Genomic DNA, 69,377 nt, shown 5'->3' with positions numbered 1-69,377 from the left:
TCATTCTGATGTCAAGACTGGCTTTAGGAAAGAAAGATGAACAAAATGTTATTTGAGTCAAAACTGAGGTTTTTTCTTTCTTTCTCAGAAATAATAAACAGCACAGTTGTTAGTGACATAGGTGATTTGAACAGTTTAGTGTAAAAACCAGAACAACATGATAAGCTGCTGCTGGGACTGGACAATAACACATTGGTGATAGGTCCCTCGCAGGAGTTACGTTCTAAAAATAACTTGCATGGCAAGTTGTTGCAACACTTTTCTCAGACGGGCATTAACATCTTCACACTTTTCTCATGTTTAAGCACTCGATGCCCTAATCATGGCTCAGAACACGATGTGTTGTAAAAGCATGCTAAATCCCGCTAAAGGTAAGAATTGTTTTCATGTGCGTTTATTAGTATTCCCTTAACTAATTACCCAAAGTGAGTTACCTCACACACACACACCCACACACACCACTAGAACACCAAACGCTGAGTATTTTACGGCCATAGCAGCACCACAAAAACAATCAGCCAACCAGATGTGCCCCTCCATGCATGGGTTTGGTTGGGATTCAGCGTTCCACTCCTCTCCTGCCCCTGCTCGCTGCTACCGCTGCAACGTTTAAAACTAGGATGTGTACTCGCTACACAAAGACTTTTCAGATTGTAACATTTAATGTGTTTCTTCTCAGCTGAGGACATTTTCTTATTTGCACATAAATTGTTCCTCTGTGGTTACCGCTAGCTCGTTCAAACAGCAGCCGGCCCCTGACTCTGGTTGTTTTTTCTTATCTGGTCCCACCGGTCCCAATTGCTGATTGGTTCTTTTTTTCGTTTGCCCGTCTTTTCCATTTTCTGATTGGATTTTTGTTGATGTCAATTTTTGTTGTCGGTTTTTATTTATCGACTGAAAAAAATCGAAGGTGCTAAGGGTGGACCGCGATATAGCGAGTGACTACTGTATCTCGTGTTTTTAAATAATATAGATGGATTTCAAACGAGTCACAAGGTGACACTGTAACGTTTTGTCCATATAAATATCGAACCAGTGGATTTCTAGAGTTAGCAGGCGTCGCTACCGCTAGCATCTACGTCCCTTAACGGGTGTATTCTTACGTGTGCGGTCGATCAGGAGCTGACAAAATCTAAAGAAAATGTCTTTTCTAGATTCATAAAAATCACTTCATTGTTCTAACCTAAACGTTGCACTCAGCTTCACTGTTTACATTTTCCAGTGGGACGTTGGCGTTTCAGCGAGCTGATGGGTTTTATTATTCCTGTTTTTGTCATGAGACTGGTTGATCCCTGCTGCATCACCAGGTAGCAGGTACAGGGGCCTGCTGTGGCCAAAATACCTTATTGAAAGACCCGCATTACGTAAGATTGATTTAAATCATAAAACAACACAAGAAACATTTACCAGTACTATCATGGACGATGTAACATGACTCACCCCTTGTTGCCACATGTTACATAGGTTATAAAAATATGTGTGGCATTTGAAACGTGTAGCTTTGACTCTTAATTGCTTCCTTAACAATCCGTTATCTTTCTATTTTCCAGCCTTGTTCTTGTTGTAAGGAACATCGGTTTTACTTTTTGTCTCCGGGTTGTAAATGACCGATAGAAAAACAAGAACATCCCTCTTTGATTTTCTTCTTTTCCATCTGAGTCATGTCATCTGCTCTCCTGCCCTTGTGTGTTCCAGAGTGGCCGGTCACCCTTTAGCTCAGAACGAACGCTGCCTGCACATGTTTCTACAAGACGAGTCTGTGGACAAGAACTACACCCCATCCAAAATCAGGCAAGCCTGAGGACGACAGAATACAGCATGGCTCTACTCGACCCAAAGCTCACCTCACTGCTCCAGGACCCTCTCGATAAAAGAAAAAATCGTTCTTTCTCACGGCCCCTGAAATATTCAGATGATGTATTTTAGTTTGATTACTAACCCTGATTGATGTTTGTTTTCACTCTCTTTGAGTCGTGAATGTTCGGCACACACCGGTCTAAAGTGATTTATGGTTGTTTCTGTCTGGAAATGCCACTAACACAGATATATATAAATATGTATTTATCATTTAGCATCGTCTTGAATGTCTCTGTTCCTCGTTTATTGAACCGTTTTCCGTATAAAAAGCTTTTGTAACGAGCCACAGCATCCGGCATGTTGCTTATCTTAACAACCAAACACACATCTGATGAGCCTTGACCTGCAAACCACACATTGTTGATCTTTGTCTTTAAACAGAAGCGTGCGTGCGTGTGTGTGCGCGTGCGTGCGTGTGTGTGTGTGCGTGTGTGTGTCTCAACCAGCACCTGCCCAATTGTCACAATGTTTTCTAGTGAGTAATTTACACCGAGGGAACTGCAGTATTTCTACTGGCTTTATGCATTTTGAGATTTGTATACTGCTGTGCCATTTTTGTTTATTTTGAAGATTTTCCAATAAAACTCTTTAAATATTTCCATGTGTATCATTCACTCAGACTGCTTGATGCTCTTTGATTGATTTTCTTCATTTTAAATCGACAAACTGATTTAAATATCTAAGATAACGCGAGTAAATCCAAAATGCGGGCTTCAAATGACTTCATAATTGAGATGATTTGCTGATTTGTTGTAATCCAGCCACAGTGAGGTGGCTCCATTAGGTCAGCAACTAGACATTCTCTCTTCTTTTTCCGTAGAGAACAGAAGTCGAGGTTCAGCTGCAGCAAGGCAGCCTTAAACCATCACACTGCCACCACCGTGCTTGACTGCTGCAGTAGTGTTCTTTTTCTGAACAGTAGTGTTAAAGACACACACTTCGACTTTCATGAGCGTTTTTCAGAATCTTCATGGCCGCAGGTGTTTTCAGCAGATATGAGAAAAGTCTTTTGGCCATAGAAGTCCATCATGATGACTTTTTTAAAATCATGAATGCTGACCTTAAACTGATCCCGCTCAAGTCTGCAGTGGTCTAAAGGTTGTTTGTTCTTTCTGCTTGGAGCAAGGTCTGATGTGTTGCTTTTTGAGATCAGTTAGACTATTTCATGTTTTCTTACGAGCTCTACTGAAGTGAATTCATAAATCTACAGGTCAGGCGGTAATCAGGCCTGGGCGTGTCTAGAGCAGGGGTCGCCAAACTTTTTGAAGCTGAGAGCTACTTCATGCGTACTGAGCCATTCATAGGACCACCAGGTTGATACAATAGTGACCTTGGAACTGGAATAGATCAGAGTGAAACAAAATTTCATGTATAATAAACATAATTTATTGTTGTCAAGAATATTGTTTTTAAATCTATTATCAATGCATTTGTGATTAAAAATAAAGCAGACTTGTCTTTGTTAATTTTTTATACACCTTATATAGTTCCTGGTCTAGAGGCTGCGTTGGGTTGGATAGCTTATTATTTCTCAATAATGAATTAAATAATTTGAAAACAGCATTTTGTATTTTCTCATGTTATCTGTGCTGATCTGAAGTATTTCAGCAGCTAAAAAACAAAAAAAAATCTGCAATGTGGCAAATGCTTTTTCACATTTTTGCATGATTCTGTTTTTTAATGAGTTCATGTTAAAGCGCTTTAGGGTTATATTTGTTCAGAGAGCTTAGGAAACACCCAGTGTTTTATTTGGAGAACGTTTAAAATTAAAAAAATTATTAAATCATCTGTAAACTGATGCATGACTTCTTTATTAAATGCTTTTTGAGAAAAACAAAGTTGGTGTGTTTTATGCATCAACTAATAGTGTTATTCCCTGATTCTTCACACAGGGCACTAATTAATCTGAACTTGAGCTGGATTTAAAGGACGTGATAAAAGATGCTGTAACAAGCATGTATTTGTAATCTGGTAACAGCTTTGTTATTCCTTAAAATAAATTATTTGTAGTAATTTGGTGGTAAAAGAAGAAATATCTTCCCTTATTTCTAAATTTATCATTAGAGATTCCTGATGAGACTCACATTTAATCCATGCCGGTATATTTAAATGCAGACTTGATCATCTAAGTTTTTTCTTTCCAACAACTGTACAGTGATGAATCAACACAAGACTGAAGAGTCGAGCTAGAAAAAAGCTGCTGACGCAGCTCATCTGTGAAAACAGCTGAATCCAGACTTTTTATTCTCTTGGTTACAAGTCTAAATAGTTATAACTCCAGATATTTACAACAGGATAGAAACACAAAGCCACAGAAAACATCTCCAAGTGCAGGATACATTATAATCCGGTGTTAGTGTGGAGCTAAACCATGCTTTAACGCTGTGCATCCAACAGGACACACACACACACACACACACACACACACACCACCCTCAGGTGTGTGTTCAGTCAAAGGGGTTCCTTTAATAGTTCATCCATTGAACCGGAACCTGTTGATTGTTGCCTCTGCGGTTTGGTTTCAGCACCGGAAACGGAGAACAGCGACACACGTCTCACTGCGCATGCGCAAACGTTTCATTTATTATTTTTTTGGTTTTCTCCACCGGGATTGAAAACAGCAATTAATGAATTAATGATTGAATTGGTCGTCAAGCTCATTGGTCTCAGGGACATTTTCAAACCAGATCTGCGTATAATGCAGACTTGACGGGAGCGCGCGGCAGAGATTTGAGGCTGGAAATGAAACTAACTGTTAACAGGCTGACTGGTGATGCGTGTGTCTTTTTTGTTGTTGCAGCAGCTGAGCCTATTTGTTTTTCTTCTCTTTTTGTGCGCAGCAACAGTTCTGCACCTTTCCAGGTCTTCTGACCCGATCTCTCAGGTCCAGTCTCTCCACAGAGAGTTCATATATCGCTGGACTTGTACATGTCCGAGAGAAGTCTGGTGATTGGCACGTTTCCGATGGTCTTCTTGAAGAACACCTCCTCGATGGTGGACGGGCTGACGGAGCGGAGCGCCGGGAGGAGGAGCAGCAATTTCCCAAAACGGCAGGGCTGAGTCGGGTACCTGAAGCGGAGAAACGGAGTCAGAACGCGGCTCCTTTTTGGGATGTCTGAGGCTAAACGTTTTGCTGAAAAGACTCTCTTTAAATTATCTCTGCTCTTACCGCGTGTGGATGTAACTGTTGAGAGTTAGTTGTGCTTCATCTTGAAGCGCAGCGATTGCGCTTGCGTTGCGGAAACTTCTTATTTCAGCGCCGCCTTGCGTGGGAACTGAAACAAGCAGAACAAAGTTCGGATTCGTTTTAAATTCCTAAAGTTTCACTATCCTATTTTATATCTTGGTGAATGAACCCCCACCTGCTTTGAATGTCACGATGCACTTCAAACAGGCGAACTCTGTTGCGTCAAGACGCATCTGTCGGAACCTGGTGACCACTTCTTGGAGCGCTTGAATCTCGGACATGATCTTGTTCATCCTTTGAGACTCTGTGTTTTCAGTGTTCATCCCTTTAATAATAAATATATGGGACATGTGAGCATTAAGGATAACAGAGCTGGACACTTTGGACACTTTTACGCACCAGAGACAGCCAGGAGGGTGGTGGAGTCAACAGGAATGGCCCACTGAGCAATGCCCAGAACAAAAAGTTCCCTCCACGTGTCCTCCAACAGAATCAGCTGCAAAAATAAGATCCTTTTGATTTATCGAATATTAACTTAATCAAAATTCAGTTTTACGGACAAAATCCTAATTTGGGTCTAGAAAAAAGTAATCTAAACTCTAAAACAAACATATTTACAGTGATTGTTCATCTCATAAGTGTACCTGATCAGATAACGGGAGGGTGGAGAAGGCAGGGACACTTTTGGCCCACTTGATGCTCATGAAGAGGAGGCGCGCTGCAGACTCGCACACCGATTCCGTCGCCACCTCGTACAGGTACATGGGGGTTCCGCTGACTTCATGAGGGTACTGCAAACACACAAAGGTGCACGTGCGCAACTAAGACCGAATTCCAAGCTCCAGCGCCTGATTTTATAATCATTAGTGTTGCTTGTGGTGGATTTAAGGGGGGTAAATCTAATTAGCGGATTTATGTTTCTTACAGGATGTAAATCAGGAAAAGAATTTCAACTTCTAACCCTCGAATGAAAGAAAATCCGATAATAAATTTGGAAAAGCCAGAAAAATGCCACAGAAATCAAAATATAACCTGCACATTTACTGTAAAAGCTCAAACTTCCAGTTGAATCACAAAAGAGGAAATATAAAGTAATAGGCATCGCTGACCTTTGGAGTGGGCTGCGCCAGACCCACGATGGCCTGTCTCTCCGGTGTCGTGGCCACTGAGCTCATCTCCAGGTTGTGAGGCTCCAGCTGCGTGACGGTGGTGAAGAAGGGAGGTCCGGACAGTGAAGATCCAGAAAAATGGGTCGAGGAGCCGTTCACCTCTTTGTGGCCACGGAAATAAAGGGCGACCTGTTTGCGGATGGTGGACGTCCGGGGGCCCCTTTCATGCTGAACGGCTGTGAAACGGGACAAGCGGACGTTAATGCGCATTTTAATTTAAAATGATTTTCTTAAAATTGTCAATTATGTGCATAAATTGATTTTAAAAACTTTTATTTGCGCTCCACCAGAGTAGGAACAACATCCTCTTTGAAACAAACAAACAGCAGGTAATTATCTACTTCTTTGGAGACTTGATTAGCAGCTCTAGAAAACTTTTTTTCATCCACCTCGAATCCAAACGCCTCAGCGTGGCGTTAGTCAAAGCGATAATTAAATCAGGCCAATTTACCGTCTTTATTCATGTTCACTTCCAGACACTTTTTCAAACGACACGCTCGGCACTGATTCCTGTGAGTTTTGTCAACGGGACAACCACCCTGCGAAGAAAAAAGAGAGAAAGGGAGAGACAAATTGGGGAGTTGAGTTGGGAGGGGAAAGAAATAGCTTCCAGTTAAAGCCCCCCTCTTGCCATTATCCCCCTGGGAGGCAAATCTGCAGGTAAAAGATCGTGCTATTAGTTCCAGCCCTGCTCCCCCGCGGCTCTAGAGCGGCCTCATCCCGCAGGATAAGTACCTGATCCCGCCCTCTGCCGCCTAAATCCTCGCCTCGGAGTCATCACATTAGATTGGATTACACCTGATATATCAGAGCTGCGCTGTGTTTAGCCCAGGACTTAATGGTGCAGGCATGACACAATTAGGCTCATCAAGGAAGATTTACCACTGAGACCAAGGAAAGGGAGGGAAAAAGAGCTGCACGTAAAAGCGCAATCCGTGCGTAAAGCTAATTATGCGCATTTGGGGACAAAACTGAAACACCTATTCATTTTAGATGATGTTACAAATGCAGCACTATTTGCTCTGATTCAGTTAAAGTTGGAAAATTGTAGATTGCTTGAATTTTTCCACCTGTTTGTTTTTTTTTAATAAAAAGAAAGATCAGAAAATGTGTCAGCCAGTTTCGGGCTCCTCGACGCCTCACCTGTGAGCCAGATTTACAGACGTAGGTCCGGTTTCTGCGGATGCTCCTCTTGAAGAATCCCGAACAGCCGTCACACGCGTAAACCCCGTAGTGTTTCCCTGAGCTGCGATCGCCGCACACCTTACACGGGATGTCCAGAATCCGACCTTGGAGAAGCCAGAAGGTTTATCAGAAAAGAGCCAAACCACCAGATGGATGAAATTACGGATATATTAAATAGCTTTCCTGCAACTCCCAGAAAATGTAGTTTTAAAAGGCCTCAGTGACTCGTTTATCCAGATCTTGGCCTGAGCATGGGAATTCACAGTATTTCCAGAATAAAGTCCGGTGGGAAGCGTCATATCTGAACTCTCTAAGACAATGACCGCGGGCGCACAATGGAGACATTAAGGGAAAGTGTTAACTTAATGATTTTCCCCCATTGAACCTCGTCTGACTGCCTGGATCTCGACAAGCTGCCAACTCCACTTCATAATGGGACTCGACAGCTGCTTTATCCCGCAGGTCTATAGGCCCCAGGATTAGGGAGTGACACTGCACCAGCAGAATAATGCGTACCAACTCGTTTCACCAACTCAAATGAAGTGTATGTAAATCCACCTCAGTGTAGCTGAAAAAAGTGATTTTTTTTGGTCTGCAGATTTGTATTCAAATCTCTTAAAAAGAAGTATATTTGTATGCATATGAGGGAGCCTCTGTGGAGGGAAAAGCCGTCTATGTAATTACACTGACGTTTTGCCACCTGCTCATTGATTCACCAGTGACCCGTCAAAAAGGGTAGCATGGGAATCACTACTCAAGAGCAAAAACAATGACTTCAGGGGGGAGTTAGAGGACTCCGGCTGGATGTTTGTTCTCAATCAGAAACTCGTGCAGGATTTAGTTTTAGCTTTAAACCACAATTACGCACTTATTAGAGATTTATGAACTTTTAGGGTTTTAAAATATATTTGTTTTTGAACATTTAAAGAAAATTGTAAACAAATAAAAATAAGAATTTAAAACAGACGCTGGTGGCTTTCGTTGTAATAATAATAATATTAAAATTATACAGTTTGTTGTGAAAGGAGGAACTGCATTTAACTTCCCGCTTCCGGAGTCCGGTGCGTCTCTATTGTGCGCAGTAATTGCTTGAAAATATATGGCACGTTTCATTAAGGTAATCACCATCAAGGAAGAAAGCTGCTGGATGTCTGGAAAAGGAGCTTTATCGACGAGGAGGAAAACTTGATCAGTTCATCTGATTTTTAAAAATAAACAAAAGAAATAAAAAAATAAAAGTAGATTATAAAAGGTGTTGCAAAAATCTGACAATAGAAACACGCCAAAGCAAAAGTCACTGGTTAAATTATAACTATTAAATAGACTGATTCCACAAAACATTCGTTTTTTGGCCTTTTTTATTATTTAAATATGTATTTTGTTGATTTTTTTAAACGATGTACAGATTAAAAAATACTATTAAGGGTTTAATTCACCAAAGCATTTCAGGTGTATTAGGTTAATACACTGAAGCCCATTTTTATCATTGAAGTTTCATTACTATATAATAAAACAGACCCATTTTAGGTCTAAAGTTCAATTCAAAAGATCAAGAATTAAATTATTTGATCCATTAATTTAAAAAAGTTATAAGAATAACAAATCTGAGCAACAAGTGGCATCAACTTCTGAAGAGGAATATAGAAACATATTTTTGGCCAATAAATGAAAAATATATGTCTTATTTGTTATTTATAACAAAAAATACAGATTATATTTTTGGCAGAGACAAAATCTAATTTAAATTTTAATTATTTAACGTACAAAATTTCTAGTGAGAATGAAGTAGTTAATTTATAAGGAAACTGGTGCAAACAGTGCGCAGAAACTTTATCAGAGAGGGGCCTTTTGGGTAACTTCTGAAACAGCTCAGGGGAGAAGATGCGTAAAACTTACTTGATTTGACATTCAGAATATCCAAACAGCCACTTGTTGACCCGGCGGGTTTGCTCATCGTGGATCCTCGGTCTCTTACCGACTCAGAAACAAACAGCTCTGCTGTTTTTTCTTTTTTTCTCCTGATAAACCCACTTGGAAACCAGCGACGCCGCTGCGCTTTCTGTGGTTCCTCACCAGCAGCGATGAGCGTGGTTGCGTCTAAGTCCCAGCTTGACAGAAGCGACCTCAGATCGACACATCCAAGTTAAAACTCGCTGCACTTTCCTCTCTGGAGAATCCGGATGAGAGCCACAGCCGGTGCGGAAGTGGCAGCAGACCCTCCGGCAGCTTCGTGCGCAACAGCGCGCGCATAAAGTTGGAGGAGGTGTGGGGACAAACCAACATAAATATGAAAAAAAAAAAGAATCAAAATCACTGCCTGGAGCGCGTCCGACGGAGCCGAAGCCGCAAGTGGAAGGAAAAAGTGAAATATTGATTCTTGTTTTGGTGAAAGTGCGCGAGAAGCGGAGCGCGACGTGACTTAGTGGTGCGAGTCCCCTCTGGATCAGTCTTGGTAATATTTATGAGAAGTGTCAGGGGGAGGCTAGAGGGTGGAGATCTCCACTTCCTTCATCCCCTTGGCTTTCTACACCAAACTCAAGTCTGACGTCACGCGCGCGCACACGTATGTGCTGCGATTCATAGAGGGGAAGGCAGGAGTTATTATTTTGCAGTATTTCATCCTGTGGTCTATCATTGTATTTTATTTAAAATTCTGCAGCCGGATAAAAACAAAATTACATAAAAATAGACTGATTCTAATTTTCCCCACATTTTTATAAAAACGAGTAAAAAAGAGTTTTCTAACCTATAAAAGAACATTTTAGAGCTCCAGATCCAATTATATTTGCTAAAATAAATTGATAAAAAGTGATTCTCACACCTGTTTCCGCTCCATTTTTACAGCTTAATGATTTTGTTTCTAATGCAGACAGTTCTCCTGAGCCTAGAGGAAACAACTTTTCACTTGTAACACATATGAAAATTAATAAGATAAACATGCTATGAACGTGGCCACATACATCAATGAATTAAAAGTTATCCTCTTGTCTTTTCTCTTGAGGACTTTTCCTTTTAGGGGGCGGTTCCGTGCACTTTTCTCTTGTTCAGGGCTCGTTTTAAAGCCACGGCGAGCTTCAGCGCGCGCAGCGTTTTTCAACCTGTTGCACGTGTTTAAAGAAGGCTTTTATTTTTCAGTCTGTTTGAACCGGAGCCTGTTAAAGGTTTTTTTTTTTGCAATCGATTCAATAATGAGGTAGATCTGAGGGGCAGAGACTTATTAAAAAGCAGCAATTTTATTTAAATTATTATTTTTAATCTAAAAATATTTAAAAAATCAGAATCCTTTGGAAAAATAAAATAAATCATCAGATGTTAAAAAGGAGGATTTAAAAATTAATTCAGAAAATGTCAACTCTTTCATCACTGCAATTTAATACAAATATTTAGGAGATAAATATGGGGAAAATGCTAAAATATACAGAAAACACAATAAACAAACACATAAATAAATAAAACATACAAACAAACAAATAAATAAATAAATAAACTGATAAATAAATAAATGTTTGCCATTCACAATATTTCTCTGAACTTTCTTCAAAAATGGTTTTGAATTGTTTCCGGCAGACTTTGTGCTCTTTGTTTTGTCATGTTCTGCATCCTGCGTCCCCCTCATGTGCCTTCTTGTGTTCCCCAGCCCACTCCAGGTTTTCCCCTAGGTGTTCTCCTTAGGTTTCTGTGCCCCTTTAGGTCTGCAGCTCCCTCCCGGTTTCCCCTTAGTGACTTCAGATTTAGTTATCCCATCCTTCTTAGTGTTTTTCTTCTGGTGTCTAGTTTTCAGGTTTAGGAGTTCACTTATCTTTAGTTCGCTGCAGATTAAGTCAGTTTCCCCACTCAGTTAATTAGACTCACCTGATCCCTTATGATCTCACTCCCCACACACCTGTCACCTGTTTCCCTGATTGTTTCCCTCTGTGTATATAACCCTGCCTGTTGTCGGTCCGTCGTTTGTGTCAGCGTTGTCTCCATTCCCTCTCTTGGTCTCTAAGGCGCAACAACCAACATGAATGATTTAGTTTACTGTTTCTTTGGACGTTAAAGTGGTTTGGGGGAGGCGGGGCTTACGTCGCCCTCCTGTGTGATACTGGAACTCCAGACTGCGTGTGTCCCGGCTCGGTTCGGTCCGGGGTCAGCGCAGGCCCTGCAGTGCCCGCTCCCTGACACCCTGACCTTGACAGCTTGCTGTGCCTTCGCAGGGTAACTCCGCAGATCCATATTCCGTTTTTAATTGTGTTCATTCCCACGCTGCACCGAGGGCCATATGGACTCACAAAGTGTCGATTTAAGCGGAGGAGCAGGGCCGAGGCGGAGAGGCGGAGTTAATTGCAATTTGCCATTGTTGTGTCCGCCGACCTGCTACTGCTGGAGCCTAACGAGCCGGAGCAGAAATCAGCGCACTAACTCTCCTGAATGAAGAGTTTGGCTTTCAACCGGAAGTTTGTTGTCTTTTAGTTTTCCCAATAAAACGGCTTTTAATAATTACTTATAAGAAAGATTCCCCAATTTGTGGTGTGCGCGCGCGCGCACGCACGTGTGTATGTATGTGTGTGTGTGGGTGGCTGTCAGGGTGTGTGAATGGTGAATGTGTGACATAATCTCCTTAACTCGTCCTAATCCTCGTCATTCACCGATAGCCTTTACCCAAACATAACCAGCATCATGGTTGCCGGGGCTTCCCTCTTTCACGTTCTTCTATGAGTGACTCCCTTCTTCTCCAGCAGTCAATGAAAGCACGCGGACAAAAGGCGGACTGGATTGTGTATCTGTTTTCTTGGATGGGGGGGTTCTGCATCAGTATGCAGATACTTGACATGCTCTAGGATGGACTCTAACAACGAAGAGTCTGATAAAGTCAACCAGAGAGACCACACGTGTGTGCTCTATGAGCTGCAGAAAGCAGCTTTAAGACGTCACAATATCATAATAAATAATGTTTTCTTATGTTGCACACCAATTCATACATATGAAACCTTTATTTATATATTTTTCTAAATAGTGTTATTGGTCCATTTCCAAAGCAGTAAAAAATCACGAATTAAGTAATTTAGCTCTTTAAATTGTGCATCACGATAAAAAAACTGTTCCTGTTTATTTAAGAGAATATGGTTGTAATTTATTGTCAGGTATAACAGTTCATGCTAATGAAATTAAACATTTTAGCCAAACACCCTCATTTATTTTAGAAACATTATTTCCAGTTAACTGTAATTGGAACAATTGTGCTCTAGCTGCTGACCCTTAAAGGGTTAAAGGATGTCATTCTGGCTCCAGCAGGAAACATTTTCAAAATAAATAAATAAATAAATAAAATTTAAAGAGTAAAAAATATTCTAGAATATAACTTGCATTAAATATGTTTTAAATCTTATTTTATTTGCTATTTGAACATAAAAATGAAGAAAAAAATAACTTCTGCATAATTCAATCATTTTGCACATAATTATTGTTTTAAACATCATGGGGTGTTTCTCTTGTTTTTAATAAAACATTTCAAGTTATATTAAAGATAACCTTAACTTCCATCACATACTAACATTTTTACATTTATCTGTGACCCTATTTGCAGCCACATAAACATCAGTTCACCTTTAATGCTTCACTATCAGGATGCAGGCCTAGCAGACCAGGCGTGAATAAATATCTGTTTGGGAAGAAGTCACTAAGCTCCAGAGAAGAATAAAAGGCTTATGCAGCCATGAATCCCTGAAGAGTGATCAGACAGAAATCGTACAGATGCTGTTCTGGTGGTGGATGCTGTGAGATAATAAAAACACATTTTCATCTCTAAGTTAATATTAAAACCAATTTTTATGCAATATAACCCTGCATCTGAAGCGCCTAATGATTTTTATCTTGAGAGGCGCTATAGAAAAGATATTTTCTTCTTCGTCTGTTGAGTTGATCTAAAGCAAAATGGCCTGTGTGATTTCAGCACCATGGACAGTTCCTAAACAGATACCTGTCCAGTGCAGTGAGAGGAGGGGTGTGTTCCTTTCAACTCGTGTTCATTTATTTAATGTATAAAAACTGCTGCAAAGCTGGTTATAAATGAACAAATCTGAGCTTTGTGAGAAAGATTAGTCATAAAATAAAACATGTGGATAAAAGTGTTTCTTTTAGATGTAAAAGTTCACAACATACACAAACCAATTGCTGCTTCTGCATCCTTCTACTTTTACTCCACCACATCTGAATTACTGTACAAGTGATGTTTCCTTGTCTGTTTTTGCAAACTAAAATAAATAAATAATAGTAATAAGATAAAATAAGACTTTTATTTTTATATTATGTATTGAATGATTTTTCATGTAGTTAATTGAAAGAGTTTTGTAACTTTTAATTTTCAAAACTTTAAAATATTAAAATGAATCATGAATTAATTATGGAATATCTGGTTTAAATAATAAAAGTAATTAAAATTAATTAATTAAAAAGAACAATTTACTAATCCAGACAGTGTAAATGTCTAAATGTAAATTTTGTATTTTTTTTACTAAATTAGATGCAATAATACTCACGAATGAAACATACGCCAAGAAATACACAAAAAAGTATAATTAATTAATTTAGTAAAATAATTACAAGCTGCTATGTTTGTATTTACAATTGTTGCTACTATTAACCCTTTCATCCTCAAGTAATGAAAACTTCACACAGGATGCTTTTTCTTGGTGCTTTTGTTTAATTTTTGTGATAAAAATAATTTTTTATTAAAAATTCATATTTTAATATTAGATACTTTGTGAACGTTTTTAATCCAATTTTCTGCTGGTGTCCCAGCTCATGTCGATGTGATTTAAAGTAAGCTTCTTTCTAATAAACATTTAATAACTTACTTAATCTTTTGATCACAATTAGATTAAATAGTATCAGAATCAAATGGGCTTTATTACCAGATGTGCGAGAAATCACAACATCAGGACATTGCTGTGGTACTTAAAAATAAGAGATAAGCACGATAGAATAATAGAAACAACATTGTAGGTACCGATCAGAGCGGAGCAGTTCAGGTGCAAACACAACACAAGGTTAGCTGACTGGAAAGAGAGGACTGGAGTGGGCGGTCCTATAGGATTGTCATTCATTAGTCCAACTGCAGAGGGAAGAAAACGGTTCTTGTGGCGAGAGGTTCTGGTCCAAATGGATCGGAACCTCGTGTCAGATAGAAACGAGTCCAAAAGATCTGGATGCCCCAATGTCCTGGAGGTGTCCAGGTTCTGTATAGAGGGGAGTTTGCAGCCATTGACCTTCGCAGCAGTGACCTAACCCTGATGGTGACTGCAGCGTACCACATGGTGATTAAAGAGGTGAGGATGGACGGGATTATTGCAGTGTAGAACTGCCTCGTCGACTGTAGGTTGAATTTCTTCAGCTGCCCCAGGAAGTATATCCTCTGCTGGGCCGTTTTATGATAGAGGTGATGGTGGGCTCCCACTTGATGGTTGTACCCAGTCAGCAACATGAGTCCATCATTGACATGGGAGTGTCAGACAGGGTTTAGGGAAAACGTAGAGCAGCCGGAAGGTCTTCAAGGTGAAAGAAGTAGAGGCAAACTGCAGCACATGGACATTTTTCCTTGAGAGCCAAAATGCTTCTCAGGCATTTATTTCACTGCTTCCCTTTTACAGATCACAAAATAAATAAATAAATAAAAAACCTCCCCAAGCCTCCACCTGGCTTCCTTTAAATACCCCAGAAAATCACACCTGCAAACAATCAGCCCCAATCATCAGTGCTCAAACATTAAATCCAAAAGGAAATAAACATCCACATAAATGTACCTAAGTGTTAACATAAACAAAAGACAAAACTGTTTCTACAATACAAGAAACATTTTCCACACAAAGACCAAAGAAACAAATGCCACTTCCTTTGGTTTGTCCAAATGAAGCAGCCAATCATAGGATGATCCAGGGAGGTAGTACTGGGTGGGCCCTCCCCTCACAACCTGCTCTGGATACAAAGCAAACATGAAATCCCAAATGGTAACTACATCCACACCAGTGCAATATTCACAAGAATATCCCCCATCACAGTGCCAGCAGGCTACAGAAATAAATTACTGGGGCGAATGGGAAATCATCCCTACCACTTCGTCTCAGTGGGGCTGTGTGCTTCCTAAAGTCCACATAATACCTCCGCTGTCTTCTGGGCGTTTAGCAGCAGGTTGCTGTGGCTGCACCAGGACACCAGCCGTTCGACCTCCATTCTGTAGGCAGACTCATCCCAATCCGAGATGAGTCCGATGGGATTGGTGTCGTCTGCAAACTTGATAACCTCGACAGATCCATGGTTGAGGTATAAGGGGCTTGCTGTTAAGTCTCTGACAAAGTCAGTGACAGTGCAATCTGCTGGGTTCCTTATATAGGAAACTTTTAGCTAATTGGCATAAAGACCTGATCTCATTTGGAATGTTTACTTTGTGAAGTACCTTGAGATAACTCTTGTTGTGATTTGGTGCTATATAAGTTAACTTCCTCTGGGGAAGCTTTCCACAGACCTTTGGGGAGTGTCTACAGAATATCCGACCATTTGTGGGGTTAGACACTGATGTTGGACAGGAAGGCATGCCTCATATTTTGGTTCGGATCCTCCAAATTCTTCCACCCATCCTTGTCTTTATGAATCCTGAATGCTTTGATTTGGAGAAATTTGGCAATCTAGAAAATATCCCAGTGGTGCATCAAGTGTACAAAGTTATAATATAATCACAAACTCCACATCTACAGGAAAACCATGTCACAGATTCTGAATCCTACTATCATCACTAAGCCACAGGAAGTCCGACCCACTGCAGTGCAGCAATCCCTCTCACACCTGTACATGCAAACACATTTACAGGTTAGTCACCTCAACAAGCTAAACACCAGGATCCAAACCCAGAAAGCTGCAGGTCGGCTCGGTGCTGCAGGACACTCTGACAAATCTATTTGGGGCAAATTGTCAGTGAGAAACTTCCGCTCGAACTGCCTTGGACAAAACTGACTGTTGGGGAGAGCAAATCCCGCTGCATGAGGGTGGGGGACAATGAGGGCCGAATGTGTTGATGTGCGGCCGGTGGCTGGGGAGGGACAATGGACGGATTAGTCAGTCCCCGAGCTGACTGATTTGAGATGGCTCCTCTCAGCCTCTCGCCGTGGGGAGTCCCATTGTCCCGCTTCTGATTCCCACTTCTCACAAACTCCAAACAAAAGTCAATCCCTTTCTCAAGGGAGGGGAGGAGGGAGGTGTATGTGCGGGGGGTGAGCATCGACCTGCGTTTTAGCCGAGGCAAAGTGACTCAAAAACTTTATTCGTGCTGACTCTCTAACTCCTCTTCCACTCTTTATGTCCCTTTCTTCTGCTGGCTGCCTTCATCCTCTTCATCTGCCTTTACCAACCAGCAGTGGCGGAGAAAAGCTGAATGATCCCGGCTGGAGTGGGGCCCGGGCACCTGGTGGATAAGCTCACAGAGACGGCTTTGTGGTCATTAATATTAAAATAAACAGAGATGCCATCAAGAGCTGGTCTGAAATCGGTCTGATGTCGCCCCTGGGTTCCCTCTCTGGATGGACCACTGCTTCAAGAGCTTTCTTTTCTTTCTCTGTCTTCTCTTCTATTTTTTCGCCTCCCTGAAAAGACTCGTTAACAAATTATGACAGCTGAGTAGAGAGGCTTAGTTTGTTCCATGGCAAAGACAGACAAGTGAGAGCCAAAGAACCCATGATGTGATCAATGTATCTACAGTTCATTTGATATTCAGCCTGCGGTGTGTGAAAGAGCAGCTTTTAGTCATGCAGAGGCATCTGGACATTAGAAAATATATAATATCAAAACTCTAACTAGGACACAATAAACAGAAATTAGTTTTTTAAGATAAAACCTGTTTTTTTTGTTATTGTTTTACATTAAAATCTCCCTATTTTTTGTGATTTGTAGATTAGGTGCCGAATTCTTCCTTCCAGTACTTTCAGTTAATTATTTTTTGCGATTCAAGTTCATGTTTTAAAGCTCATAACAAGCTGCTATGGACTTTAATGTCTTTTTGCCAAATGACATTTTGTAATAGGGTTAGAGTTAAGGTTTCCACATTTGTCCATTGAATCAGAAGTGTTGGAGCAGGGAGACAGCTAAAACATGCTGAATAGTGGCCCTCCAGGACCAGGATTCCCCATCCCAATATGAACACATATACAGTTGGCCCTAAGGGGTCAGGATTGGTGACCTCTGCTTTAAAAAAACCAAACCACATTGTTGCCAATCATCTTGTTAACATGAGTTATAACAATGTTATAGGTGTGACCTAATTTTACTTGAGATTAAAACCTAAAGAATTACTGATAAAGTCTAATGAAAAAGTGTGAAAAGCCCAAAACTTTAAAGTAAAGTTTAAATATTCATAAAATCCCTCAAAGTAGGTCTTAATGAGGTACGAATAACTTGATATGATTTTCACTTCCTGTTGAAATACAGGAAAACACCGAAACTTAGAGTAAAGATTGTATTGGACAGAATAACTTGTCTACAGCAGCTTCTCTCTTACAGCATTTTAAAAACACAAATACTTTTCTGAATGAATGAATGAATGAATGAGTGAGTGAGTGAGTGAGTGAATGAATGAATGAATGAATGAATTAAGAAAATCATTTATTTATTCCATAATATCAAAAATAGATTCAAATTAATCAGTGAGCTTAACTTTTCTCCACACCACCAACAAGACGAGTGCGGCACACAATCCAAGAACCGAAACATTTCAACTTAAATTTCCCTATTCCCAAAATATCTTTATAAGTATAAATAAAACAGCTATATTTAATTGAATTAAACAGAAATGAACTATTTACACCTTTAACAGACACACATTTATTTTGACCCCAAACAAATGTCAGTAATATATATGAAAAACAGCAATGGACCAAGGACTGACCCCTGTGGTACCTCTCATAAAACCTTCAGGAAACTTGGGTTTAACATAATAAATGTAGCAGTTTGTAGGCAGATGTTATCCATGAGTGTGTGAATGTGTGTGGGAATGGGTGAAGGATACTCTGTAGTGTAAAGCGCTATGACTCTGCAGGTGCTATACAAGTGCGAGTAAATCATTATGTCCCAATCCTCTAACACTTCTAGAACTGTTTAGTAATAATGTGGGATCTATGGTATCAAAATACTCCCACTGTATATTTCTTATTCTTTACTGGATTTGAATAATTTAATAACTTAGATAAAAGAAATTACACAAGTACATGACTGGGAACAATGTATTGGTCTGTATCAGAGAAACGGTAGAGCTGTCATGTAAACACATACACACACATACACGCACACATGCACATACGCGTGTGCGCACACACACACAATCACACACACTTGTACAGTGTGTGTGGACACTAGCAGCAGAGTCAACCATCACACCAATGATGCTGAAAGTGTCTCCAACAGCCATTCTGACTCTGATCTGCTTCTCCTGATGTTCTCCTATTGAATGCACAGGTCAGGTTCAAAGGTTACAATCTGAGGTCACAGCTCAATGGTAACACTGGTGGACTCTGGATTATGGTGCCAATCATCTCTCTCTCTGTCTGTCTGTCTGTCTGTCTATCTCTCTCCCTCTCTCCTTTTGTTTCTCTCTCTCTCTCTCTCTCTCTCTCTCTGTCTCTTTCTCTCTCTCTCTCTGTCTGTCTGTCTATCTCTCTCCCTCTCTCCTTTTGTTTCTCTCTCTCTCTCCCTCTCTCCTTTTGTTTCTCTCTCTCTCTCTCTCTCTCTCACACACACACACACACACACACACACACACACACACACACACACACACACACACACACACACACACACACACACACACACACACACACACCCATGCATGTTAATTTTTGCTTTGCAATCAAAGCCCCGTCGTTACAATTCTGACTCTTTAATAAACTCAAACACATGAAAGATCTAGTTTTTTTCTTCCTTCGGAAAACCAAGAAGAGTTTTTTTTCAGTTAAACAAAAGACAAAGCAAAGTTAATGAGTTAATAATACATTTCATGGTAAATTAACTATTTCTGGAATTAACGTTAATTGTGGCTCAAGTTTAGTAGCTGATGCTTTATGTTTGAAAAATCCCCCCAAAATTGCACAAAACTCAGTAATCTGGAACAAATCTTGATAACTGATACAAAAATGAGCAGAAACTGTTAACTGAGTTTACATTTTCTGTTAGCAGTGAAGTGTCACGTTAAAACACAAAGCTATTACATGTCGTTTCCAGCTAAGAAACGACGATACGGTCAAGATATCGTCAAAAATCATATTTTGCATGGTTGGAACTTACGTAATAAGGTTCCAAGTGGAGCTTCAACATGCAACTAGAAGAAATGGGAGTGAGCATGAAATGTATTGCATGTTCTACTGATCTAAATCCAACTGAGAATCTTTGGGGATGGGTGGCAAGGGAAGTTTACAAAAATGGGCCCCAGTTCCAGGCAGTAGAGGCCTTTCATCTGGAGAAATGTTCCCACTCACCTCATGGGAAAACTTGCATTAAGCATGCCGGCCACTACAAATATTTCAAGTGACCAACAATAACGTTGGAGTTGAGTTCAGGTTTGGAACTTTGACCTCGGGTTTCGGAAACGCCACGTTTCAGTTCAAACAATGTTTTCAATAAACTGTGTTCTCAGAAAACGTGATGATGAAGCTCTACTTGGAAAATATAATTGTGGCCATTTTTAAGTGGTCCTAAACTTTTGATCGGGACTGTAGAACCTGTCAAGGCTTGGATCGGGTCTTCTGTAAAACAGAAAAATGAGTTTACTCACAAACAACGAACGGCAGAAACAGACTGGGCGTCGAGTGAAAGCCTGTCGTTTGTCTCTCAGTCGGACATTTTTTGTTTCTCTACTCTTGTGGAGATAAATAGTTGAAGCGATGAAAGCAGCTGGGACACACGGGGTCTTTCAGAAACACCCAAACAATAACCAGGCCAAAGACACACTTATTTTATTCGTATATTCACCATATTTCATCAGTCGTCCACCCCACCGCTAAGTGCCTCAGAGCATTCCCATCCTCCAAATTTCCCTCAAAGTTTCAGATGCTGCACAATCCCACTAAACCCAGATGCTGTCCTTTGGCCCTTCACCCCCTCCCCATCAACCTTTCTGTGGAGCGAGGAGTGAAAGAGGGGGGAGAGCAACATGGCAGCTTATTTAGAAGACTTCCTTTATTGGAACATGTGCAAGCAGTTCACTCACAAAGGACTTAAATAGGATATTTTCTGTTCCCTATAGTTGCTTTCCCCTTTTAAGTGCCGAGGCAAAAAAAGTAAGTTTACAACTCCCTCCTCAATGGGGGCTCTTCACTCTCAGGTTGCGGGGACCTGAGTGACCTAGGAAAGTTAATTAGGAGGCGGACAAAGAGCGAGCTGGAGCAGAATGCCTCGCCTCTCCTCCAGCCAAAGATGTCATCCATTAATTAGGAAAATCTTTAAGGTGGCCGTATTGAATTTACAGAAAGCCCTGTGGTTGGCGGGCAACAGTTTTTTGATCAAGCCTTGACTCAAACAATGCCTTACTGGGGGTTAAGAAAGAAGAAGAAGGGAGGAGATTGGTGGTGAGGAGAAGAGAGGGAGAAAGGGGGGGGGGAGAGAGAGAAAGAAACGTATGGGTTTGCAGGAGCAGTACAGTTTAATGGAGAGGAGGGGGCGGCTGTTGATTGTGACAGCTCAGATTCACATGGGTATGGGGGGCATAGTTTGGGAATGATGTCATGCAATGGCAACCTGGGGGCTTGGGAAGTGAGAGGGAGGGGGTGCTGAGCTAGAGCCACAGGGGCCACTCAAAGTTAACATTGCTGCCTGCATCTGGGCCAAATCCCTTTCTTCTGGCCCGGGAGAGGCTTCCACCTCTCCTCCCGCTCCCTCGTTCACAAATCAGGGCTCACTCTGAAGCTAAAGCCTCGCTAGCGGACGGGCCAACTGCCTATCCAGCCTCGGCTTGCTAACACAACTGGATAAAATCTTAAATGAGGTGTACTCAAACCATAATGGAAAAAAGGACACTTATGAGAGGAATAAAATAAATAATTATTTTGTTATTTTCCCACTTCTTATTAGGAGAAAGCATCAAATATCACAATATGGACATTATGAGATGTAGATAAAAATATTATATTTTTCTGATTGACAACTATCAGTAAACTTGTTTATCTGCTGTTAGTCAATACAGGAACTCATATTTTAACTATTATATCAAACTTTGCTCCAGAATGTAACAACCAAATAAATATCTGCATAAAATTAGTTCATTTTCAGCTTTTTTTTCTTTGGCGACTTTGATTCCGTTGCAAAATCATAATAAATAAACAATCCTGATCTATTTCATCCCAAAGTGCTCACCTGCTATCCTTTCCCCTTCAAAATGACCTAATGTTTTTTAATGAGCTGCTGTTAAACGCTAAATACAGAGCAAATAAATAAGAGCACATTGAGGAGAGCAGATGAAGTCACATGCATACCCATGCTATATCTGCCGGCATGCTGGTGCGTTCATGTGTCTCCTGGGACTTGAACCCCTCACCCCACCCCCTCCTGGGGGACTAATTTGAGGGGAGGGACGATGTATTTTGTTGCTTGTCAGAAACAATCACCCCCGGCCCATTACGTTTACAGCACGTCGTGCTTTCATCGCCGTAACACACTGTGCTCTGAGAGCAGGAGGAGGTGAGACGACTGAGGAGAGACATGAACATTTACCTAAGAAGAAATAAGCTGAGAAAAATGTCCAGAGGTGCCAAATGCAAACATGAAACAAGAACTCACTGGCTGCTAAGATTTGTTCCTTTGTCTAATTTTTTGAAGCTGTAGGAATAAAGTGAATAACAACTTCATTTAGGGCTACCCCCTCCTCTGTTTTTCCTCCATCCCGGCCCACCCGTCCTTTCTGTTCTGTTTGGGCACTGGAGGCTGTCAGTCGGGGTTTATGTCCAGTTCACTGGAGCTGAAAGAAGTCACTTTCGCGTCTTGTTATGGAACAAGTCGTCCTGCCTCTCTGGAGTGACGGTCTGGGTGAGCGGGGTGAGCAGGGAGCGGGACCGTCCCCTGGAGACAACCAGCAGTGAGGAAGTCAATGCCGCTTTTGTGTCGCTGCTGTCAGCTGTACGTTTGCTAATTATCCCTCCTGTTAAATGAGACTGGACTCTTCCTGAAGATATCCCAACCCAACGGAAGAGTGCCCAAAACACCATCAACAGAGATGATTGTCCAACAGAGAAGACAAGATATCTGATTGAAGGAGACACTGAAGACCCCTTTTCTTTTGAGACATGTGGAGCAGAACCAGATGTTATTTTCTAATCTGCTTTAAACTGCTTTCAACCAAAAGTAAAAAGTTAATTTTTGGCTTGTGGTTGATAGAAGATTGATTGTGAATTTGCATTTGATCCTCTCCGTTTACTGGAAATTACCCAACACGCAGGTTTTAGGCCAGCAGAAAACCAGAGGAATGGAAGAACATCATGGAAACTCCATGCTGGATTGTGGACCTGTTTTCGTCCCATCATTCCTTGTTTTCTGTACCACACATGCACATATTACTGTGTGTAGTAAATGTTGCATGTTTTCATGCATTTGTTCACTAGTTGGACCCTCCCTTGGTTGGAGGGGTTAAACCTAAATGTGTCCCATCCTGTATGTGCATTATCATCCTCATTCTTCTCCTCCTCATCATCGTCATTGTCATCATTCTTACTATCGTCACCATCATCGTGATCATGATCGCCATCGCCATCTTCACCATCATCATCATCCTAATCGTCATCCTCCTCATCCTCCTCCTCCTCCTCCGGGGAAATCCTACGGTGTTACCTAGCCAGCCTTGAGACATATTTTCTCCAGCACGTCCTGGTTCTTTCCTTAGGTCTTCTCCCGTTTGGACGGGCCTGGAAAACCTCACCAGGGAGGCGTCCAGGAGGCATCCTAACTAGATACCCAAGCCACCTCACTCATTGTGATCACCATCACCACACCTCACTCAGCATGGCTCTATTAAACACACGCTCTGTTAACAATAAGTCCTTCCTGCTCAATGATCTAATTCTCTCTAAAAACCTGGATTTTCTGTTTCTGACTGAAGTTTGGCAGCAAATATCTGATTATTCTGCTCTGATTGAACTCTGCCCGAGTGGTTATTCTTTTCTTAGCCAGCCTCTGGGTTCTGGTCATGGTGGAGGCCTAGCTGTTGTTTTCAGAGACCATCTTCCATGTAGCTCTACAACCTCTGGTCCCTTTGCTTCCTTTGAACTGCAGCTGATTAAAGTCGGGCGTAAGGACCCGTTCTACTGCGCTGTGGTCTGTCGTCCACCTGGTCCAAACAGTTCTGTCCTTCAGGAGTTTAGTGACTTTCTATCCTCCACTGTGAAGCTGTCCAGACTGGTGATTGTTGGTGACTTTAACATACACGTTGATGATCTCTCTGATCACTTTGCCATGAAATTCTCCAGCCTTATGGACTCCTTTGGCTTTACCCAGCATGTTTCTGGTCCCACACACACCAGGGGGCACACTCTAGACCCTATTTTTAACCTGAGTCTAAATGCTGACAGTGTTTGTCCTGAGGACGTTTATATTTCAGATCACCATTGCATTTTCTTTAACTTGTCAGTTTCTGCGTCCCCACCTCCTGCTCGCCGTCTGGTTAGTTCTCGTTTTCTTAATGAGAGCACAGCTAGCAATTTTTCTGCTGCTTTTGATCCACCCTGTTCTTCTGATAACGACCCAGATTCCTTAACTTCTCAGTTTAACGAGCACTGCCTCTCCATTCTGGACAACATCTGTCCTGTCAGAACCAGATCAGTTCCTGCAGTGAACCCTACTCCCTGGTTTAATGACAGCCTTCGCAGCCTGAAGCACCAATGCAGAAAAAGTGAGCGTTTGTGGAAGAAAACTCATCTCCACGTCCATCTGCTGCACCTAAAGGATCTTCTGACATCCTTTAACTCCGCAGTCAGAGATGCTAGGGTTTCCTATTTCTCCAACCTGGTGTCCCAGAGCAAAGGGAACCCCAAGGTGCTGTTTAACACCATCAGCAGCATCGTCTCTCCTGCCTCTCCTACAGCCTCCATCCACTCTGTTGCAGACTGTGAGAACTTTCTGTCTTTCTTTGTGGACAAAGTCAATAAGGTTAGATCTAGCATCTCTCCTTCAGTCTTATCGCTGCCTCTCCCGACTCCAACCAGGCCCATCATCCTAGATAGCTTTGCTCCTGTTTCTTTGCCTGAGTTAACCAAACTAGTTAACTCTATGAAGACCTCTGCATGCCCTCTCCACATCTTACCCTCATCTTTGTTTAAAAGTGTTTCTCAGTCCATCTGTCCCAGCATGCTCTCTATAATTAATGCTTCTCTGGTTTCTGGTCAGGTTCCTGCTTACTTTAAGAACGCTGTAATCCACCCGCTTCTTAGAAAAACGAGTCTTGACCCCTCTCTCCATAGCAGCTTCAGACCCATCTCTAAACTTCCGTTCATCTCCAAGATCTTGGAAAAGGTTGTGGCTAAACAACTCACAGCTGCTCTTGATGAACAGAACATCTATGATAGCTTCCAGTCAGGTTTTCGTAGAGCTCATTCTACTGAAACAGCTCTTCTTAGGGTCTCTAATGACCTTCTGACTCAGAGTGATGCAGGAGACTGTTCTGTTCTGGTCCTGCTGGACCTGACTGCAGCCTTTGACACTGTTGACCATCACCTGCTACTGGAGAGGCTGAGAGACTGGGTAGGCCTATCAGGATCTGCTCTGGAGTGGTTCTCCTCTTATCTCTCTGAGCGCCCCTTTTCTGTGGCCGTCTCCAAGTTTAGGTCCTCCACCACCTCTCTTTCCCATGGTGTCCCACAAGGTTCTGTGCTGGGGCCTCTGCTCTTCCTCCTCTATCTGCTTGCTCTTCAGCACATCCTGAGCTCCTTCAAAGGAATCTCCTACCATCTTTATGCAGATGACATCCAACTGTACATCTCTGGAGGCAGGCGTTGCAGATTTGCAGCAGTTAAAACCTACCTACCTGGATACTCCACAAACGTACTTCATGAGCATTTTTTAACTCAGAAGTTCCCCTGAAGGACTTAGTTGTTCGTCCTTTTATCAGAACTTATTTTGAGCCTGAGAGGGTTAAAGCTGAGTTAGCCTCTCTTGATAGGATTAATAGGTTTGGCTTCTGCGGCTCTGGAGGAGCCAGTTGATGTGGCTCAGGTATCTGATGCCTCCTGGACGCCTCACTGGTGAAGTTTTTCAGGCACGTCCTACTAGGAGGAGACCCAAGGGAAAACCCAGGACAAGCTGGAGGGACTGTGCCTCTGACTGGGGAGAGGTGGCCAGGGAACACCTTTGGATTCCCCTAGAGGAGTTGGGCCAAGTAGCTGGGGAGAGGGAAGTCTGGGCCTCTCTGCTTAGGCTGCTTTCCCCACAACCCGACTCCAGATAAGTGGATGAAAATGGATGGATGGACTTCTGTGGGAAATAAACACTTCAAACATCTGAACCTTCCCTTAAAGGTCATGTCTATACGTAGAACAGAAAACAGGATGTCTTCCCCACCCATCTAGGAAAAATCATGGATCCTCACTTTTCAGCAGAAGAACCCAGTGCATTGTGAAGCAAGCCAAGTGGCAGTACTTCCCCTAATCACCTGCGTGTTTCCCAAAAAGATGTCTTTAACATCGTCCTTCACCCGTGGTCTTCTACATTGAGCAGTAAAACAAGAGAGTGTGTGTAAACACAGTTTGCACACGATGTCAGAGAATTTCTGTTGCAAGCAGTGACGTTGCAAAACCTAAAACCTTGGTTGTTAACGTCCACTGTAAAATGTTGACAAAAGAGAATTTGCTAATCTCCAGTTTGGTGGAAGGTTTCTGAAAGAATCTTTTTTTATGTGTGACATATGTCTTATGTCCAAACGTTGACAGATATCTTTGTTTTATGGGGTACCTGACTACGTGTGTGCAGGGTCTACGTCAACATCAGACTAGAAACCAAACCTGAATGCATTGAGGGAGGCCTGAAGAGTATCCGGTGCCTCAATTAAAACTCCATTTCAACGCAACTCAGCTCTGCTCCTTTGAAAGGGATGCAGAATAAACCCGCCTTGATCTGCATCAATTGTCATCCCGCAGCTCAGGGGCACTTCGGAGGCCAGTGTAGCTGGGCGAAGTCAGGGCTAATCCCTGGAAAAGGGGAGAATCAAGGGAGAGGAGAAAAGCAACAATAACTAAGTCAAGCGTATAAAATGAAAGCGAAATCTCTATTATCACTCCCTGCAATTCCCAGCAAAGTGGTGAAAATCGGGGTTAGTTTGTGATGCGAGTCAGACGCGGAGGGAAGAATATGGGGGTCCCTGCGGGTTGGGAGACTCACACGACGAAAAGGGCAAAATTCTGGAGAAAAGAGGGAAGAAGAAAGCACCTCTCCCATCCCGACATAACCATTAAATGCAGTCTGACTTTATGCTGTATAGAGAAGTAGGGATAAGAAAGGAGGCACAGTTCTCTGGTGAATGAATGAGGTTTTTGGCGGATTAGGGACGGCCCAGAGGATGAAGAATAACTTCTGCATAACTTTACAGCTATTTTCTTTCCCCACGCCAAGAGCCAAGTTTAAAATGAGTTGGAATTAACCCTTCAGGGATTGTCCAGCTTCACAAGGTCGTACCACCATCTCTTAGCAGAAAACAACCAACTTGTAAAGTCTGATCAAGTCAAAATATTTAAGCAAAAAATTGCATTGAAAATGCTTATGTTTATAAGCTACACGTGCATGACAATTTAACAAGCTTTGGAGGCCTACAACCCTCAAAATCTCCAAAAATGTGTATCCTGCATATCCTGCATGAAGTGAAACATTTTAATTGGGAGATTACTGGAAATTGAATCACATTAAAGCAAAATTATTTCAGTTGTATTACATTAAATCTAGTCATTTATCCACTTTTCTAGATTTTTTATGTAAAAGATTTGCTTGAAATGTAAAAAGTTATTATTTGTGGCAGAAAGTAAATCTCATGGTCAGCATCAGTTCTTCAAAATGGTTGTTATGCATACGTGCATGCTTTATTTTGATAAAAAAATTGTTTTCTTGTGATGATTTTTGTTAATTTCCTCAAACATCTGCCGCTTCTCCTCCATTCTACTGTCAGTTATGCAAATTTAAGACTTAATGGGAACTTAAGCCTGTTAGTCCCCCCTTAAATCATTACATTTTCCAGCAGATTTTGCATGATAACTGTACATTATGCTCCAAAATCACGAGGACCATCTTGGGCAGAGCTCCTGAAGAGCTCTCATCATCACACACTCTAATTTATGGACTTAATTAGTGATTTTTGTCCTCCTGGTTCTTCTTCATGCTAATGAAGACATGTTATGGTCATCTTAAACTGTGATGAGAATCTTGAGTGATCTGATTAGGACAGGACAAGAAAAGACACGTGAAATATAAAGAAAAAAACTATTGAATATAAACTTTTAATGATCTATGCATTATTTTTAAGTCTACGTAACAAAACAGCAAAGATTTTTAAGAGTTTAGGTTGCAATCACAGCCACGCTGGAAAAGAGTAAAAGGAGTGAAGAACATCTGAACAATTAGGTGAACTCTGGTCAGGAGAAGCAGAGTTAATGAGCAGCTGGTGTCACGTGCAGCAAGAGGAGCACCAAGGGCCTGAATTACCAGGAGAGATAAACGCGGGCATCAGAGTGGGCCATGAATGCAGCAAGCATCCTCTCCCTGCTTATTTTCATTAGGCTCTGATGACTGCGGAATTGATGCGGAGTGCAAGTTATCAAGAGCCACTAATTTCACATTAACGACCATTGACTGCGGTTGCTTGATTCGAGGAGGTTTTTGACAATTATCTCAATCAGGATTGGAGCCCAGATCGTTTACCTTGACTCCTTGATTATTTGCAACGTGCAGAGGGCATAGCAAAATTGCATGGTGTCAAGAACCTGCAAATAACGAGGAAGGGCTTCGTTTACAAGCCTCACTGAAGCTGCAGGCACTGACCATCACAACAATATGGATAGAATATATAGACAGTCGTAGATTAGAAAATTTCCTAAGTCCGTTTTCTCATCATTTTATTCTGCAAAAACTGTAATGTTTAATGTAAATTGCATAAAAGTGTATATTTCAACAGTGCTTTATTGTTTAAAATTTTAACTATTAATACTGACAAAAAACTGAGGAAAAATAAACAAAAGTCAGTGTTAATATGAATCTAATTCTTGTTTTAAAATGATTTATTGTGAAACTGCCTTTTAAATTGAGACGAAAGTCTCACGGTAGCGCTCTCGCGATATTACCATTACTGTCACATGATCATGGTGGCTGAATTCCGGAAGTCATGGGTTGTTTGGGTTCACGACCAAAGCAGAAGTACTTCAAACCGAGTTTTTTATCATGTCGTCGCACAGTATCTTTGTGTTTTTTGTACTTTTAGTAATAAATATCCACGCTTTTGTTGCTAGCGATGGATTAAACGTCACCGCCCTTGATTCGTCGGGAAAACTCACACAGGTTTCTGTTTTGGTTAACTCCCCTTCTGTGTTTAAGCCTATTGTGGACTCCGTTTACCCGCTGAGTCTGCTGTCCTCGTTCCCAGAAGACGTAGAAATCAGTGAGTACTGTAGCGACCTGCTTCTGGTGCTCGGCCAGCGATATGTGGCGTACATGAGCTGCCTGATACCTGCTGCTCGACCCGTGAAAGTATGCCAGAAGTGCTACTCTGGTTACAGCAGCCTGGTCCAAATCTACCAGAACATCTCATCAGACCAGGTACACACACATCCCCCCCATCCCCCCCCCCCCCATCCCCCTCTCGTTGTGTGTGTGTGCGCGTGCGTGTGTGTGTGTGTGTTTAGAAATCTAGTCAGTCACGAGTTTTGTGATGTGACTGTGAGAAATGAGAGAACTCCTCACACAGCCTTCAGCCATGTTTTATGTCTGAGTTGTTCAGCTGAACGATATTAAGGTGTGGTAAACCGTTGTGAAATATAATCAAACAACTTTTGCCTGTAATCACTTTTTTGATATGAAACATATCTCCTCTTAGTCAAATACCATTTTTACTGGTGAGAGTGGAAATGAAATATATCTAAAGTAATAACGTGTGCTTGTAATATTGTTATAAGTTTAAAATAGATGTTTTTGTATTTAGCAGACGTTTATGTCCGAAGCGAGACATATGTATATATGCAGAGACTGTTCTAATATGTAGACTAAGGCTATACTGACTGTGTTATTTGGGAGCTACAACATATCTAGAGCAAACATTGCGGGTATCTGAAATACAATACAAAGCTGCAACATGGTTGTTTTTAATAGTCTTCTCCATTATGATAAAATAACATCTTGTGTAGATTCTGGTAAATGGCAGAAAGCCAAATATACATGAATGATAAAAGTATTTCTCAGAGTTGTCATATAATGTGATCCAAACTTATTAATAATTTTGTTTCTGTCTTTTTGTGAACTGATTTGGAAAAGGACCCTAAGGGAGAGTTGTTGCCATGTTTTTTTTTGACGATAATGGGAATCCCGATAATAAACAAATAAAGTAAACCTCTATAAATTGTTGAATAGAATCATGTACATTTGCTTTGAAGACCCTCCCAGATTCTACACTTGGCATAATGATGCGCCTGTGTTCCTACAGATGGGTCCTGGTAATGTGAGCTGCAGAGACAGCCTTCTGCACAGTGATCGGCTGATGCTGGTTTACCTGCTCTACAGCAACGTGGAAAACATCTGGGACAATTCCAACTGTGCTCGTAAGTCCTTTGAGACTAGATTGAACAGTTAATGACAAATCTGTTTTTGTCATTAAGAGTGTGTTGATGTATTCTAGTCAAATATGTCATCTGGATTTAATTGGTTGAACTTTCCAGCTGTTTCTCATAGAACAGGTGTGCTAAATGTATGAACTGACTTCTGTTAGTGGTAGAATACAAGAACATTGTTGTCTCACCTAAGGACACTTGCTATTTACATTTTAGTACAGCCTCACCAAATAAGCAAAACGTTGTTTCAGATACCAAAATGTTGAAAAATTCATATATTTTTTTTCAATATCAGAGTGTGTATTCTTATGTCTCTCTGTGCTTTGATTCATTTTTTGATTGCATTGCTTTTATTTCACTTGAGCTAGATACAGGAGACAGCAAAGCAGCGGAAGAAAAGATAATGTTAGCAGAGCCAAAGACGACTGGGGGATGGGATGGGGGGGGGGGGGGGGGTTGGAGGATGGAAAGAGAAAAGGGGGAGAGAGAGAGACAGGGGGAGACGGAGAGAGACAGAGGGAAAGAGACAGAGATAGAAAAGGGGAAAGAGACAGAAAGGGATGATGGATGGATGCAAAGTGTGGGATGGAGAAATAGACAAAAAAGAGAGGCTGTTATGTTGTCAGTCAAACAGGAATTAAAGGATTTAGGACATTAATACATGAATAATATAATTCATGCTGTGCATTTTGGGTTTCTCTAATCTGTTCTTAAGAATATTATGTTAGCTATCAGACTGAAATAAAATCCTGATATAAAAGGATTAATAGCATCATGAGGTGCACTGCATATTGACTAAATTAAAAGCTAGGTATGTAAGAAAATATCGATATGGGATTATGTATGGTGAAGTGTTTTCCTGCGTTATATCGACATTCAAAAGCCGTGTATCGAATATTTGGAATAATTTACATGCTAACATTTGTGTATTTTCTTTTCTTTTGGTGCAATTCAAACACCGACCACTAGTTGGCAGCAGTGTGCAAAGTGTTTTGTTTCCACCATTGAAATGTAAATCCCTCTATTATGGTTCTGGTACCTCATGTTAGACATGTTACGCATCAGTTTGGACTGTTGATTGAATTTTCCAACAATAATTTCAGTCAAAGATAATTGCTAATATCATCCAGCTGAATGTGTATCCTGATACGTATCGTATCGCCAGAAGTTCACAATACGCACCCCTAATGAAAATAATTGTCCTTAGTTAAATGTTTCTGCATCATCTTTGTTCACCTTTGATGTTTTTCTTCTTCCTGCTAGTTATTCTGTGCATTTTTAGGTAAAACTGAGCAAGACTACTAACATCTGCCTTTTCAGTTGTTGACCTGATGATTGCTTTTTATTCTCATTGTGCAGAGTGTCTCTCCAAAGACTTCCAGAGCCAAACCAATGACACGCTGTTCTTCTTGAATGTTCTCAATCAAACCCTCTCATGTTTTGAGAAGTACAAACAGGTAATGCCAGGATCCGGCTCTCCGATGCGTGCCACTGAAGTTCCTTTAATGTGTTTCTCTGAAATGAGCTCTGACGGCGGTTTTGTACTTCTCACTTTCAGAGAAATCTTACAGAGCTGTGCAAAAACTGTAAAAAATCATACAAGGACCTGAATGATCTGTACAGTCTAAAGGAGCTGAATCACACCTTGTGTATTGATTTGGAGGATGCGGTATGTAAGTCAGAGAGAAATACCCTTTTTACAAGACACACCATGCCGGCAAATCGGCGTAATATTACTGCAATGGTATGTCTATAAACGTGAATTTTGCGGCATTCGTTCCGCCTCGCTTGGTAGTAATATTGCGGTAATGGTCTGTCGTATGCGCTCTGGTGCAACAGAGGCAGGTGCCATGATGACGGGGGGAGTTATTGCTGAGCTCCGGCTGGTAATTGTATTGAAAATGAAAGTAAACACCGGCAATAAGGTTTGCTTTTTGAACAAAATCAGCTGAGATGGCAGACTGGAGCGCCGCAGTGCTCCACGAGCCTCTCTGTTAGAGCTGAAGCTCAGATCACCAGAGACTGCACAGGGACCGATGGGGACAGACACCTTTAGGAGCTGCTTGTTAAAACAAACGTAACGATCACGGCTTCAATCGCAATAAAAAGCAAGTTATGTCCAAGATAAACGGAAGCCTGCAGCAGCGCAGAGACCGCCCCCACACCCCCTTTATGCCACCATCACCTGATCTTTTATAAAATTGCCACGATTGCGCCACATTACCGCCACGGTCTGATCTTATAAACGACCTTTACCCTCCCCAGGGAGCCGCGGCGAATCCTGTTTTGCAAACGCTCTGGTCCTGTTAAAACAGCTATAGATGATACCAAATCGCACCATAATCATTAAACTAGCAGTTAAAGGAAAATGCGTGACCTTTAAAACGATTGTTTTGAGTTATTTTGATGGCAAATTCTTGTCGATGCACTTTCATATTGATTTAACTGTTCCCTTGTTCCAGATGAACATGACCCGCAGACTCTGGAGTAAAAACTTCAACTGTTTTTTACCCCGAGAGGAGACGGTGCCTGTCATTGCTGTGTTCAGCTTTATGCTCTTTTTGCCCATCGTCTTCTACTTGAGCAGCTTCCTGCACTCCGAACAAAAGAAACGCAAGCTCATACACCGTGAGTAACCAGCTTAATTCACCCATTGTCACACGAAGAGAGATTTTTTTGTTTGACAGGGTTTTGAAAGGTATTAGGTCTCCATTCAGAGGTGGAGGGCGTGCGATGGATCTTTGACAAGTTTTAAGGATTGCTTTTTTACTGGAATCTGCGTGGGTGAATGACCCTGAACAATTATTAAAGCTGTTTTTGCCTAATAAAAAAAAGCATTTTAGGAACTTTCAGGATGTGCTGTGGAATAAACAAGTGCCTGGTGGTGCTCAACGATGTAAAATAGATCAGGAAACACAAAGTAGTTTTAATGTTATGCTGATGACACATGCATATATTAGTTATTTAAGGTCGGGGTAACTGATCGATTCTTAAACTTTGTTTTGGAACTTTGTTGTTTCCATATTAAATGTGTTTTTATGTCCAGAGAATTGAGTCTGAGAGCAATGTAGGACATTATATTTATCTTTTTCATCTTAAAGGTGTGCAAGACTCATTTAATTAATACATTTGAAGTGGTCTCTAGTAGGAAGTCCTACTTATGAGGCAATCAACACTGGTGCATCATCTCCAGGAGCTAGAAGTGAGCCACATCATAGCTGAGCTTTAGGTGGCAGGTTTAAAGTCTTATTTCCTGATATTTGGACATCTCGCTTCAAAATGGCTAACAGCAATACAACTACACTGCTGACTTGCAACGTTGATGTTTTATCTCCATAAAAAACACATGCTTGGAAGAGTTCTGCTGTGTGGGGAAGTTGCTAATGCTAACAGTTAGCTAGCCGAGATGTTCTCTGCTGTTTTCTAGACATTAAACCAACAACAGCCTTCCCCGTCGTGAAGGGGAGAAGGCCATTACAGTCCATTTACCATACAAGAATATTATTAGTCCAAATACAGAACTGTGGGGAACCCCATTATTAGTCTTTGTGTAGAAAACACTATCATTTACACACTGAAATCTACCTGATGGAATGATCTAAAGAGTACGGAAGAAGTTTATTTTACCCTAATATATCACAAATAGTATAAAATGATACTAACAAATATCCTTCAAATGTTAAATTAGCTGTTTTAATACAACTTTTTACAGAATTTTTGAAGCAACAAAGCTTAGATTTATGCATGTAATTGCTAAAACAACACAATTCCATTTAAACTTTTTGATTAGATATTTTAGTGGACTTTAATACCGTGGGTACACCACAGTATTACAAATCTTCTGTATTCAGTTGATTGAGCAAGTACAGAAGTGTTTATAAGGGGTAAAATATTTTTTAAGGTCTCATACACTTTTTTTTTATTTATAGTATGAATGAATGCCTTGTGAGTTGTTTTCTGTGGGGGAAAGCTCTGGTGCTCCTGTTTCAGGAAGCAGAAGCTAATCGGAGAAGCGGAGGACAGAAAACGTCAGGATTGCTAATTTTGCTCATTAATATTCATGATATGCAAATGCATTCCCTCTGATTAGCAACCCAGCTCTTCCGTTGCGTCGTTCATTGTCATCTCTTGAGTAAGAAAATTCAACGTTGATGTTTTATCTCCACAAATAACACAATCTTAAACGTGTTCCGCTATATTGTGGAGCTGCTATTGCTAATGGTTAGCTTCTACTAACTGAGACATACTCTTTCTTCTGGTCATAGAATCAACACAGCCTCCTGTGGGCGGGGCCATGAATACAAATTTTCTCTTTGACATAGAAGGAACTGTTTTTTTCTGACTAGATCGTTTTCTCGTCTATTTCGTTTCTGCAACAAATGCAGGCGATAGGGGCTGAAGAAAATGTTTGTGTTCAGCACGCACGTGCAACTCCGATTGAGCGATGGTATTTCAACAGCACAAGTGTTACACGCTTTCTCAGCGAACAAGTAGTAGTTTAAATGTAGTTCAATAGACATTTAAATGGTTTGGAAGGCAAATTTTATTAATAATTAAGGCAGAACAACAACATAAACGTATCAGTAAAAATTCCTAAGAAGCAATATCAGTACACGTTGTTCAAAATAATTACCAACATGGCTTCAGGGCTGAAAAGAAACATGTTTGTTTGTAGATTTGCTCTGTTTGTGCACAAAATCTCACATGCTGTAAACCCTTTTTCACAAGCTAAGTAGCACTCATCAGGTTTAACAGAGCTGCAGTCTTCCCACTGCTTCCAGGTCTGCGCTTGTGCTTTGTGCCAGTGTGAATAATAGTTTAGATTATTAACCAGTCGTGTGTTTCATCAGCCAGAGCACCTACTCTTATCTGGAAATAAAGATTGATGATCAGCACCAACTGTTTGATGGTCTTTAAGCAAAAACAAAGCAATCTATTATATCAGAGGTGGAGGTGAACAATGTGAATAACCTAATATTTGTGGCTCTTGTGTAAATGTTCACTATTGTTCAGTTTGTAAAACATCCTTTACAACAAAAATTAAAGTATTATTTTATGCGTAAAACTTCATTTATATTGGCAGTGTGTTATTTTCTCTTTCCAGCCAATCGAGCGAAGTCCTACACCGGTCTGATGAACATCCAGGACAAACAGAGCTGAAGAAGTTGCATCTTAACGCCATCTTGCTGTCTATTTTACTTTTACATTCATCTGATTTCTATATCGTAAAGGACAAAGACAATATTTAAGGAAGAACTAGTCAAGCTTCCCAAAGAATTGGTTGATTTGGGACAAAATAGGACTCGTCAAACAGAAATATGCATTATTTACATGTTTGCTAAGTTATTTAAGGATTTAATAATCACAATTAATATCTGTTAACCAGATTTTCTGGAATCACTGTAATTTGTTGTCCTAATCAGGTGGTTGTTATTATTTCTGTCATTTAAATCTTCTGATGGCCTCTCCTTCATTTTTAACTTGTTAACAATCTTTGGATTGTTAAGTGCATCCTACTGTCGCTGTAGAGCATCTGGATTGTAAGCTGTGTGTGTGTGTGTGTGTGTGTGTGTGTGCGTGCGTATGTGTGTGTGTGTGTGTGTGTGTGTGTGTGTGTGCGTGCGCGCGCGTGTGTGTGTGTGTGTGTGTGTGTGTGTGTGTGTGTGTGTGTGCGCACTATTTATAGATGGGAAAATGGGTTTTCTGTCTCTAATGTGTATGTCCTGGAGAGAGCTGCAAAAAGGAAGCACTTGATGTCCATTAGTGGTGACATGTAACTGCTGTAAGGAGGGGTAAGGCGTGGAGGAGCACATCGGTGCATTGGGGGAGCAAATAAAGACATTAGACACACAATGTAAGAGCACTCGAAAATACCATACTGTGATGTTACCTGTTTTCTTGTCTTTTATTTATTTATTTTTTTTGTGGTTGCATAAAGCTTTTAATGTGCTGCTGCTGTAATTTCTTCACTAATATTTAATGTACTTCGTTAAGAGTTCTGACTAAAATCTTTAAGTGTGATGAGTGGTGAGCTGATGAAGCAATGTAAACCCTAATTTTGAATGCATAAGCCAAAATAAATACTTTGTGTTACCACTACGGTGTAAGAACTGGTGTTATGATTTGAGTATTGTTCTAAAAAGAGATGATTTGGCTTATTTTTAAAGGGTACATATCATGTAAAACTCATCCTTTTCATCCTTTTGTGTTGCCATGGGTCTCTACAGCCTCCAAATATGAAAAAAAAACATCTGTTTGTTTAATGTCAGTTCTTAGTTTTAGGAATTATGTGCTTAAACAAGCCGTCCCTTTTTGTGACATCATAAAAGGCAAAAGTAAAATACACCACCCCATGTGCAAGAGTAGAGCAGCTGGAGGGGCAGCTGCTCTACTCTGAGCTCCTCACAGATATCAGAGCTTCTCAGTTTATAGCAGCCTGAGTGGGGGATGGGTGGACATGGCCAGCCCCAACTTGTTTTCTTAAAGTGACAGAGCCCTCAAATGGCACATTCTGGAAGGTACTGAAACTGCCAAGAATAAAATGGCTGAGAGCCCTTTGTGCGAGGGGTTTAGTGCAACTGTAGAGCTATAACTTAAGAAACAAAATGCAATAATATGCCTAGTTTAAGCTTTAATCTGTTATTAAAAGAGGAAATACCAGTTTGATTTATACTATTCAGAATATTCACTGTTCAGGAAATACATTATGCTGTTTCTTCTCAGGGGCATAGTTTCTTCCAACGAGGCTTTTCCCTCAATCATTAGCAGCTAATCTAAACATGGGTTAAAGATACTTGGCCCAAAAAAAAAATCGCTGCAACACATCCATTAAACTTCTTTGGCTTCTTGGTCTTATGGACCACAGCCACAGTGGGTCATTAGGAGTCATATGATCCGGTAGCTGCTGCCAACAGTGCGGATAAAAACATGGGCTTTTGTCGTTTGCACTCCAGCACAGAAGTGTGTTGAGCGGTTGAGCTGCTCGTGTGCACTCAAGAATGGCAGCTTTGATTCCTGTTGAGCCCTAACTGCTTCCCAAAGACACACCAGACATGTAAGCGAGGCTGAAAGTCAAGAAAAACCTCAGCTGACACGTGACAGAGGGGACTGGTGAAGAGACTTAACTCCTGGTTGACTCAGCAGAAAACCTGTATGAACCTTTGTTCATGCACAGGTATAAAATTCCTGCATAATTTGAAAAGATTTGATCATAAACTGTTCAAGATACATTTATTCTAAATTAGATGTGGCCTGGTGATGGCGCTTGAGTTTAACTATTAAGTAGCTACTTACATATTCAATAAATTAACAGAGTGGATGACGCAAACATTTGGTCAACAATCGCATGTAAACCATTTTCTGGAGGGACGTAAGATGTTGTCGCGGCCTTTTACCGTCCAATCGAAATAATCCAAAAGACAAAAGGCCGTGGGTGGCAACTGGTGGGTTTAGGATTTGTACGCACTCCAGACTTCAGTTCTTCGAAAATATATTCCGTTTATTTCTTCCAAAAATTGTAACTCAAAATCATCCAGCAATCCACGAAATCCAACTTAAACCAAGTAATAAAGTCTCTGTAGTGGTCAAAAAATCATTTAAAACCTCCGGCTGGCATCTGACAAACAAAAACCCCACCTTCCCCCTGGCTTGCTTCTTATGTACCTGATTAATGGGAGGGTCCGAAAGTTTACCAAGTCATCACAAACTGACAAAAGTAATTAAATAAATACATAAATCACGTAAAGGTTTAGGTAGAAATCAGACTTCTAATATGTTTCTACTGTTAAACAAAAACACGAATAAATAAAATGAATAGCTTTCAAACCCTCAATAAATTTGGCCACAATTTGAGAAGAATGGGAGGGTTAAGGGGTAAACATTTAGCAAAACTCACTTTCTGAATATGCTGTCCCTAAAAAAAACACAGTCCATCCATCAGTTTTCTGCAAGTGTTTGGTTTTAGGAATTATGTGCCTAAAACAAACCATTTCAAAAAGATCCCCATTTGTGATGTCACAAACTGGGAAAGTAGAATAGAACCACTTCTCTCATGCAAAAGAGCTGCTTCTTGAGGCGCAGCAGCTCTACTACAAGCCCCTCCCACATATCGGTGCTTCTCAGTTTATAGCAGTCTGCATGAGGTGGGTAGGGGGCGTGTCCACCTCCAGATTTTTTCTTAAAGGGACAGAGCCCTCATTCTGGAAGGTACTGAAAATTGTCATGAATACAGCTGTTGAAATGGCTTCATGTGAGAGGGAATCGGTGCAAATAAATTCATAAACATGCTTTCTATTGACCATAGAACTGATGTCAGTTAAGAAAGCAAAGGAAGAATGAGGCATAATGCCAGATTAATTTGATCTCAGCTGTTACCTTCTTTTGGGGTCACTGCAGTGGGCAGCTGCTAAAAAGTCCATTTCTTGCATCGATAGTATAAGCTACAAAAAATGTTCCACCCTGAAAACATACAGCAATATAATACATGAGAGGAAAGCAAGAAATAAAAATGTAAAACATCACCTTGGAGGCCTAAATCGATGGCCTAACCCCCAAGAGTGAATTCCTGTATGCCATGCCACTCCCCACACTGCAACTTGCTGGTGTGGGGAGAAAGTACACTGCAGAATCTTTTATTTCTAAATGCATTTGCTCAGTTTTAGAATAGAATATACTTCATTGAATAGACTTTAGTCTCCAGATTAAGAATTAGTGGACTTTTGAAATTGTTGTCATTTTACCACTGAGCACCCAGTCCTGCAGGAAGCAAACAGCAGGCTGTCTTCTCGTTCTGTAAATGTCACACGTAGGTTCTTATAAACAACTCACATAAGGTATTGATTGGATGTTTGCATGATCCTTATTGCTACTGAAATAAATGGATGAAACTTTTTGACTGAAACATGATCAAACATCAACTTTTCTGTTAATTCTGAACAATTTATTTGCAATAGAAGCACCACTTCTTGCTAAACTGACTCTTGTGCATAAAAAATGAAAACAATCCAAACCTAATTATTGTCTAAAGCCATGCATATTATACAACTAAGCCACTCACAAAGAGCTTTGATTAGAAAACACCGACCATAAGAATAACTCCTCTGTAAGTGTGGCGATTGTCGTCAAAGAGCTTAATATGATTTAGGAAAAAAATGACTCATTTCCTGATTTTGACTTCCCCTGGTTTTAGATGGATTACTAGAGGAGGGGGAAAGTGCTGAGTGTGATTTTTGGTTGCTTTAATCCAGCATGCAAAACAAAAACAGCACCAAGCTGCAGAAACGCTGAGCATGCTTTACAAATTTAACATTAACGCTGTGTTTTTCTGCACAATCCTGAAATTCTGCTGTAAATTTAAAGTGTTCTGAGCCACATCCTTTTCTAATGAATGCAATTTTTAAAACAACTTCTGTTTTGAATGCCATTTTCTCCAACCTACACTTTGCAGCCATTTCTGGGCATTGAACTGGCTGGTGATTAACTACAACCTTCTTGAAATAGAGTAGTTGCTGATAAAATCAATTAATTTTAGAGATTTCTGAATGCACACTCATGAAAAGTAAAATGACTGATTTAATTAAACCTTTCATTCCTTTTGTTTCTCAGCTCTCAGCTCAGAAGCCGTGTTAACTTGCTGGCTTACTTCACACAGCTCAGGAGGGAACGCTGAGGCGTGACAGCTAAAGCTCAACCAGTGTTTAGCATGATGACTCAAATCTTTTTTTATAAAACACAGAAATGCATGAAAACCGAAAGAGGGTTAAGAGGCCTCTTGTGCACAGGCCTTGAAGTTAATTTATTTTCAACAAGATGTGAATACATTTTTATTTTGCCGTGCTTTAACCCATCTATTTGCATTTTTGCATGTTTGATATTTAAAGTTGGAATGTTAAAGATTAGGCTGCGCAGTGGTTAGAGCTGTTGCCTTGCAGCACAAAGGTCCTGGGTTTGCTTCCTGGCCTGGGATCTTTCTGCAGAGTTAGCATGTTCTCCCTGTGCATGCGTGGGTTCTCTCCGGGTACTCCAACTTCCTCCCACCGTCTAAAAACATGACTGTTAGGTTAATTGGTCTGTCTAAATTGTCCTTAGGTGTAAGTGTGTGTGTGTGTGTTTGTCCTGTGTGTCTCTGTGTTGCCCTGCGATGGACTGGCTCTCTGTCCATGGTGTACCCTGCCCGATTGCCCGTTGACTGCTGGAGATAGGCACCAGCCCCCCCCCCCCCCCCCCCGCCCCCCCGGTGGACAAAGCGGGTTCAGACGATGGATGGGTGGATGTTAATGCTTCACTTTGCACATGCCACCTTGAGACGAGGCCATGTTTGAAGCAGTGGAGGGACACTCACTGCATGTCCTTTTTGTGAGTCCAACCTTCTGTTTTCATGTACTAAATCTCCTATATGTGTGTGTGTGTGTTTATTATTTTATTTTATGATAAGGTCGAGGCTTCCTTTTCAATAAACCTGTTATTTCTGCTGTTTTCTGCAGCCATCGTGCACATCCAGTGTTCTAAAGCAGCAAATTTGTGGTTCGTTAGAGCAAAATTAAGAAACTGTTAGCCCTTAGAATGTTACGCAATCCCCCAACAACACCCTAAGCTGTCAGTTAGCTAACTGGCTAAAGGTCAAGCTTAGATTATGCACCTTCTCAACCCCAAAGTGATGAATACGATGCTTTGTTTTGCTGAACAAGGAGTAAACATATTACCCTGCAGGGTTGGAAACACACACACACCCTCTCTGTGTGCCTCTCTCTCTCTTACTGAACAGATGCAGAGTGAATGAGATGTATTATACACCTTAAGGGTCAAAGTCTGCCAATCCCAGCTGGCTCATGTTATTAGATGGATTATAGAATCAATCTCTAATAGCAGTCATTCAGTTTGTAATCTCAGATGTAAAAAAAAACACTCAAAGTTCCAGCAATGGGTCTGATGACAATAAGCTTTCTCGCTCTCTCAAAGGTCTTATGACAAGTCAGCTGTTGGTGACATCACAGATGCTGGATCATATGTCAGAACCATTTGATGGCCGCATCCCTCGTCTCAAGGGCAAAAGAGCAGTGAGATTCCCCCTGGGGCGGGGGGCGCTTCAGGGCAAGAACATCTGACCCATGGGGGAGTTTATTTGTGTGTCGGACCAGCCTGTTCCCATCTTGCCATCAGCTTGAGAAGACGTTTGACAGCCCTGATGTGTGTTTTTTGTGAAGTGGATTGAATTGTGCACATGTGAGTCTTTGGGTTTGTGCTGTAGAGGCTGATAGGTTCAGATCACAGGGTTACAGCGCCACCCATCAGGAAATATCACACTAGCAGGCAGGTCATTGTGTTTTAATTTCTAAGCAATGTTCAACTTGAGATGCCTCTCAGAAGTTTAGAATGACAAAGGCACATTCTTGTTTTCATAAACTGTTCATTTGCTATGACACATGGCATTTTTTATTCATGGTTTTTAGTGGTGAAAGGTTACAATAATACCTTACTGCCTATGTGTATATACATGTACCTTTGTTACTTTTTTGTTCAAATTATCCTCTTAAGTGTTTATGCTGCTATAACAAGTGAATTTCCCTACTGTGGGATCTATAAGGTCTACTATATTCTATTCGATATCTAGTCCTATTCATTTCATGTACATTTCCATCCAAAACAGGAAGTAATCTCAAACGTTTCAGTATCTTTTTCGCTGTGTAAATTATGAACCTAAAATGAATGCATTTTCGTTTTTTAGAAATCTATATGCAATTTTCACTACGTCAGTTCTCAGTGCATCTTTTTCTCACCACCTGTAAATTGGAGCCTTTTGGCAACTTAAAATAGTCGCTAGGGGACAGCAGTGGTCCATGTAGTTCTGAGCGTCACTTTTACTTTTCCAAGATGGCTTTAACACAGACAACTAAAATACAAGTAAAGAAGACATGTTTTCATTCTTCAGAATGTTTTGTTTTATCATTTGGAATCTCGGTTTTGTGTTTTGAAAATGCAAACCTTGAAATGCAGTAAAAACAAAGACTTTATTACCTTTAAACTTAAAATCCCGAAGTTTACGAGGGTCATTGAAGGCACCACTCGATGCTCTCGGTTCCTCTGTTACCATAGCAACGTAAATGAGAAGGACCACTAGGAAACGGAGCTGCTGAGCTAGCTGTTGTAACTTTCTTACGTTTTCTGTCTACTCTTACCTGACATTTTGACAATATGGAAGAAGTTAACGAGGAACCAGAAATGGATCAGCAGCAAACTTCGGCTTCCGCAAATGAAAACATAAACAGGTAAAATAGCGGGAGATTAGCTTAACCCTACCCAACGTTTACATTTTCTAACGTTTAAGTCCGTTGAGCACAAAAAAACTGCACTTACAAAGCTTCCTATAGAAATATTATATAATATTTCATAAGTCACAATTTTTTTACATGAATTTCATCCTTGGCTTCAGCCCTAACAAAATATAATAAAATGTGTGTGTTTCTCAGATTTAACCCCTTCATTGCCAGGTTTATTATCAAAACCAGAAGTTTGAAAACTGTACAAAAAATGAAAAAATCAAATCATTTTTTGTGTGTTATGTCCAGATGACCGTTTTTGTGGGTAAGTTGTCACAGCCTTGGAGTGTCACAAATAGGCATAAAAATGTTTTTTGCTCACGTTGTAGTTTTTGTGTGATGTCATATTTTCTAAAATACTCACGTTAAAGTCATTAGAGCACAAAAATATGCACTTACAAAGATAGCCAGTTGAACACTTTATTAAAGCACATGAACAAAGAAAGTGTGTGTGTGTGTGTGTGTGTGTGTGTGTGTGTGTGTGTGTGTGTGTGTGTGTGTGTGTGTGTGTGTGTGTGTGTGTGTGTTTCAACCTCCTGTTTCAACAACCTAGACTGATAAACAGACTAAGCTCTAATGTGCCTCAGTTATTATGTCCTTTTTTAAAAGTTTCACAAAATGCATACGTAAGTGTTATTCATCACAAACTCTTGATTATTTTTCAAGTAAAGACTAAATTTGTCCAGGTGTGAACAGTCTAAGTGGTTAAACCATGTAATTCTGTGGCCTATAATGTGTTTTTGTTCAGAAGAAAAGTCGCAGCTGATATCTCAGAGCAGCAAAGGACACCACTGTTAGTATCTCAAGAATATGGGTGAGTTTTCCCAGGTATTTCTCTTCACTCTAAAGCAAACTGAAACAATTCTCTTTTTTATTTTGTCACCCACTGACTAATCGTCTTTTCTATGAAACAGAATCAATCTGCTAGAAGTAGAAAACGAAGTAAAGCGGAGCCAGGAAAGTTTTCAGGAGTTTCTGAGAGACTGTGAAAGATTTGAAGACAAGGTGACTTGTAAGGAGCAGAAGAAATTAGTCCGCGAGCAAAATCAGCTCTGCATCTCAATTATGCAAGACAAGCAGGAGGTCATAGAAGCCCTCCAAGAGGTGACCCTAGTTGTTATTACTCCATAAATCGAACTGTTTTCTAATTTTATTGTTTAAAGTAAGAATTTAAAAAGTCTCTTTTCTTTTGGAAATCATCACTTTGATCACATCGTTCTGAGCAGATGCTTAGGATGAAGGATAAAAAATATTTGAGGAACCTGAGGAAGAACGCTGAGGAGCTGGACCTGAAAATTAAGGAATTTGAAGATGAGGTTGAGACAGAAACAAAAGCTTGGAAGGATGAAGTGATCAAAGCTGAGGTAAGTCCAAACCCGGATCAAGCTGCATGCCTTGTGTTTTTGATGCTTTCACCATCAGATGAGTACTTTAGTTTTTGACCAGAAGCCTGGAAAACAATGTGATGTGTCCTTGAAATGTCTTTGGAAAGCAAAAACAGCGAAACCTGACAAACGTTTTCCTAACAGATAGATCACCAACAGAAAATGGCCATGTTTTCTGATGTAATGACTAAGGAGGAGAACGACTTGAAAGCATACTACGACAATGAAGTAGAAACAACTCAAACACACACACACACACACACACCCACGCACGCACCACACACACACACCACACACACGTGTGCGCGCGCACACACACACACACCACACACACGTGTGCGCGCACACACACACACACACCCATGCACGCACCACACACACACACATACACACAAACTCATGCACGCACCACACACACACACATAAACACACACGTGCGCGCGCACGCACACACACACACACACACACACTTTCTGTCTCTGATTTCAGTATTTTTAAAAATTTCTTCAGATCACTCTGCACCTTTTAACTTCTGCTCTGATTCTAGTTCAAGAGGTGTATTGAGGAGAGAAAGACATTTATTGACAACGTGGAAAAGGAGTTTAAGCTGAGCATGCAGTCCAGCTATGACGAGAAAGCCCGGCTGACAGAACTTATTTCAAAAAAGCAGGTTTGTCCAAAAATGATCTTATGAGGTTTTGAGTCTTTTTCTACAAAGTCCTCAGTCCCGTTCTTGGCTCTGTAGGCTCTACTGGCTGAGATTCAACGTGACAAAGGCAGGGCTGTCGTTGAAAACGTCCAAATCACAAAACGCATGGAGCAGCTAAAACTCGGGGAGGAGCGTAAGCAGTTGTTGAGCCGGTGAGGGGGTTTCTCTTATACAACTACATGCATTCATGTAATATAAAAAGAAAATACACTCTTATGTGGACAACTTTGTGTTTCAGCCAACAGAACAAGGAGAGAAATCTCAAATTATTCTACGCCAAACAGCAGAAAGAGGCAAAAGGGCGTGATCGTATTTTGTCTGAGAAACTCAAACGAAGAGAAGAGCAGGCTGAACGCAGAGTAGAGTTGAGAAAGTGAGTCAGAACTACATCACCGTTTCTGTTAACACATTTATGTCTGGAGTTTTACTCCTGCAGGAAGGCTGCGATCGCTCACGCCAGAAAGTATAAGGCCATGGAGCAAATGATTGAAGAAGATTTGACACAGCTAGCAGAAAGAGCGTTATCTATTGACGCAGAGATCACCAGGCGGTTCTTTCCATCCTCCTGCAAACAGCCTCAAATGGCTTCTTTGAAGCTCCCTGTTCCCAGTAAGGCTCAGGAACTGGTCCCTAACATCAGCCAGCTGCAGTTACACACTGAGGAGGAAAAGATGGGAGCTGCGTGCAGCCTTCAGGCTGACACTGAGACCCCGGTGACTGAAGGCAGTGGTACAGAGTGGGAGGATGGGAAGCTCCCCAGCATCTTGCAGAGAGACGAGAAGACGCAACCGTGCAGAGAAACGGTAACTAAAACTGCAGATGTGTTGGGGGGGGGGGGAGTGGGGGGGCAACAGAGCTTTTACTTGGTGAATCAGAAACAAACTGGCATGGATTCGCTCCCGTATGTGACTCAGATTATTTTACTCCTGTTTTGTGCCGACCCAGAAACCTTCAACCCATAAATTTCACTGGGAGAGTCTGGGGGACGTCATCTCAGAGGACAAACGCAGACTTTGGAGAGCAATAGAGAAAAAACGAAGGGAGGAAAAGTAAGTGATGCATGCAGACATGCGACAATCATCTGAATCAGATGAGTTTTTTTAATTTGTCTGTGTGTTTTCAGTGCAGTGCTGTTAGACATCCGTTATCTCCAAGGGGACAATGAGCTTCTGAAAAAGTGGAACGCAGAGCTGAAGAAGCAAGTGCTGGAGCGTTTCGGCTCAATAGTACGTCTTGTTTACTTTGTTGTGTCTGATCTTAACTAAGGAGCTCATGGTTGGTTTGATTTGTCTCTATTTTCAGCAAAGCTGCTTCAGATGGCTGAACTTACACTGTAAGAAACGAAATATTGAATTTACTCAACCGAGTTATGTCAACTGGTTCCACTTGCTTTAACTGAAAGAGTACACGTATACTTTTAACATAATAACGTATAAACATGTGTTTTACTTTTTACATTTAAGCAACCAGGTTTAGTGGAACAAGTTAAGCAAATTCAACATTTCCTTTCTCAGAATGTAACGATGCAGATCTGGATTCAGGAATTTTAGTTTAGCTTTTGGAGAGAAATTAAAGGTATAGCAAAGGATCTTTTTCTTCCGGGTGGATCATCTGAACCATTGGTCCGCTTAACTGTTAATAACTCTGGTGAACCATTCACGCAAGGTCGTTGTCGTACGTTGCTGGGTAGTTTTCACTTCCTGCACATGCGCAAAGGGAAGGTTGGGCTCCCCACAGACGTGTCTGTCGCTGGTTTTCTGCTCGACAGGTGAGCTTAAGTTCAGCTTACTATTTGGAGAAATTCATTTCAGATTACTGCTAGGAGAAGAGGTTGGACGCAAGGCCGGCAGCTACTTGTAACGAGGACAGCTGGGCGTTCTTTCTCATGCACATTTTTTTTTCCAAAACGAGGAGAGTGTGGTTCTTTCCTGAGATTCAGAAACATCCTCCGCTATACCTTTAAGATTAAAATGTCCAAACAGAGAAAATGTTACAGCAATAAATGTAAAAATATCCTGCTCATAAGATCTAAAGCTGGAAGAAATATAATAAAAATAATAAAAATGCACCATCCTGTTAAGATTTAAAAATAAATAAAACTGAGATAGTAGATAGAAGTGCTATTGATAATTAAATGTACCCTGCTATTTTAAACAGCCCGAGGTTAGTTTTCAAGGGAAAAGAGAAGATGAGAAGAAAAGAGAAGATAAGAAGAAATAAAACAGCAGGACCATCCCTGCTGCCAGCAACTCCAGGAAGCACCGCTAGTCTCCGGACCTGGATCCACATCGTCCTCAGTGGGCTCAAACCATCGCATGTTGGTGCTGGGTCAGCTGCACAGAGAGAAGAAAAGGTTAAACAGGATTTAAGAAAATACGTAGCTATCTGTTGAGTAAATAGGTTTTAGTCCATAATTGTATTTCAAAAAAGATTTGAACTTTACTACAGAAAAACAGTAAAAATTTCCCGTTTGTTCCATAAAGGTAAAAAAGAAGTTTTATTGCTGTGCCTGAATTAGCAAAAATAAGACAAAGAGTGTAGTGTCAAGAATTAAGTTCTTCAATAAAGTTCATCTTGGCCTGTACTAATGGTATTCTGGAAACTTATTTTGAAGGATTACAAGTTTTTATGGGATGTTATTGAAGTTGAAGTGGAGGATTTGTGTTGCATTTAGCTGGAAAGCCGAGTCACGCCAGCACACACGACCTCTCTGGTCAGGTATCACAGGTGCACATTAACGCCTACATACAGCAGACTAGTGACAAGTGTTTGTTTCTTTAAATCATAAATAACGTGCATCATTTATGTTCAGTGGGGTTTGTTACTGTGCACAGAAGAGTGGTTACACAAGAACAGCAGAGAAAAATCAGCCAAAATGCTTTTTCAGTTAGAGATTTAAGAAAAAAAGTCTGATTATTTACATAAGAACTGCTTTTAGGATAAAGATGTAATAAATGTAACACTGCAGTTAAAAAAACATCATATTTTGTTTTTTGTCTCTGAACCTGTTAGGAAAATACACATCTTTGGTTCTTTACAAACATTATTTTTACAGACAATATTTTAGCTACAATGCTGCACACGGATGGAGCCAGCGTCATGTGACCTCTACATAACCGCTCAGTCTTTAATAACCTTTTCTTTTTTAAAGTCACATTTTCTGTACAGATGTTAAAATCTACCGTTTACGTTTCCAGTTTTTTCGTGCTACTGGACAGCACATTAAATATCATCTATGTGTGCTATGTGCTATATAAATAAAGCTGCTGGCCACTTTATTGGGTACACCTTGCCAGTACCGGGTTGGACCCCGTTTTGCCTTCAGAGCTGCCTTAACAAGGTACTGGGAACATTCCTCACATGTTGGTCCATGCTGACATGATTGCATCCCGTTGTTGCTGCAGACTTGTTGGCAGCACATCCATGATGCGTCCTACCGCATCCCAAAGGTGCTCTATTGGACTGAGATCTGGTGACTGTGGAGTACAGTGAATTCACTGTCTTGTTAGAAAAACCAGTCTGAGATGATTCCAGCTTTATGACATGGTAAATTATTCTGCTGGAAGTAACCGTTAGAAGATGGGTACACTGTGGTCGCAAAGGGATGGACATGGTCAGCAACAATACTCAGGTAGGCTGAGGCGTTGCAACGATGATCAGTTAGTACTAAGGGACCCAAAGTGTGCCAAGAAAATGTCCCCCACACCATTACACCACCACCACCAGCAGCCTGAACCGTTGAGGCAAGGCAGGATGGATCCATGCTTTCATGTTGTTGACGCCAAATTCTGACCCTACCATCTGAATGTTGCAGCACACAACATTCTTCCAGTCTTCTATTGTCCAGTTTTGGTAAGCCTGTATGAATTGCAGCCTCAGTTTCATGATCTTAGCTGACAGGAGTGGCACCCGGTGTGGTCTTCTGCTGCTGTAACTCATCTACCTCAAGGTTCGACGTGTCGATGCTCTTCTGCACACCTTGACTGTAACAATTGGTTATTTGAGTTACTGTTGTCTTTCTATCAACTGGAACCAGTCTGGCCATTCTCCTCTGACCTCTGGCACCAACAAGGCATTTTCACCCACAGAACTGCTGCACACTGGATGTTTTCCCTTTTTCAGACCATTCTCTGTAAACTCTAGAGATGGTGGTGTGTCACAATCCCAGAAGATCAGCAGGTTCTGAAATACTCAGACCAGCCCGTCTGGCACTAACAACCAGACCACGTTCAAAGTCACTTCACTTACCTTTCATCCCTCATTCTGAAGCTCAGTTTGAACTTCAGCCGATCATCTTGACCATGCCAACACGCCTAAATGCATTAAGTTGCCACCCTGTGATTGGCTGATTAGTAATTAGCATTAACGAGCAATTGGACAGGTGTATCCAATAAAGTGGCCAGTGAGTGTATATTTTAATGCAAATTTTAGTATTTATGTATTTTTATTTGTACCCTTTAAATGTCCTACATCGCTGCAGCTACAATAAAATCTATAAAACTATTTGTTTAATGTCTATTAGTGGCTTGAAATTGTCAAATGGTGGCAAAATTACAGCGTAGCCAAATATTTTAGCGTTAGTTCCATAATAACCTCAACCGCTAGACTGGATCAGAAAGGGGAAGTTTTCCCACCACTAAGGCACGTTTCCCTTAAAACTTTTTCATAAATGAAAACTTGTTTTTACAGAAAAAAAGTGATTGTGTAACTGCTAATGGGAGAGGTGTTTGATTACCATTTATTCATCAAAGATGGAGTCCAGATGTGGATTATCACGTGGTTTTAGTATCTTTAGTCGATGTGTTTACCTCTGTTTTGTGCTGAAGTGGAAGGTTTGTGTGGAACTAAATAAAAGAGGAGAAAACTGCCTTCCTGCCACTGGGCTCTCTTTCTCTCAAAGTAAACAAAACTCAACGTCAATAGTTAATAACTTATTTATTACAGCGATTAAAGCTCGTGGTCCTCCGGGTGGTAAAGCTCACTCATTAGTCGATAAATGTATGAGGGTGCATGTCCTCCAATGTTGGAGATGAAGAGAGTGATGAGCTCAGGAGGAACGTAGTCGAACACTGGACAGTGTACGTTGACTTTAGAGAGGATCTCACCTGAAAAACAAAAAGATAAAACTGATTTCTTTCAATGGATGCAACTTTTCACCTGAAGGCTCAAAAGGAGGTTGTGGTAACGACTTACCTTCGGTGAAAGGGAGGACTTCGTGTGGGGAAACAAATTTATGGAAGGTGTCTTCCTCATTTGGAAACTGCAAAATAAATAAAATATAAAAGTTGAAATTGTTTGTTATTAAGAGAAAGAGCAAAGGTCTGATGGATGCGGGTGTTTATCGGACCTGAGGTGAGAGCTTGAACATCGGAGCACAAACGATGAGAGGTGTTGAGTGATGTTTGGCCGCGAGGGCAAGTGTATGTGTTCCATTGACGGCCCTCAAACCACCATTTGCTAGGACTGTCTGAGTACCGATGATGACCTGCAGACACATCATCACACAAGTTAACCTGCATGCCCTGACGATACCCTTAATCATCAGATGTGGAAAAATACCTTATTAACTCGAGACATGACCGCAAATATGGCCGCATCTGCAATCACGGTTGTTTCTATGCCCGCTTTTGATAGGCTGGTGGCCATTTCATGTCCCTATTAGAAGATAAATAAAGTTTTAAAAAATTATTTTAAACAACAAAGAGTTTAACTTACTTAGACCTCATTTGTCCGTGCTACCTGGCAGAAGGGTGCACACTCTGCTACGATGACATGGAACTTGCGTTTCCGCGCAGCGTCTTTGAGGAAGGCCTCTACGGTGCGAGAGCGCCCGATTGTCATGATGACCTCGTTGGAGTGAATGTGTTCCAGTGCCTGCATCGCAATGTTGTCAGTCGTTCCCTCTGAAAGAGTGAAGGAAGCCCAGAATTAAAGAAATCTCCTTAAAATTGTGGATTTATTCTGCTTGAAAACTAAATAAGCTTAATAAGAACAACTCACCCAGCTCCGTCAGCAACTCGTTGATGGCCTCGATGACGTTAGCTTTAAGAGGAGCAAAATGATGCCTGAAGTTCTCCTCGCTGAGTCCTCCAGAGGTCAAGAGCTTGTGGAGCGACTCCTGTTGGTCTGCTTCTTCACTGCTACCTCGAGATCTAAGGAGAGAATTAACATTGTGTCCTTTTGGAAGCAGGAATTAGTTTTGTCTGTTTTATGTTTTTATTCCGATTACACCCTGGTGCGTCCTCACCTGGCGTATTCCTCTCTGATGATCTTCAGCACCCTTCTGACCATGTTACCAACGGTGGTCTCTGAAGGCTGAGCAGCGGTCATTCTCCTGCCCTCTTTACGGATGATCTCCATGAGATCACCTAAGACAGAAAACGTGAAAATATCAAACAGGATCAGATCACAACAATGGTGAGAGCCAACAGGGGCACACAGACGGATAATTATGAGGTTTGACTGAAGCAACTTTAAATTAAGTTGTTATTGTTCGTTTCTATTCATCTGTCTGCATTCCCATTCATTTTTACATGTATATGGACACTGCTCCACATTTAATCCTATGTACGTCTTGTACTTACATAGCATCTGTACTAAACTAGGCGCACCGTTATGCTAATAGGCTAATATCCTGTTCCTGGAGCGTGGGTTTTAACAGCTAACATATTTCGCGGTGTTTCTCTCCACTTGTAGATCCTATAGCAGCTTGTGGATCTACTGTGATGTTAAGGTTAACTTTAAACTGAAGAAAGGGGACAAATGAAGCACCTGCGCTGCTCCACCGAGCCTGGGCGGTAATTTTGCGGAGTAGCGCCGTCGTTTCTCTGGCCGTTTCAGCCGAACCTCTCAGAGGTCCGGTTCCGCTGCCTCCCCGCTTCAGGTCCGACAGGAAAGCTTCGACCCTCTCCGTCAGGTCCGTTTCTTTGTACGGGCCCGGCATAGTTCAAGTAAAAACTACAGAACTAACCGGCAGAAAACAGATATAGGCGAATTTCTACCATAAAAATCGGGAACCGGAATTTCTTCTGAATTACATCCGGGGGACGCGGGTGTTCTTCTCTCTGATTGGTTGACTGATTACTGCGTCTATCTTCATCACCTTTTAAGCGATATCTTTAAAACGTAAATAAACTAGGCATCTCATCCTAAAAATACTTGATTTTTTTATTTAGCTTTAATGTTTATTCAACCTTTATTTAGGATTAAAGTCCATTTTTCAAAGGAGACTTGGCCAAAGGCGGCAGCATGGGTAAGAAAGGAGTTCGGGGCCTTTCCCATTTGATTTTGAATTTTAAAAAATGTCTGTCCTTCAACAACTAACGAAAAGTTATTTTTTGTGCTATTTTATTTTACTAATAAAAAAAATTAATGAAGTAATCAATTAGAAAAAAGCAGACAGGGCATAATAAAAAATATGTTAATTCAATACAAATTTGTGAAAATATTATGCACGTGTTATTTGCTCAAAACTTAGGTAGGTGAAGTTTCCTACCATCAAACACATGACCTAGTTTTAATCTGGGCAAATTTTTGATTTTTTAGTAATTTTGTTATTCTTGCATAAGTTTTACATAGATCATAATTTCTTGGTTACAAATTCAGTTTTCCTTGTATTTTATTATCTCCATGCAACAGAATACCTGTTTGGATCACTGTAATTTTTATTATAGGACTGGCAAAAAAAAAAAAAAAATTCTGAACATTCTTTGAACAGGGAAACACCTTTACAAACTTAACTCATGTAAATCCATCCAATATTTTTATTGAATAAAAGCCCAACACAAATTTACAAAATTTATCAGTCAACATAAAAATCACTGACTGCGCTGAATGCGCATGTTCCATTGTTAAAAATGTACCAGGACAGCCATTACTTCCTGTCAAAACCAATATGAAAACCTGCAAACACCCACATTGACGTGACCCAAGATTCAAACACTTCCAACGAAAAAACAAAAATAAAACCAACACTGGATGGATCTGCAAGGACTGTTATTGGAAACAATATAATCAGGTGTAAAGCAAAAAAGGGGCAAATGTCTGAATAACTTCTAATTTTTTGTCACAACTACCAACCTGCATTCTGATGAGAAACTTGCATGAATGCGTCATACAAACCATGTCGGTGCAAGAAGAGGATTTTTGGTTCTTGGATGATGGAGGTTCCAAAAACAAAACTCGAACATGCAAGAGATCAAGGAAGTGACCAAATTTACAATAAAGGAATATTAATGTGAAAATTCAAACCCTTCCAGTAGAAGCAACTAAGTGGCAGTTACAATATGAAAAACTAAAGACACAGTTAAATATAGCTACTGAGTGACACGACACAAAGTTTCAGTGGTTGCCAATTTCTGAAAGTAACAACAAACCATGTTTTCAATGAGCCCTGGTCGACAAAAGGACAGATGATCTAGTTTGCATGACATGGCAAAGAATGCATTTCAACAGAAGGGCAGAAACATTCACTCATGGTGTATCCATTCAAAGTGAGCTCAAAATAAAACACGATTCAACTGATGAAGGAATCTTGTTCAGGAAGCTGCAACAGTAAAAACGGTGCAGAAAGAAACAACCATCATCTCACTTCATTTCTCCTTGCAGAGCTTTTCTTGTTGACAGCTACGTAACAAGCAGATGTTCCCCCGGAGGAAAACCCTTTTCTCTCAACCTTGAAAACCAGATTTTGAGCCCCTCAGCCCCACTTGCTGTTGCTTGTTGACGCTAGTCCAAGAAGGGTGGATGCTGGGATGGGGTTGCCGACTGGCGGGCAGGGTTCCTCGGGGAACGGAGCCAGGTGAACCGCTCTACTCGATCAGCTTCTTTGCCTTGAAGAAGCGCCGCAAGTAGAAGACCTGCCATGTGGCCAGTCCGATGAGACAGCACATGGAGAATATACTGAAGTACAACACGCGTGTGTTTGTGGACTCTGTAGTGGTGAGATACAGGAGTTAACCACGTTTTATTATTGAAGTTTTTCTTTTTTATTAGGACTCTTTCCCAAAACACTAAGATATATATATTTATGTGACATCGATGACCTGATGGTTCGGTGGTTGCCTTACCGTTGGTGTCCCGCATCTCCTCTTCCCTCTTCTTCATGTAAGCAAAGTCATTCACGATGGATTCTGACAGGTCCTCCAGCCGCCTCAGCTCAACCTCCAGAGGCTTCAGTTTTTCCACTTTTGCAATCTGAAGGGTCAAAACGGAGACGAATGAAAACACTGACTAGCTTTATCAGTGGTGTTGGTTAACAACTTGTCCAGTAGGTGTCGCTCTGAAACTGTAAATAGAAGTGTGTGAACCTCACAGCTGAACCGGAGATGCCTGATATAAGGTCTCTAGAAGCCCCAATGATTCCTTGTTTCTTCTCTTTTAACACTTTTTTCTCTAATTTTCAACATTAATCTTGATTAACCAAGAATTCTGAAGGTTTGCATGTTTCAGTTTAGGCACTTATGTCAATGTTATACAGTTAATGTTGACTTTTGCAGATGATACTCTTTTATTCCTTCACATTAAATGTTTTAAACTGACAAACCAGACAGAGATATACTTCACTAGCAGTGAAAATTATCAAAAAATCCAAACAAATATTGTAAAAAAAAAAAAAAAAAAAAAAAGGAAAGAAAGAAATTTTGAAAATACACCGAGAAGACCAACGGCTCTTTGACAGAAAGGAAGGAGGTGAAAACATTCCAAGAATGTTCCTGTGTTTGTATTTCAGCCTTCCCCAGCTCTGTCCCACTAACCTACATGCCTTCAGGTCTCAGTCATCACCTGGTGTAAACAAACAAATTAATAATAGGTTTCAGCAGAAATGGGAGCCAAGCTGATGAGGTCATTATTTCACTAGATCCTCCACAAAAAACTCAATCAGGGAGGAGAGGGAGTCCCCTGGGAATACTGATAACTGATGGGATGAATCTAATCTGGTAGAATAATCCACTAATCCTATGCTAGCAAAAATCTTCACAGATTCATTTTCTGTAGCAAGTCATTCAGGGAAGCTTCCATTATTTATCATTCATTCCTTATGTAGCAAGACTGATTCCTAAATAATAAACAATGCTCTAGTAAACAAGCAACATTCAAAAATTACTCCACATAAAAAAATTTTTTTTATTTGCATCTTTTTCAGTTTTCTTCCTTCTAAGAAATCCTTGATGCTACTCGGGCTAAAACTCATTAAGCGTGCCAAAAGCTTAGATTTGAAGGACTTCTGGAGTAATCAAGCTGAATTTGAAGCTGATAAAAATAATAAATGATGATAAAACTGTAAAAACAAATAGGATTATAAAAAAGAACTGTTAAATTCTCGCCTAAAATAAAGCCAAGAATATTTTTGTCCATCTCAGAGAAAAACAACCTGAAATTGTCTTAGGAAGCCCATATTTGTACGAGCTTACAATCCCACAGAGCTTAAAGCCGATTATTTTATCCAAGATGTGCGACACAACTCGTATCTGCCAAACAAACAATCCAGAACATTGTGAAACTTTGTGGAACATCCTCTTCTCGCTGGCTTGCCAAATCTTTAAAACAATGACGCAAGTGAAAACGTGCAACTTCAGCTCCACCTTTGAGGAATGCCCTCAACTCTGAAAAGCCTCTGACACATTCAGATGAAAAGCCTGTGATGTGTGCGCATGTGTGGGCAGGAAAACTTGGCTTTAAACACTTCTATACGTGTCCACTTTGACCCGAGGGAGCCAGATGCTCAAAAATATTACAAACTAAAGCGATGATGCACAGTTTTGTTCAACTATAGAAATAAAAAGACACCCTCCTCCTTAGGTCAGGATTTATCTTCACTGATAAAATGAAGAGTTAATAGAAGTGACGCAAGTTCATTTTCCTTTTAGCTTTGAGTGAGAATTACTGAAACAATTCAGTTCTCATGCAATGTTATTTAATTTAATAAAAAGATGTTTTAGGGAGGCTGCGGGGAGGATACTTAGGCACCCTGTACTCAAAATAAGTAGTAATCAGATAAATATCTGGTAAGTTTAGAAAGATTCAGCGTAGGAGTCAAAACATTGCATGCAGGATCATCCCGATCTTCTAAACTAGAAGATGTTTATCACCTGTAGCTTGTAAAGCAACATGCAGTCACTTACCTCTTCATAGTTTTTGGCCTCAACACCGTGCTTCATGTCCAGATTGACCAACTGGTCGGGTACTCTTCCAGTTCCTGCAGATTTGGATATCATTTTAAAGGTCATTAACATAAAAATTATAATACAGCACTTTTTTATTTTGTCATGCAAACCTGGTGTGATTCTATAAATGCAAAAAGTCCACTAACAGAATATCAAAATCCATAAACATAGGAAATCCATCAAGCCCTAATATGAGACATAGAACACTATACTGTAATAAGGTGGAATGTCTGATGAATGCATCTGAAAATTATTTAATCTTGTTCCAGTGGGATTTCTAGTCGTGGCGGATGGCTACTTTTACTGGGCCAAGATCCTCTGGAGATTTTCTTCCTGTTAAAAGGGAGTTTTCCTCTCCACTGTCGCTACATGCTCGCTTAGTATGATTGCTGTAAAGTCACCGATGCAATTTGCTGGGTTCATTACATAGGAAACGTTTTACTGATTGGCTTAATGAACTGACCTGGATAGAACGTTTACTGTGTGAATGTCATTTTGATACAACTCTTGATGTGATTTGGCGCTATAGAAATAAAACTCAATTAAATGTTGTTCGGATTTTGCGACAACACTTACCCATTGGTGATTTGCTTTCGAAGCAAACTTCAAACATGTCATAGTCCTCTGTGGTGAAGGCAAACTTTCCCTTTGTGGCGTCATCCTTGGAGTAAAGAATGTGGCTGGAAGAGTCTGTGATCTACAACGTTAAAGGAAAAATGACAGGAATCATACAAATGCCAATCAAACTGGAAGAAATGTAGGTGTTGGGGTCTTTAAAATTTCATTTTAGTTCAAGATTAATGCCTGCCGATTACCACGTTATGTTTGGATTGTGAAACCACGATTTTAATGTCCAAATATTGATTTCTAAAGGGAAAAAAAGCTAATAGAAAACTACACGGTTATTTTAGGACAAAAAGCTCATCAGCACCTCCATGCTATTCTGAAAAAGAATCCATGTTTTGACAGCTACGTCATCTGCGTGAATTTAGCAGCTGTTGACACATTAAATAATTCCACCATATATTAAGCTTCTTGTTAGTTTACAGTAACCAGAAATTTAAAAGTTGACTACCCTAGTGGTTAGAGTAAAATCGTGAGAAGCGGTTAAATTCTACAACATTTCAGTAAAGGTAATGTTGACGTGTAGATGGTTCCTGCTGCTGCTGCCTGAGTGGACCGTAAGACTGACGTGTTACAGGAGAAGATTCGTGACGACACCAAATAAATCATAATATAATTACATCTCCGACACTCATAGTTTAGAGCACTAGGTCACTGTTGGGAAATATAATTAAGAGTGTGTTTTAAAGCAAATTAAAGCTAATTCAGGTCATTTGACTTAAGATAACTCATTAACAAGGTAGCTAGCTTATTAGCTTGTCAAACCAGGAAGACGAGTTTCTCGGGCCTGGATTAGCCACATGCTAACAACAGTTGTTAATCATCTCATTGCACTCCACAAACAGCTAAACTTGTAACAATCATATAACATTCTCATCATATGTAACTGCTACTTAACTATAAAACAAATACAGCATTTACGCTCTCAGACTCAAGTTGAGCCTTAAGTATCGCAGATCTGTGCTCACCTTCAGATTAGTTTTTGTGTTCGCCTGTTCGCCAATTTCATACTCTCCCGTGACCAGGACGTCTTTATGGATCTCTTCTCGTAAACACTTTCTGGAATTGACCGGTAAAAAGAATGAGATTGAAAAGACCGATTCAACGAGAACCGGTAGCAGCAGTAGCGCAGCAAATCGGGCCATGGCTACCATCAACGACCGACCAACCAGCCCGTGCCAGCAAACCAGTTTAACACCGAGTTCCAGCTCATACTACCGTTCTCACCTAGCACTCTCGCGCCGCCTCTGGCCAGGAGGAGAACTGCACTCCAGTTCGCCGTGGCGCTCTCGAACTGTTCTCGTTGTTTGTGCGTCACGTTTAAACTATTTGCCTTTTATTTCGTCATTGCATTTAAGCCATACATTTAGGAGAAAAACTAGATAATATATCCTCTAGTTCATTGAAATTTAGCTGCTCCTGAGAAAAATTAATATCTTAAATGAAATTAACAGTCTCAAAACCAGTTTTTATTTCTTCTTTTTCAATTACTTATTATTTCCTGTTATGTGACCCCAGCATTGACATGTTTTAACAAACTTTTTCTATTCCATTAGAGCTTTTTTTTGAAAAGCTGTTTCAGAGATTCAAATTAACTGTATAGCACAAGCAAATCATGATGGAAATGCATGTTTGCTGTGATGAAGTATGCTTCAAAGTGTAAAACAACTAGTCTTTCTTATGATGGTGCTTGGGAAACCTGAATCCACAGATGTTGATTTGCATGGAAAAAACGTTTTTTTATTTTTTTGCGAGTTTGCCAAAGCTCAGAAAATTAGATGGGTGTCCACAGAGTCTTGAACCTGGATTCCTTCAAGTTTGACGGCAGTATAAGGGACATAATCAACAGTTTGTTTGCTGTAAATCTTGTGGATCAGACTGGTATTGCCAATTTTTGGTCAAAATGCTGTAAGTTTAAAACAACAAAAAAAGGGAAAACGAAAACATAAATGTGATCCTAGAATAGTTGTACAACAGGTGAAGTGTGTTCAGGTGATCTGTACCATGGTAACGTGAAGGGTGGAGTATGATCACATTACAGTCAAATTGCAGCACATGACGTCAGGTGCATCTGGGTGCAAAGTTTCAAACAAGGTGTGAGAATGAACAGCATCTGGAAATAGGCTACAAAAGTAACTTAATGACACTGTTGTTTTATGGTTTGACTTTCATAAACAGACAAAGGAAGTGTTGTGTCAAATCAGTAGTCATTTGCTGCCATAAATATTTCAACATCTTAAAGGTCTGTGCGGGAAGTTGTAATATCTGGTGGCCAAATAGGGTCGCCACCCTAAATTCAAACTCTGCGTTTCTGATTTTCACACTGCTTTGCCTTAATGAAAACACAACGATCTGTAGTGCAATGCATTTTTGCAATTAGATTATTGTAGATATTGCAAACTCTGTTAATAGTATTTCTATATCTGCAGCATCAGCTGGGAGTGCTACATCTAAATATTAAGTGACACAGATAACACACAAAAAAGTTTTAATATGAAAATATCTGACTCGATAAATTGTTTCATATTTTTGAAAAATTTCAAGTTGCAAACACATTTTGCAAAATTAGGTTAAAATAGGACTAAACGGTTGCAGAAACAATAAGCAACAAAATTAGGTCTGCGTTCATCTTTCATGTTTAAACCTGTTCAGCAGGTCTTTCTGCAAAGACTGGGAGGAGTCGTTTGAATTTGTCTTCAATCAACTGCTGCAAGTAAAGTTAACCAGAGCTTAGAAAGTCTCTGTTAACCCTCTACAGCAAGAAAACGATAATGAAAAAAGGACTGATTATTTGCATTTTTAAATAATTTAGAGCACTAAAGACTATAACATATAATAAAAGATTTTTAAAAGAACAATATTAATGTAAACATTAAAATAATAGCATATTTTTAGAATATTTTTACTTTAGTGAAGGCTCTTTTCATTCCTAGAGTACACATTTCATCAAGCCAAGCCAACTTTCTTTATGAAGCAAAGGCCAAGGACTGATCCCTGTGGAACTCCAAGTAAAACAGGAACAGAAGAAGGTTTGATATTAACGCTAACTCAGAGAGTCCTGTCATTCAGGCGGGATCTAAAGCAGTCCGACACACTGCCTTGAGTGAATGCCAATAAAATGTTCCAATGAAGCCAACGGAATGTTGTGATCCACATAAAATCCAGTGAAACCAGGATTATTTGATTAAGACACATACTTGACCAGTAATAATTATAAATGAATTAGCTTAAATAGTCATTTTAAAATATTATGATTAAAACTATTTATATTACTGGATAAAAATATTTAGTTTATCATTTGATTTCACACTTGTTCAAGTTTAGCAGCTTGATTTTTTTTGTGAGGTTCCCCTTGTAACTTGAAGTAATATCATTTGAATAAACTGGCTGACTTTATCACGTGTTTGCTGATTTATGTGAGTCGTACGTGCTCCAGCACACTCAGATGTTGTAAACTAACATCATGTTCAAGCAGGTTGGTGGAGGGAGGATGAACATGACCAGATCCGACCTCAAATGTTCTTTGATCAGTTTATAGGTGATCGAGAATGACTTTCGGCCAAAGCTGCATAAACCCAACAGGAGAAACACAAACTGCTTTTCTTCTTTTGATTTTTAAAAATATCTTATAAGTGTCTGAGATCGATTCAGTTGAGGCAGCCATTACATCGTGGTGGGAGTCTTACGTAAACAGCAGCATCTTTTCAGAGTGAGCATCCCAGTGGGTCTGAGAGGCCATTTACTGAGACTGATGGCGGAGTATGTGGCGGAGTGTGGGAGGGCTCGAGCAAACACGTCATTTCAAGGGAGAACCACAGGCGATCGATCCGAGGCTTTGATTATTCCGATGAATAAGTAACAATCTGACGCAGATGTCCGTAGCTTGTGTGTTCTACATTTATCAACAATAGTCTCATAACAACCACATCATTTCACAGAAACATCTTTACATGCTCATCCCCGCATCCCAAAAGCTACTCTTTCCTGTCAGCAGCTGAGAGATTACACAATAATGATCGCCAGAGCTGTCCAGTTTCCAGGGAAACCTCCTTGTTACTGATCCCAGGAGACGTGACGAGGGAACGTTGCAGAGAGGGGAGTCTGGCTGGAGGTGAACGGTAATTATTGGATAGAGAAATCCCTCCAGTATTGTAGCTTAGTGCATCAAAAAATCTCTACGAATAGCACGTCACACACCCCCTGCTGCAGAAAATTCACCCAGGAAATGAGGTGAACAGAACTTTATATTTATAGACCTTAAAAGAAAAATTGAACATCCGAGGAATCACACGTCAAACTTTTATCTGAATTTCTTTTTTTCAAATATGAGGTGGATTGCATTTTAGACGCAAACACAACAATTCTTCCTTCTGGTGACTAATTAACATTTTTATTATCTCTCATGTCAACGAGTACTTCCTTAAAATTACCTGCTTGCTGACGCAAGTACACACCCTTCACGCATACTGCTGCTGTCATTCTGCTCGTTATTGATTCATGAAACTGAAAATCTACACAATAAAACAGACGGAGGTGATGTCCAGACGGATTTCAAAACCATACAATGATCTTGACTGTTTAAGCTGAAGAGTTGCTTTAAAGGTGGAATTTGTTCACTCTGTTACTCAGACTCTCAACCCAAAAAGGGAAGTGTTGTTATATTGTAGAGCACTCGTTTCCTCTCCACAAGAAGGGTTCCTGAGGATAAATCCAGAGCCTGATGAGCGCATGTAGGCAAGCTCTGCTGTTTCATCACCACTCTTCAGACTTACACAGAGACAGGGATCTCTGTCTGTCTCCCCTCCTGCTATATTCTCATCCTCCTCCTCCTCCTCCTCCTCATCTCCCCATTGTCTTGCTTTACTTTCTTTGCCTCTCTCTGTTATTGCCGTACGTTGCCTGGATCCTCCCCTGGGTAACAGTACCGACGCAGGTTGGCGTCAGAGTGGTCTAATTTTACTGCTGTTGATGCTGATGTTAAAAGAGGCATTAGGCACCTGCTATTTCTGCCGCTCCACCGTCTCCCCGGGCCCGGGAGAAGGATATTATTAGAGCTATGCATGGTCGCACGTACAGGAGCTTCATCGAGGAAAGGGAGGTTCAGCTCAGAAAACCAGATCCACTCGAGTCAGGCTGTTACGCAACAGCAGCAGCTAACGAAACAGGAATTTTATTTCTACGCAAAATGTTACACAATCATCTTTTTCTTTTGCAAGTTTATGAAATAAAACGTCATCAGACACGGTTTATCTTGCACAGTTGAGGTTTGTAGGAGCAGGCTTGGACAGGAAATAAAATCTCATGGTGTTGCGTTACACAAAAGGGTGTGACCACCCTGGAAGGGGCGCAAACGTCAGAGTTGGTTAGTTATTGTCAGAATGAATGTTTCCCACTGCACATTTCCTGTTTTAAAGCCATTAGGCAAACCCTCTTTTTTAACCAATTTTTGCTGAAATATCATGAAGCTCTGTCAACCTTAAAGTATATTTTTGCAGCAGAAATTGCATGGAGGAGTTATAGCAAATATTTAAATTAACATTTAAGTATACTCAGGTTGAGGTCACTCTTGGTCAAAGCCATGTGGTTTCAAATCAAATCGAAGCTTTTTTTATAAAGCGCCTTCCGCAACCCTGTCAGGAAGCCCAAGGCGCTGAACATGGTACAGTACAAAGTAAAATAAAGTGAATAAATCAGAAAATAAAAGCAATTCAAATTACAGATTACAAATTACAAAAAAGGTGAAACATTCCAGTAGAAGACAAATGTGTAAAACAAGGGAAAAAGTGAACCAATGAAAACTGTGAGATAAAGTCAACATAAAAGAGGGCCAAATTTAAACACGTTCAGGAAACGCCAAGCGGAGGAGGTGTGTTTAGGCGACTCTTAAAGGCTGGCAGAGATGGGGACAGCCTAACTGAGGGTGGCAACTGGTTCCAGAGTGACGGTGGTAGGACTGAGAAAGCCCAGTCTTCGCGAGTATGACACCTAGAATGAGGGACAGCGAGCAGGCCTTGGTCAGAGGAGCGCAGAGCGCGTGATGGGGAATGTCTGTTCAGGAGCGTGGCCAGATAGGGGGGAGCACCACCCTGGAAGAAATTAAAAACAAAGACGAGGAGTCTGAAGTGTGAACGATAGCAAACCGGAAGCCAGTGCAGGGAGGCCAGAACCGGACTGATGTGGTCCTGTTTCCTGGTCCCAGTCAGGAACCTGGCTGTGCTGTTCTGCACAACCTGTAGGCGACGCAGTGATGACTGACCCAGTCCTGCATAGAGAGAGCTGCAGTAATCAAGCCTAGAAATAACAAATACATGCAGTACCCGCTCCAGGTGGACTCTCGACAGCATATGCTTGATTTTTGCAAGGCGTCTCAGGTGAAAGAAACTGGACCGGATCACAGAGTTGATGTGAGCATCAAATTTAAGTCCTGCATCAAGTTTCACCCCCAAACTGGTAACAACTGGTTTTGAGTATGGAGAAATAGGCCCAAGATCAATGGTTGGTTCAGACTCCACTGCTGTAGTTTTGGTCAGGTGGGTCAGAATTCAGAAAGAAAAATGGAAATCAGTGATATGTGAGGGCGTCAGCATCCCTGATAAAAAAAAATCAACATCAAAATCAGTCATGGAAATGTCCTATTGGTGAACTCCAGTTAAAATTCCTAAAAGAAACAAATCAGGATCATTGTTTACATTATTATTTTCAGTTAAACCAGAGGTTTCATCCTCAACCCATAAGGGGTCTTTGAGGTCAAATGTATAAAGTTACTTTTATAAAACACCCATTAGTACAATAAAAACTAGATATATCAGACATATCTATAGTTTATATAGAGATATATGTCTATGTGTGCATGACGAAGTTTGTAATTAATCACTTTTAATGTGCAGGTAGGAGTTGGGGTTGGGCATCCTCACAAGAGGCAAGTCTTTTGTAATTTTATCAAGAGTAAAGTTACTTATATCACAAAAGAGATGCATTTATAGAAATGAGCATTGTCTCCTGCATTAAGTGCATATTGTTGTCTATTTCTGAGACGAGCGTGCTCTTCGTGCGTCTGGCTGCGTTTAGAGACGCATCTTGACGCATTCAGACCTTCCTTTGCAGAACCAAACACAGCTTTGTGGTTGAAGCGTTGCTGTCTGGTGATTTCGTCTGCAGAAGCTGTCGTAGCCAGTAGAGACGTGAGAAACAATGTGGCCTGGATTGCGGAATAAAGGCAACAGCTTTTCTTTCCGTCTTCCGGCGAACATGCCAGCAGCTGCTCTCGGCTCAGAGGAAACCTTTGGTGCGCTTTTGTGTCCGACCCATCGGGTCCGACCGTCCGTTCTGGTTCTGCTCACAGACTGCAACAGCGACTCCCCGTATTTGGGCACGGAAGTAACGCAACAGCGCATAATTTGCAAATTGAAAAAAAAAGAAGGAAAAAACGCACTGACGTCACAGCCCTGACGTACAGCAGACCTTGGCAACAGACGGAACAATAAATAGAGCAGGAAGGAGCAGGAAAAATACCGCTATCCCTGTTCAGGCCGATTTGGGGCATTATCATAACGTCCTTTGACACGTGGGCGGAAATACTTGATAAAATAAATAATATTAAAAGTCCAACAAACAAAAGAAGTGAATTTAAATATCGCTAAATTTTATTCACATATATAACAACATTTTTATACTTTGTAAAAAAATAAAACTCTCATAAATTAAAAGCACAAATGTTTTCACAGAAAACTTCATATTTTAAAGACCACTCAGACCATGGTTAAGACAAAATCACACCTGTCTTTTTATCACAAACATGTCATAATTACTCTAGTTTAACAGAAAATAAATAAGTATTGCTCTTAAAACACATCAGTAAACAATACGTTTAGTTATCTAGCACCATATAATCAGAGGAACTCATAGAACGACTATTGTTTGAAACATGCTTATTAACTTGCTACATGGTGTAATAGGCAAGTATATTTGTATATAAAGGCAGATAAAATCATTAAGAATTATGCTTCCATGTACAAGTCTGTGCTATTGCCCTTTGATGTGCACGTATATCTGAGGAGAATGTGCTTGTTAAGGAAGAACGATGTATCCAGGAAGAGTCCTTAAAGGGCCAGCAGGGTTGGGGAGTTGAGCGAGTCGGAGGACTGGTCGTTGCTGCTGCTTCCTCTCCTGTGAGCGACGCCACAAGAGGGGAAGGTCTCAGCCTCTGGGAAGGTAAACATGAATGAAGACGTGTGGGTGGTGCATGCTGGAGTGCAGGTCACGACAGGTGTGCACAGAGGCTCAAAGTCAGCATTATTGGCTGAGCTGTGGAGGGGCTCCCAGTCCTGACTTGTGTAAAGGGAGCTGGGCAGGTCGACCTCGGGGACTGAACGAGCCGTCTCCATCTCCGTCTTTGCCAGCAGGTCGAGAGACTCCTCCAGGACAGACGAGTCCAGGTCGGTCATCTTGACTGTGCTGTTGGAAATGGTTGTGGTGGAGAGGATGGGGGTGCTGCTGGAGAAGAGGGAATTGGAGGCTGAGGTGAAAGTTGGCTGACTAGAAGTGACGGCGGACTTTACAGGCTGGGAAGAGGGGATGGAGGAGTGGACAGGAGAGATGGAAGACAGGTGGAAGTCTGTGTCCAGCTCTGAGGGGATTTTGCAGATTGGCTGGTGGGCGGCCAGAATGAACTCAAGCCTCTCCTTCTCCTTCAGCAGGTTGGCAATGTCATTCTGCAGGACAGACTTCTCATCCTCCAGCTGATCAGTTTCCTGCCAGGGGAAGGAGGGGAAAAGAGGCATTTAGTCGGCTGCTGGAATGCACTGCTATTAGCTCTGGCAGTGAAAACATTCTGATAAGTGAAAGCAAAGTCTGGCGGGATACTTACAGCTTGGAGGGTGTCTGTAAGCTCTCGCCTCCTGTTGCGGCATTTAGCTGCTGCCTGCTTGTTTCTCTCTCTGCGAATTCTTCTTTTCTCCTCCTCCTCAATGCTCAACTGCACATCATAGAAGCAACAGAAAAGTTAACATCCCTGCTCCGTAATGCACTTTTGAGTTAATCCATAATATTGCAGAGGATAATCACCTGTTCCACTCTGCCTCTCTTGGAAACCTTGGATGCAGACTTCATAGCTGTGCTGGTGTAGGCTGGGCTGGGGCTGCTGGAGCTGTAGGGGTGAGCTCTGTGAGAGGGGGCCACGGAGGAGACCAGAGGCTGCACCATCCACTGCAGATCAGGGCTTGTGGAGATGGCTGTGACTGTGGGTATGAAGGAGGCACTTGATGCTGTCAGTTCAGTATAATCCTGCAGGGAAGAAGTGAAAGGTGGTTTAGTTTGAGGAGGGGGTTGCAGCAGCATATTGCTATAAAAAACTGGACAATTTAAAAATATCCCTATGATGTCAGCTGTGACGTTACATGCTCTCTATGGAGTTTCCAGGTGAATGCATGAAAATGGCATGATTGAATCACTAACTGCCCCTTTATTTCACAACATTTCTGTCACCCACGAACTTTTAAAAAAAAATTATTTTAAGTCATTATGGGAAAAAAATAACATAAATGGCGTATTTACCTGAGATTGTGGAGATTCTATGCTGGAATAAGACCCCGCCGGTGACGGGTAGTATCCAGGATTGTCCCCGCACGGGGACGCGGTGCTGCACCGGGAGGAAGAGTCGCACTCCGTGTTGAAAGCGGTGAACATCATCCTTTCAAAGCGCTAAAAAGAAGCTCGGGAGATCCAAACAAACTACTTCAGGGGAATGTAAACGGGAGACGAGGAAATCCCTTTTGCAGGTTTGGAAGCGCTCCTGTGGATCGTACTCCTTTAGTCGCTGCTCTGCTGCTCAAACTTCATCTGCCAACTCCGGCATCTCGGAGCGGTTTTATACACCAGGCCGTGACGTCGACTGGGGGCGTGTCTTCAACCTGAAACCGGCAGGAGGAAACCATAAACACTAGCATAACAACGCAGCCAAAAACCCAACACGCTAAATACGACAAGCTTATCACCAAGAAGCGTGTTGTCAACCTCTCTACGACGAGAACGTGTCTGTTTTTAAAGCCAGCGACCAATAAGTGGAATATTCCAGATCAAGGAATCCCCGATACGTAGTTTACCATATATGGTGCATCCTCCTGCGAGGTGGGCGGATCTTGATGGGAAACACCATCTGAGCGTCTGAGCGGCAGCAGCCTGGCGTTATGTAAAACTACAAACACAGAGGCTGTTGTGAGTAAACTACAATCATAGCTAACGGAATAGTTTTCACTACAAGTAGAAAAAGCAGATTTTTAGTTTGGTTCAAAACTAAAATAACCACAATCCATGTTTTCATAAGCAACCCATCTAAAATATATATATATATATATATATATATATATATATATATATATATATATATATATATATATATATATAAACATGATCTACTATCAGAAAGCACGTGCAGCTTTCTTCACATCACTTTTTTGCTAAAAATCTGTGAAGTTAAACATAATCAAATATTTGAAAATCATTCTGAGCAGTTTTATACTTTCTAAATGTGCTAACAAGTGATTGTACAGTGTTTGCTATCAAATGTTGTGTTAACATCTCAAAGAGCTGTTTTGGATTTTGGAAGAGGGTAAAATACCCAATAAATTGTTTAAAAAAGAGCCTAATTATCTTGCAGGAACGGATTTTTATTAAAGAAATATTTCATTTCCTGAGGTTGTTCAAAAGTGCCAAGCCTATGGGTGGAAGGCTAAAGAGGGCTAAACATACGTCAAAGGAAGTTTAGGTGTGTGTGTGTGTGTGTGTGTGTGTGCGTGCGTGCGTGCGTGTGTGTGTGTGTGTGTGTGTGCTTTCATCGAAAGCAGACTGCACCTGTAAAGAGGGAATCCTCAAGTATCTCGCTTTTTGACACCTGGCAACGTGCAGAGCTGAACCGAGTCACCACCCAGACCAAATTTTAAGTTTATTGTTCATCATAATTTGTAAAAATGTATTTTTCTTCACATAAATACCACAGTTTTTTCCTGCGTTTCAGAACGGGGATGTGAGGATTTTTGCTCTAAACAAATGAGATTTTGCCTTTAATTCCAAATGAAATCATTAATTCCTATTTTAGCATTAGAAATGACATTTTAAGTGCAAAAATATTCACATTATGTAAAAACCACAACAGAAATAACTGACTTTCAATGTATTGAAAATATAAAACTATTATTAATCTGAAATGTCATTAATAACGAGTTCAAAACGGTGTTATTGTGTCAAACAGCAGCAGATTAGTTTCGTTTACCGCGCTCATGTTTTGGTGCACATTCCTGGTTGCCCTAGCAACGGCCAACCCCTTGACGTGAACATTTTTGCATGTGGCCGCAAAGATCATTGGTTTTTGCCAGAGTTACCACTTCAATAGTGAAACCTGACACTGTTGCCCCGAGAAACGAACGCACACATTTTAAAAGCAATGCACGCAAAACGTAACGACGTCATTGAAGTTTCCGGTAAACGTCCTCAGAGTGAGAGCTCCCTCTGCTTTGTGCATCTCAGGCTGTTGCTGCTTCCAGAGCAGCGGAATGAAACGGGACACCTCATCGGTAACCGTGCCGCTTGTTTGACTTCTGTTTGACTTGCAGGAAAATAAGCTTCCAAATCATTCATCTGACTGTTTGTGACATGCTTACAAGAAAACGGCCTGAAAATAAAATAAAAAAAGTCCTCATTGAGAGAAAATAGCTCACATTTTTATTAATAAATTGAAGTAAAAAGTTAGATAAATGACGCACTTTGAGGAAAAGCGTGAATAATGTCATATTGATTTCCTTTTCATTTTCAACATATTTAAAACTTTATTTTTGTGCAATTGACTGTATTTAAATTCTTATTTACACTTCAGGAAAACAACTGATCTATAGTGACAAGTCCAAACGTTGATCTCTTTCAGACTTTGAACGCTTTTGGTTTGTTTGGTTTGTTTAGGACTGAATAGGCTTAACTTGTCCACAAAACCGTGATTTACCGGTAGAGGACAGGGGCCGGGGGGGCTGTGACTGCCGGGAAGCAACTGGGAGTGCGGGTCATCTGAGAGGACAGAGCACCCACTCTATACACCATCTATTCCTCTCACATCGATGGACACATGAGGTCATCCGGAATCTAAAAATATCCACCAGAATTGTCCCACACCGGCTGGGTTAAGGGGGGCACTCTGACATCATCAGTGCCAATTAATTTCTCAGTCTCATCCATAATTATTGCAGCAACTCGTTTTGAATGAAATAATACATCAAGTTTCCGTAACGTCTTTGAAGCCGCCGCAACCCCCCACGTGCCGTTAATGACACCGTCATTAGCACTCGTGACGGACGAACCCCCAAACAACACTTTCTTTTGTGGTGAGTGAGTGAGTGAGTGAGTGAGGAGTGGAGTGAGTGAGTGAGTGAGTGAGTGAGTGGGCCACACACAGAGACAAGCGTCTGTCTGCGCGCTCCCGCCACGCAGCGCGCTCTTCGCCGGAATAGCCATATATGGCTTGACCCGTCCATTCGGCGATTGGCTGCTTTATTCCAGCGACAGTTCTGTTGCTGGAGCTCTATTCTTACCCAGAGACGGTTAAAAATGCAATATTATAAATGAATGGGGTTAAAAATGGCCCGACAGTAAATATTCAACAAATCAAATGGAAATTAAACAATTTTGTCTATAGAAGCTATTAATAAAGCTTTATTTTGTGCAGTTCTGCGTTGAAAATCTGATAAAAGTGGGACTTTTAAAAATAAGCTGCTGATGTTATTTCATTAATGCCACCTCTTCCCTCCTACACCCCGATTTCATGTCGTGATGCATGAATAACATCATGATGCAGAGGCTGCATGCATAAATGACGTAGTTCATTCATGGTGGTGGGCTCTATCTTTAAGCGGGGGTGTCACTGCACACGTCTTCGCTATTTTAGGAGATTTGGGTAAATGAAACGTGTTAACACCAAATACCTGCAAAGTGTTACCTCTCAGACATGTCAA

At 40.9% G+C, this 69,377-nt stretch overlaps 7 protein-coding genes across 9 annotated transcripts in view; 3 read left to right on the top strand and 4 right to left on the bottom strand.

The window, feature by feature from the left end:
* snx3 (sorting nexin 3) overlaps positions 1-2,454 on the top strand; it is an 18,675-nt gene extending 16,221 nt beyond the window's left edge. Inside the window, exon 4 of the mRNA XM_015947185.3 lies at positions 1,696-2,454. Coding sequence (XP_015802671.1) covers positions 1,696-1,801 — 106 coding nt within the window. The 3' untranslated portion in view covers positions 1,802-2,454. The remainder of the gene's footprint in view (positions 1-1,695) is intronic.
* Positions 2,455-4,648: 2,194 nt separating this feature from the next.
* nr2e1 (nuclear receptor subfamily 2, group E, member 1) lies at positions 4,649-9,538 on the bottom strand. Its single transcript, XM_015947184.3, has 9 exons — positions 9,295-9,538; positions 7,357-7,502; positions 6,665-6,752; positions 6,154-6,389; positions 5,689-5,835; positions 5,444-5,540; positions 5,220-5,369; positions 5,027-5,132; positions 4,649-4,926 (listed from the first exon to the last, which is right to left on the bottom strand). The coding sequence occupies exons 1-9, from the start codon at positions 9,350-9,352 to the stop codon at positions 4,764-4,766; spliced, it is 1,191 nt and encodes a 396-aa protein (XP_015802670.1). The 5' UTR covers positions 9,353-9,538; the 3' UTR covers positions 4,649-4,763.
* Positions 9,539-28,716: 19,178 nt separating this feature from the next.
* ostm1 (osteoclastogenesis associated transmembrane protein 1) lies at positions 28,717-35,543 on the top strand. Of its 2 annotated transcripts, XM_015947181.3 has the most exons (6): positions 28,717-29,184; positions 30,065-30,179; positions 31,548-31,645; positions 31,747-31,857; positions 32,651-32,816; positions 35,293-35,543. In XM_015947181.3, the coding sequence occupies exons 1-6, from the start codon at positions 28,810-28,812 to the stop codon at positions 35,346-35,348; spliced, it is 921 nt and encodes a 306-aa protein (XP_015802667.3). In that variant the 5' UTR covers positions 28,717-28,809; the 3' UTR covers positions 35,349-35,543. The 2 variants fall into 2 exon arrangements, with proteins under 2 accessions (XP_015802667.3, XP_015802668.3); XM_015947182.3 differs by lacking the exon at positions 31,747-31,857.
* A 6,724-nt stretch (positions 35,544-42,267) lies between these two features.
* Positions 42,268-47,180, top strand: drc1 (dynein regulatory complex subunit 1 homolog (Chlamydomonas)). Its single transcript, XM_015947180.3, has 12 exons — positions 42,268-42,451; positions 43,251-43,316; positions 43,417-43,606; positions 43,729-43,866; positions 44,032-44,115; positions 44,435-44,557; positions 44,633-44,748; positions 44,835-44,969; positions 45,033-45,399; positions 45,542-45,645; positions 45,720-45,822; positions 46,754-47,180. Exons 1-12 carry the CDS (start codon positions 42,378-42,380, stop codon positions 46,814-46,816), a joined length of 1,563 nt encoding a protein of 520 aa, XP_015802666.3. The 5' UTR covers positions 42,268-42,377; the 3' UTR covers positions 46,817-47,180.
* eif2b2 (eukaryotic translation initiation factor 2B, subunit 2 beta) lies at positions 46,912-51,642 on the bottom strand. Of its 2 annotated transcripts, XM_054747900.2 has the most exons (9): positions 51,368-51,642; positions 50,844-50,964; positions 50,597-50,748; positions 50,336-50,499; positions 50,156-50,251; positions 49,944-50,081; positions 49,790-49,856; positions 49,539-49,701; positions 46,912-46,929 (listed from the first exon to the last, which is right to left on the bottom strand). In XM_054747900.2, exons 1-8 carry the CDS (start codon positions 51,537-51,539, stop codon positions 49,544-49,546), a joined length of 1,068 nt encoding a protein of 355 aa, XP_054603875.1. In that variant the 5' UTR covers positions 51,540-51,642; the 3' UTR covers positions 46,912-46,929; positions 49,539-49,543. The 2 variants fall into 2 exon arrangements, with proteins under 2 accessions (XP_054603875.1, XP_015802665.1); XM_015947179.3 differs by lacking the exon at positions 46,912-46,929 and having other exon boundaries at positions 49,513-49,701.
* Positions 51,643-52,754: 1,112 nt separating this feature from the next.
* On the bottom strand, positions 52,755-57,599 carry tmed10 (transmembrane p24 trafficking protein 10). Its single transcript, XM_015947178.3, has 5 exons — positions 57,354-57,599; positions 56,338-56,458; positions 55,720-55,793; positions 53,665-53,791; positions 52,755-53,528 (listed from the first exon to the last, which is right to left on the bottom strand). The coding sequence occupies exons 1-5, from the start codon at positions 57,537-57,539 to the stop codon at positions 53,407-53,409; spliced, it is 630 nt and encodes a 209-aa protein (XP_015802664.1). The 5' UTR covers positions 57,540-57,599; the 3' UTR covers positions 52,755-53,406.
* Positions 57,600-64,006: 6,407 nt separating this feature from the next.
* Positions 64,007-66,221, bottom strand: LOC107377523 (protein c-Fos). Its single transcript, XM_015947176.3, has 4 exons — positions 65,938-66,221; positions 65,449-65,667; positions 65,252-65,359; positions 64,007-65,135 (listed from the first exon to the last, which is right to left on the bottom strand). Exons 1-4 carry the CDS (start codon positions 66,070-66,072, stop codon positions 64,485-64,487), a joined length of 1,113 nt encoding a protein of 370 aa, XP_015802662.1. The 5' UTR covers positions 66,073-66,221; the 3' UTR covers positions 64,007-64,484.
* Positions 66,222-69,377: the final 3,156 nt, after the last annotated feature.

The sequence above is a fragment of the Nothobranchius furzeri genome, chromosome 2, assembly GCF_043380555.1.
Source record: "Nothobranchius furzeri strain GRZ-AD chromosome 2, NfurGRZ-RIMD1, whole genome shotgun sequence".
Classification (NCBI taxonomy): Eukaryota; Metazoa; Chordata; class Actinopteri; order Cyprinodontiformes; family Nothobranchiidae; genus Nothobranchius; species Nothobranchius furzeri.
Note: the sequence above shows the minus strand (reverse complement) of the source record. Positions and strands in the feature narration are given on the sequence as shown.

Bases quoted from the DNA above. Each gene is read 5' to 3' on its own strand.
- LOC107377523 (XM_015947176.3), bottom strand. From the start codon at position 66,072: ATGATGTTCACCGCTTTCAACACGGAGTGCGACTCTTCCTCCCGGTGC. The intron at 65,668-65,937 runs GTAAATACGCCA...TCTTCCCTGCAG, and splicing joins TAGAATCTCCACAATCTCAG to GATTATACTGAACTGACAGC. The intron at 65,360-65,448 runs GTGATTATCCTC...TATGATGTGCAG, and splicing joins AGAGAGGCAGAGTGGAACAG to TTGAGCATTGAGGAGGAGGA.
- drc1 (XM_015947180.3), top strand. From the start codon at position 42,378: ATGGAAGAAGTTAACGAGGAACCAGAAATGGATCAGCAGCAAACTTCG. The intron at 42,452-43,250 runs GTAAAATAGCGG...GTTTTTGTTCAG, and splicing joins GCAAATGAAAACATAAACAG to AAGAAAAGTCGCAGCTGATA. The intron at 44,749-44,834 runs GTGAGGGGGTTT...TTTGTGTTTCAG, and splicing joins CGTAAGCAGTTGTTGAGCCG to CCAACAGAACAAGGAGAGAA.
- nr2e1 (XM_015947184.3), bottom strand. From the start codon at position 9,352: ATGAGCAAACCCGCCGGGTCAACAAGTGGCTGTTTGGATATTCTGAAT. The intron at 6,390-6,664 runs GTAAATTGGCCT...CCCGTTTCACAG, and splicing joins AGTGAACATGAATAAAGACG to CCGTTCAGCATGAAAGGGGC. The intron at 5,370-5,443 runs GTGCGTAAAAGT...TTATTATTAAAG, and splicing joins CACCCTCCTGGCTGTCTCTG to GGATGAACACTGAAAACACA.
- eif2b2 (XM_054747900.2), bottom strand. From the start codon at position 51,539: ATGCCGGGCCCGTACAAAGAAACGGACCTGACGGAGAGGGTCGAAGCT. The intron at 50,965-51,367 runs GTGCTTCATTTG...TTTCTGTCTTAG, and splicing joins GGCTCGGTGGAGCAGCGCAG to GTGATCTCATGGAGATCATC. The intron at 49,857-49,943 runs GTCCGATAAACA...TTTATTTTGCAG, and splicing joins TGTTCAAGCTCTCACCTCAG to TTTCCAAATGAGGAAGACAC.
- ostm1 (XM_015947181.3), top strand. From the start codon at position 28,810: ATGTCGTCGCACAGTATCTTTGTGTTTTTTGTACTTTTAGTAATAAAT. The intron at 31,646-31,746 runs GTAATGCCAGGA...TCTCACTTTCAG, and splicing joins GTTTTGAGAAGTACAAACAG to AGAAATCTTACAGAGCTGTG. The intron at 31,858-32,650 runs GTATGTAAGTCA...CCCTTGTTCCAG, and splicing joins GTATTGATTTGGAGGATGCG to ATGAACATGACCCGCAGACT.
- tmed10 (XM_015947178.3), bottom strand. From the start codon at position 57,539: ATGGTAGCCATGGCCCGATTTGCTGCGCTACTGCTGCTACCGGTTCTC. The intron at 53,792-55,719 runs GTAAGTGACTGC...TTGACCCTTCAG, and splicing joins AGGCCAAAAACTATGAAGAG to ATTGCAAAAGTGGAAAAACT. The intron at 53,529-53,664 runs GTAAGGCAACCA...TCACCACTACAG, and splicing joins GGAGATGCGGGACACCAACG to AGTCCACAAACACACGCGTG.